General features: G+C 38.5%; 5 protein-coding genes, 2 long non-coding RNA genes and 1 pseudogene across 10 annotated transcripts; 5 read left to right on the top strand and 3 right to left on the bottom strand.

The window, feature by feature from the left end:
• Positions 1–6,691: 6,691 nt before the first annotated feature.
• LOC120003572 lies at positions 6,692–7,276 on the bottom strand. The gene is made up of 2 exons (XM_038852591.1): positions 7,163–7,276; positions 6,692–7,120 (listed from the first exon to the last, which is right to left on the bottom strand). The coding sequence occupies exons 1-2, from the start codon at positions 7,274–7,276 to the stop codon at positions 6,692–6,694; spliced, it is 543 nt and encodes a 180-aa protein (XP_038708519.1).
• Positions 7,277–9,772: 2,496 nt separating this feature from the next.
• LOC120003571 lies at positions 9,773–10,572 on the bottom strand. Its single transcript, XM_038852589.1, has 2 exons — positions 10,086–10,572; positions 9,773–9,912 (listed from the first exon to the last, which is right to left on the bottom strand). Exons 1-2 carry the CDS (start codon positions 10,570–10,572, stop codon positions 9,773–9,775), a joined length of 627 nt encoding a protein of 208 aa, XP_038708517.1.
• A 15,699-nt stretch (positions 10,573–26,271) lies between these two features.
• LOC120004314 (transcription factor TCP8-like) lies at positions 26,272–30,666 on the top strand. The gene is made up of 2 exons (XM_038853625.1): positions 26,272–28,183; positions 30,302–30,666. The coding sequence occupies exon 1, from the start codon at positions 26,506–26,508 to the stop codon at positions 28,153–28,155; it is 1,650 nt and encodes a 549-aa protein (XP_038709553.1). The 5' UTR covers positions 26,272–26,505; the 3' UTR covers positions 28,156–28,183; positions 30,302–30,666.
• Positions 30,667–39,767: 9,101 nt separating this feature from the next.
• Positions 39,768–40,651, bottom strand: LOC120004466. The gene is made up of 2 exons (XR_005469550.1): positions 40,083–40,651; positions 39,768–40,000 (listed from the first exon to the last, which is right to left on the bottom strand). It is a non-coding gene; the product is annotated as an uncharacterized LOC120004466 (long non-coding RNA).
• A 246-nt stretch (positions 40,652–40,897) lies between these two features.
• LOC120004162 lies at positions 40,898–42,938 on the top strand. Its single transcript, XR_005469462.1, has 2 exons — positions 40,898–41,208; positions 42,169–42,938. It is a non-coding gene; the product is annotated as an uncharacterized LOC120004162 (long non-coding RNA).
• A 91-nt stretch (positions 42,939–43,029) lies between these two features.
• On the top strand, positions 43,030–44,563 carry LOC120004161 (protein ALP1-like). The gene is made up of 2 exons (XM_038853429.1): positions 43,030–43,793; positions 43,878–44,563. The coding sequence occupies exons 1-2, from the start codon at positions 43,037–43,039 to the stop codon at positions 44,339–44,341; spliced, it is 1,221 nt and encodes a 406-aa protein (XP_038709357.1). The 5' UTR covers positions 43,030–43,036; the 3' UTR covers positions 44,342–44,563.
• A 670-nt stretch (positions 44,564–45,233) lies between these two features.
• Positions 45,234–50,329, top strand: LOC120003673. 4 transcript variants are annotated; one of them, XM_038852688.1, is made up of 4 exons: positions 45,236–45,505; positions 47,024–47,106; positions 49,837–49,946; positions 50,031–50,329. In XM_038852688.1, exons 1-4 carry the CDS (start codon positions 45,452–45,454, stop codon positions 50,138–50,140), a joined length of 357 nt encoding a protein of 118 aa, XP_038708616.1. In that variant the 5' UTR covers positions 45,236–45,451; the 3' UTR covers positions 50,141–50,329. The 4 variants fall into 4 exon arrangements, 2 of the variants coding, with proteins under 2 accessions (XP_038708616.1, XP_038708617.1); XM_038852689.1 differs by having other exon boundaries at positions 45,241–45,505; positions 49,876–49,946; XR_005469363.1 differs by lacking the exon at positions 47,024–47,106 and having other exon boundaries at positions 45,234–45,505.
• A 16,338-nt stretch (positions 50,330–66,667) lies between these two features.
• On the top strand, positions 66,668–66,767 carry LOC120004712 (annotated as a pseudogene).
• The last annotated feature ends 5,322 nt before the right edge of the window (positions 66,768–72,089 follow it).

The following is a 72,089-nucleotide window of genomic DNA, read 5'->3' as shown; positions in this document are numbered from 1 at the left end:
ACGAGAAATTACTCGTTATAAAGTGAGACTTGTAGCACAAGGTTTCTCATAGATACCTGGAATTGACTATGATGAACATATTTTCCTATCATGGATGGAATCACGTTCCGCTTCTTAATTGGCTTAGCAGTCATTGAACGACTGAATATGCGTCAGTGATATTTATATGAAAATCCCTGAAAGATTTTGTTTCCCTGAAACAAAACCTAAAGGATTGTATTCCATCAAACTCTAGCATTCACTATATGGGTTAAAACAATCCGGGTGCATGTGACACAACAGATTAAGTGAATACCTTGTTAAAGAAGGATTCGCAAATGATCTGATTTGTCCATCTGTTTTTATTAAGGTCAAAATCTGAATTTGTTATAATCACTGTTTATGTTAATGATTTAAATTTAGGTAGGACTCTTGAAGAGCTCACTAAAACTAGTGATTATTTAAAGGCAGAATTTGAGATGAAAGATTTGGAAAAGAGAAAATATTGTCTTGGCATTCATATCGAACATTTGAACAATGGTATTTTTCTTCATCAAACCACTTATACTGAAAAGGTGTTAAAACAGTTCTATATGGATAAACTTCACCCTTCGTGTTATCTAATCATAGTTCATTCACTTGATGTTAAGTGAGATCCATTTCGACCTTAAGGTAAGAGGAGACACTATTGGGTCCAGAAGTACCATATATGAGTACAATTGGGTCGTTGATGTATCTAGCCAATTTTACCATACCATATATTGCATTTGTTGTCAATTTACTTGTAAGATTTAGTTCTGGTCTTACTCGATGACTCTAGAATGGAGTTAAGCATATTCAACGTTATTTGAGAGGTACAACCAATTTGGGTATGTATATTGTACCCATTTGATCCCAAGTCTCAGTTAGTTGGATATGATATGCTGGCTATCAATCTGATCCTCGCAACTCAAAGTCTCAAACTGGTTATGTATTTCTATATGAAAATACTACTATTTCTTGAAAATCAGTGAAACAAACAATTACAGCAACTTCTTCTAATCATTATGAGATTTTGACAATTCATGAAGATAGTCTAGAATGTGTGGTTGAAATCAATGATTTCTCATATTCAAGAAAAGTATGGACTACAATCAGTTAAGAATATCCTAGCAAATAACAATCTTATATGAAGACAACACTCCATGTGTAGCCCAACTCTGAGGAGGATACATAAAGGGAGACAGGACTAAACACATCTCTCCAAAATTCTTCTATACACACGAACTTCAAAATAGTGGTGACATAGATGTTCGACAGTTTTTTTTTATAATAATCTGGCAGATTTATTTGGGAAAGCATTGCCACCTGCAACATTCAAGAAGTTGGTATATAACATTGGTATGCGACGACTCAAATATCTTCTTTAATTAGGGGTAGTGTAGTAAAGACGTGAAGATAGTGGTATGGATTGTACTCTTTTTCCTTCGACCAATGGTTTACCAATGGTTTTTTTCCACAGGGTTTTCCTTGGCAAGGTTTTAACGAGGCAATCTTTTCACTAGTCTCACCAGGTTCCTATACAAGGGGGAGTGTTAAAAACATGGTAAAAATATATTACCATAGCATTATTATGGATGACCTCATATTACCAATTTTTATTAATTATGTTGTAAATCTTGCAACATATATAAATCATAATTTAATATGAAGGTTGATTAGGTGAGATTCAGATAAAGTTTATATGTATAAATATATGTGTAATGAAATGAATAAAACACATCAGAGCGAAGAAGAAAAGTATTCTCTCAAAATCTCTCTTATTTCTTTCTTGTACTTCCATTTTGCATTAGTAGTATTTGTTGTCTATATCATTATACTAAGTGATGTTACTAGTGAATCACAACACTCTCCACTTTATTTTTTATTTGGTTTATTTTGTCTCCTATTTTCTTTTTTATTTTGTCTCTTCACATATGGTGCTCCATTTCACGTTTTTTATTTTGCCTATTTTGTCTCCTCGTGTATGGTGTTCAATTTTGTGTTTTTTATTTTATCTCTTCAATTATGGTGCTCAAGAATTGGTGTTGTTCCTTATTCAATAATCAATAAAGGTAGTTCCTTCTTCAATTTATTTTGCTTGTTATCTTTCAACTTTTAGAAATACAAAATAATATATATAATTCAATTAAAATGGCTCTAGTCATATAGACCAAATTATATTTAGTTGGTAGAATGTTAACAACCAAGCATAGCAATAGCCAAAAAAAATTCAGGGTCAAATTCTAGTTACATCCCTAGGTGAATTCGAATTCAAACCACATAAGATCATGAGGAATCGGTAAACTCAAATTTCAAAGAACGAGATCAAACCAAATTCGGGATAAGAAAATCCCAACAGACGCACTCCATAACAAATATAAAAGGAGCATTAGACCTATGAACGAGGTATGCATTGAAAATTCACTACTGAAATCCTCTTGATTTCTCTCTCTGAAAGATTCTTACTTGAGCGTTGGAGTGTCCCTAATCATGAAGGGCTGCCGATTCTTTTTGTACAGGTACAGAGGTTCAAGATTCACATCCCTCCTTGGGATGAAGTATCGACGTGTCAGTCGCGTAGGACGTCGCATCGTTGTGGCAATAAGATGGTTGCAAGTGTGCTAGAGACTTAGAGTCAGTCTCAAAGTGTAAAAAATAGAATGTATTACGATTGCACTAATAATCTAACTTCTAAATCAAACGATTCTAAGGAGTAAGGGTTTAAATCATGGTCTCAACATGAAAACTCCAAGGAACTTTAGATCCATTGAAGCGTGCTTCACTAGATAAATCAGAAATGAATGAAAATGCTAGAATGTAACACTTCATTGATGAACAAAGATGTACATTGAGGTTGGAAAACAAGAGTGGGTAAGAACAAAGCCTGAGAACAAGAATACTAATAAGAATGCTTGAGAGCTTGAGCGTTTAAGAGCTTGAAAGTTTGAATGCTTGAGAGTTTAAACCGATGGGCTGAGATTTGTGTTTGTTTGATGTGTGTGTTCATCATCTTTTCTTCTTGCTTTTATACTACATCAATACCTCCATGTAAGCTAGAACTTCATCCATATCAGCTAGAAAAATGGTTATAACTGCCATAATTGCAATGGCTCGAAATTCACTCCATTATGCATTTTATGCTCCATCTTCTTCAATCGTCTCTTCTGGAAGCTCCATGTCTCCAGAAACTCTCTTCATGCTGTTGAATTCGTGTAGAAAATAGTTCTCCATGATAATAGGCAACTAAGCAACCAATCACCTTGTAAATAGGAACAAACCCAATAATTGATCATATCTCCATGATTTTGCACCTAATTTGGGCCAGATAAACCACTTAATTGATGGCCCAAATACTACAACTAAACTCGGCCCAAATAAACCTCACTCTGTCAGTTCATGCGACCAGACTATAGCCCAACCTCCAACGTGTCTGTCAAGCCAATACTCTGACCTTAGCCCGGCCTATAAGCCTACACAAATATGGTGTAAACATTTGTCCCCCCGCACCAATCAGGTTGAGATCTCATCTTGAATCGGTGTAGATAATTCAAATTTCAAACTGACTGCATTTACTGCAACCCCATCCATTTGCAGCTTTTTAAGTCAACTCAGATGCTCTTGTAATAAAGACTTCTCTTGAGCCCTGGACTCTTCCACCCATAAAACCCTTCTAGAAAAATGTATCACACTCAAAATCATAAGACTTCAAGGTTTCCTACTTCTCTCTTCATTCCTACCATGGTCGCCTCCTCACCTGAACTGGTCTCCCAAGACATTTACCTCCCCACATCTTTGAACAATGTAGACCCTTCCACGCCCCTGGCCTTCAAAGACTCAAAAGAAATCCCTTTTCATCATTCTTTTATGGTCTCCATTGTCACACCTCGCTCCTGGTCCAAGCCCTCTAATAACTGGGGAGAATGGTTCTATCGTCTGGCTCCCACTTTTTGTTGATTTCTGGGCTTCAGCAAGGATCGATCGCCTAATTGCTATGTCAAGGATAGAGGTCCCTTTTGAGGAAAACCTACTGAACGCCCTAAGCTGCTTCTGGTCCAGGTCCTACAACTTCTTCTTATTCTGTTGCGGTCCTATGTCTGTCACTCTTCGAGATGTCATTGCACTCATTGGTCTACCAGTCACTGGACAAGATGTTCCTCACCTAATCCCTGCTCCAATTGACCCAGCGTTCCAACTCTCCGACACAGTCCTGAAGTGTAATTCTTACTTCAAAGCAAGAACCTACTTTTTTAGTGACCTAAGTATTGAAGAACATGTAGCTTTCCTATGGTGTTTCCTCTGCCATTTTGTTTTTTGTGTGTAAGCCAACCAGCCCACCAAGGAATATCTTCCAATTGCACAAGCCCTTGCCCAAGGCACACACATTGCCCTAGGCTCAATGTTACTAGCCCGTTTCTACCTTGCTATGGCAAATTTGACTCACCCTGTGCCAGATTTCAATCCTCCAAATAGTGGCATCCTCTAGTTGTTGCTCCTATGGGATTTCCATTATTTCCCTGAACTTCGTTCTGCAACATACGTCCCTCCTACCAGCTGCTTTTCCTACAGTGAACTCATGGCTACTTGCACCTGTGATCGTTCCTTTGACTTCATCTTTTCTTTTCTGTACAACATGTCTGCTGATCGACCAAGCCATCTGTTTTATTGCTTCTCTCAAAGAATTGGCCCTGACTGGCTTGACTTTCCTGTGGATGACTCCAACACGAACCATACTGCAATCAAACCAGTATGGGCCAGTTTCTTGGTATGCAGATATCTTCACCTTAGAGTCACCTTGTCTCATCTGTGAAATCCCACTTACGACCTGGAACTGTACATTCCTTAGTACGGGGCTCGTCAGTTTAGTTTTACTCTCAAGGTGTTCCCGAATTGCCTCCCAAGCTCTTCAATCCCCCTGGTCACCCCCGGGTATCCATCACTTCCAAGAATACTATCATTGAACACCAAATTCTGAATGACTAGATGCTAGATTCCTTCTCCTTTACAATACCTCCTCCACGTAGACCTTCAAGAGGCAAAACCTTTCAATTCTGGTGCCAAAAGCAAATAAAAGAAATTTTTCCCGCATCTACCACCACTGTAAGAATTGTAGGTGAAAGAGATATGGATTCCCCTGAAGGTAACCCGTGGTCTACTTATAACAGAGACTCTTGATGCACCTCCTAGTTCCCCTCACAAGAAGCCAAAGACCAGCAGATCCTCAAAGAAAGTTGCTACTCCTAAGAGTTCTCTTCCAACTAAATAATCGACCCGTTGCATGCCAGACCTACTTCGCGAAAGTCATCCAGCCAGCCCATCGATCTTAGTGAATCCTTTGAGAGTGACAACAAAAACCAATCGCCTGATTCCTCTCCTCATGTCTCCAAAGATGAACCATTGGATTCTGGTAACGAGGGCTTCCCTACTCAATTTGTCTCTCCGTTCAGTCTCAATCGTCCTATTAAGAAAGAAAATATTGACCCATCAATACTCTACCAAGCTGACCCTCTTTCCTTTGTGCATCCTAAAGCCAACCCTATCACACAGGTATGTAGCCATTCTATAACCTTACCCATGCTGAATTTCTTGATATTAACCGCATATTGTACTTGTAGGCTTCTGGAAGTGATATCCCTTTTCGCATTATTAAGACAGTGAACCTTGAGGAATTTGATGACCCGTTAAGTGGTCTAGACTTTGAATTTTTGTCTGCTGCTATCACTTCTGAAATAGTTCCTATTGGCCCTCCAACCGAAGAAGAGATTCAAGCTACGAATAAATCCTTGAAGGAAAACTTAACGACTGACCTGCCGGCCATGATAGCTGAAGTTTCTGACACCTGCTTAAACGTTGTAAGGGTACCGCTTCGTGATCTCAATCTAGTAGCCCCATTCAAAGACCAGGTACTACGCCTTACCAACCAACTGCCTGGCATGATCTCCTCCTTCCAGCACTTATCTAAAGAGAATTTCAGCTTGACTGAAGGACCAGATCAGTTTTCCCAACTCAGTAAGCAAGCTAAGGACTTGTGAGTAGAAATTGAAGCTTCTCATGCTGAAGATGCCAATTTATGCCAGACCATTCTTAACCAACAAGAAACAATTGCAGGATTGCAACAACAAATTGAAGGCTTGAAGAAACAATCATTTGACCAGAAGAAAAGGCCAAAGATTTGACTGCTACCAGACTGGTGAATACAACAAGGTTGAAGCTTGTAGTTGATATCCGATCTTCCTATGCTGCGGTTCGGAAAGGAAGGGCCCAACATCAACAGATACAACAGCAACTAGTAACTCTTTCTGCTCAGTGGATAGCCGTCAAATCCCTTGATTTTCACTCTGTATGTAGGTTAGCCTTATTTTGGAACTGTTGGCTGTGACTCGGCCTTTAACCAGGATGATTTTGAAATTGCTGGCCGTGACTTGGCCTTTATTAATATAGCTTACCTTTCTTTGATACATAACATTTCTGACAATAGATAAGCTATTGGGCCATATGTTGGCCCAATTTACATTCATCCTTGTACAAAAGGATTCCTTTCCCAAATAGTGGGAAAGTATCCTTTGAGATATTTGCCATTGATAAACTTTCTGTGCGGTTGACCCTCTAGACTGCTGAGCCAATATGAGTTTCATTTCAATACTTTATGAACCTTGAAAGGTCCCTCCCAATTAGGTGACCATTTATCGAACTCTCAGTCTTTGGTACCCAATGATAAGATAGCCTTCCATACTAACTGACCTACATGAAAGGTCTTATTCTTTACCTGTTTATTGTAAACCCTAGCAATCTTCTTCTTTTGGACCAATATTCTATTGAAAACGTGAATGCGGTCTTCCTCTACCTGCTCCAATTCCATCACCATTGCCTTTGAATAATCCTCTATGGTCAAGCTGTTCTGTCTTGTTACCCTTAGAGAAGGAATGACAATCTCCATTGGAAGTATAGCATCATGTCCATAAGTCAAATGAAATGGACTTATGCCAATACCTGACCATCTTGTTGTTATGTACGCCCACGGGACTTCTGGGAGAATCTTATGCCACACTCTAGGATTATCGTCCATCTTCTTCTCTAGCATGTTGATGATGATCTTGTTGATTGCCTCAGCCTGACCATTGGCCTAAGGGTAGTATGGAGTTGAGTTATTCAGCCTGATTCCAACATCTTCAGCAAATGATATGAATGCTACCCCAATAAACATTATGCCCTGGTAAGTTGTGATTGACTCAGGGATCCCAAAGCGATAAATCAAGTGTTCCTTGTCAAACTCCACCATATCACTCTACTATATTTTCTTCATAGGAATAGCCTCTACCCATTTCGTGAAATAATCTATTGCAACCACGAGGAACCCATAATTTGTAGAAGAAGTGGGATAGATCTTACCAATTAGGTCAATGGTCCATCCTCAAAATGGTCATGGCTTGACAATCAGATGGATGTCAATCGTTGGAATTTTTTGAATGTTTCCAACCATTTCATCTTATCAACCACCGCATATTGATTCCAGCTTGATGTGCCCCACACAATCCTTCATGTACTTGTCTCAGTACTTCCATGCTTTCTGTGAAATTCAGGCACCGTAGAAGTAAGCCATCAAACCCCTTCCTGTAACATTCGCCTTCGATCAGGACGTAGCTTTGAGCTTGCACTCTGACATTTTTTGGTGTCTTAAGGTTGGGGTTCTTCAAGTACTCCAGAATCGACTGCCTCAAGTCAACTGTCAGATCGTCTACATTCAGTACTTCTATCGGCATTCCTCTTTCTCAGATTGATAGGTGTAAACGCTTCTCTACTAGAATAATCTTGTGTGTAAGATCTACTGACATTCGTAATCTTGATACGGTCTGGGCCAATTCATTTGCTTCCTAATTATCTTCTCGAGGCAGATGATTGAGAGTAACTTCTTCAAATTCAGCAAGTAACTAAACGGTCGCAACATAGTATGGTGCTAGTGCAAGGTTGTTGCACTTGTACTCTCCAATAAATTGTTTCAAGACCAGCTGTGAATCCCCCAGGACACAGATTTCTTGTGCACCAAGTTCTCTCAAGATCTCTAGTCCGATCAAAAGAGCTTCGTATTCTGCCTGATTGTTATTGTAATCAAAGTCAAGATTAAAGGAAAGTGTTGATTTTGTACCTCTAGGTGACTCAATCACTATTCCTGCTCCTACTACCTAGTCAATACTTGATCCATCAAACTTCAGGGTCCAAGGGGCTTCCTACGAAAAACACATAGACTGCAACTCTTCGTCTAGCACTTCTACTGTCTGGTGGTCGGCCAAAAAATCTGCCAAGGCCTAACCCTTGACTACTTTCTCAGGCTTCCAGATCAAAGTGAATTATGTTAAAGCCAACGACCACTTGCCTACCCTTCTTGTCAAGAGTGGCTTTGATAACATGTATTTCAACAAATCAACCTTAGATACAATGTAGACCTTAGACCTGATTAGATAATGTCGAAGCTTTGTACAAGCAAAATATAAAGCTAGGCACATTTTTTCCACAGCAGAATACTTGATCTTAGTGTCGGTCAGCAATCTACTCAGATAATAGATAGCCTGCTCATGACCGTTTAGATTATCCTGAGCCAACAAGTAGCCCAGAGAATCGTGAGATGCTAATAAGTATAGCTTTAGTGGGATTCCCTATGCAGAAGAAACCACAACAGGCGACTTGCTCAAATATCCCATAATTTTGTCAAAGGCCAGCTGATGCTTCTCCTTCCAACTAAAAGTTTCTTCAGCATTTAACTTCACCGAGTCTGAAAAGTCCTTGGTCTTTCCTGCCAGGTTAGAAATGAACCTTCTCAAATAGTTTACCTGGCCTAGGAACCGTTGAAGCTCTTTCTTGGACGTTGGGACTTTAGCTTCCATGAGAGCCTTAGATTTATTTTGATCAACCTCGATTCCTCTTTGGTGTACAAGAAAGCCTAGAAAATTTCTAGCCTTGACTCCAAAAGCACACTTGAGTGGATTGAGCTTTAATTGATGAATCCACATCCTTTCAAGACTTTTCCATAAGTGCTCAATTTGGTCTTCTGCTTTCCTGGACTTGACTAAAATATCGTCTATGCAGACTGCAAGAAAGTAGTCCAACATATCATGAAAGATTGCATTCATCGCCCTTTGATATGTTGCGGCTACGTTCTTCATACCGAAGGGCATTACTACATACTCATAGGTACCAAGAGCCCCAGGACACCTGAATGTAGTCGTATGGGTGTCCTTTCTAGCCAGCATAATCTGTTGATTCTGGCGTAACCATCCATCATAGACAGTAGCTCGTTCTGGGCAACATCATTGATCAATATATTTGCTATAGGCATCACGTAAACATTCTTAGGTGTAGCTGCATTCAGATTCCTACAGTTTATTTAAATTCTAATTTTCCCATTTTTCTTGACCACCAGTACAATGTTGGTTAGCTATTTAGTGTACCTGACTGGTTGTATGAAGCCTGCTCGGAGCAGCCTCTGGATTTCCTCTTTAACCTTCAACTCCACTTTAATTGACAATCGACTTGGAATTTGTCTGACTGGCTTGCAGTTAGGATAGACAAGAAGCCTGTGCTGGACTAAATCACAGCTTAAACCTGGAATTTCTTTACAATCCCAAGCAAAACAATCTCGGTACTCTCTCAGTAGTTTGATCATACGTACCTTCATATTATTGTCTAGAAGTTTATTGATGTATATAGGTCGAGGATCCTCCTTCGTGCCCAAGTTGATCTCTTCTAGAGGATCCTACACTTCATCTTTAGAATCATCTAACTATAGTGGCGCCTTTTTTAGATCATCTGTCTGAATCTCATCACCTTCAGGCTCCAACTTATCTTCTTCAAAGATCATTTCTGTTCTGTTCTGCTCCCACACTTGATCTCCTACTAGTCTATATAGTACGGCCTTTCTGACTGCAACCAGCACTACACTCTTCTTTTATATGGAGAAAGACATCAGGGAACTTCTTCAATGATCGGAACTGAGGTCGACCTATATGGCACAATTGCCTTTGGCCTGAGTATCTATTTTGCTTTTTTCATAAAAAAATTGAATTTTGTCTTGGATGCAAACAGATATTTTAGACCTCCTTCATTAGTATGATCGAAGAACTTTATCGGTCCTATGTCTCTATCATAATATCCAGCTTCTACATTGTCTGCATTGGCTTTGAACGGCTTTCTGTCTCCCCATACTACCTCCACATCATTGTCTTTCCAAAAAAATAGAAATTCATGCAAAGAAGACGACACACACCAATTGGTGTGTATCCAGTCCCTGCCAAGTAATGCATGATAATTGGCTTGAGAGTTAATGATAAAGAATGCAGTTAAAGAGGTCTTACTGCCTACAGTCAGTTGAACTGACAGCACTCTTATTGCTTTGGTGACTTCTCCAGTAAACCCTGCCATTGTGACATCTGTTGGGATTAGATCGTCCTCTGTCATCCCAAGTGCACTCAAGACTGTAATTGGCGTTGTGTTGACAGGTGACCCATTGTCCACTAGCACCTTTCTGATAGGATGGCCATTCATTTGAGCTTGAATGTACAGTGGGCGGATGTGTTGGGTCATATCATAGGAAGGCTTCTCGAAAATCACCCTTTTAGGCTTATCATCGTCAACGGTCTGGATAATAATTGCACTTTGACTCTTCTTAGCGACTTTCCCTTACTTGGCTAGCTTACAAGTCTCGGGTGCTTGATATGCAAGCGGTAATATGATCACATTGCATTGACATTTGACAGGAATAGTTCCTACCATGAAACAATCAAAAGTATGACCAACCTCATTAGAAGAGCTACCCACGGATTCAGCATCTTTAGTCATCCGGATTTGCTGAATGGACTTGATTGAAGAAGGAGCTTGATATTCCACCTTCATAATACTTGGATGGTCCATCCCGCTTGAACGAGTGATGAACTTCTTTGAATTTCTGGTGATGTTGCTCTGTATAATACGGCTCCCATCATTTTATGTGACCTGCTGCTCTGAATGCTTTAGTTTTGTACTCGACGATGAGATTTTACCTCTGTAGTCTACGTTTCTGAGTCCGAGTTAACGGTAGAGGGGACTTTCTATGTTGCACCCGATGCCACCTTCCATCTTGGTCGATTTAAGGAGGAATTACATACCTTGGGTTGTGGTTCTGTTGAAAATCTTTTGATGGACATCTCTGTGTAGGCAAAATCTGCGCATCCTTTGGCTTGTGTATACCTTTCGGCCTCCATTCAAACCTTTGAGTCCTTTCCCGGTTGACCTTCCTTTCATATTGAATTTTGTTCAGCAAATTCCTCAGGTCTTCCTTAACTGCATTGACTGTTGCAACGGGTGGGAACATATCCTCTTCTATCAGCGTAGTTTCCTTGTCAGGAAATTTGATGGTTCCCTTCTTGATATTATCTTGTATCATATTTTGTAAACCCCAACAACTAACAGTAGGATGCGACCAAAAATCATGATTCTTACAGTATTCCTTGTCCTTTAACTCTTCTTTGGTAGGCATTTTGTGACCAGAACGATAAGAATTTCCCTGCAAGAAGGAAGTCAAAGATCTCTTCAGTCTTGGTCGTATCAAAGGTATATTGCATCCCGTTGTTGGTTGATTTCTTCAATCCGTCTTTTGGTTTGGTCAGGGAAGGACACACAAAAGGGTTTGCATTCTTGACTATCTCTGCAGTTTCCACATCACTGCATTTCTTCATAGTAAGTGCCTGCTGAATTATTTCTTCTCCGAGACTCTTCCTTAAGCAAGTCTTCATACTCTGCAACCTTGGCTACAAGTTCATAGAAATCTCAAAATTTCATACCTTGAAACTTTTTGCAAAGCTCTATATCGAGACACCGCTGAGCCATCTTCACGTATTCAGTCTCAGGAAGGACAATCTTGCACCGGTTTCTCATCTTTTTGAATCTAACTAGGAATACATCAGAACTTTCTCCCGGTCATTGGGTTAGCCTAGACAGTTCAGCAATGCAAACTTCTGGCTCAGCTCTAAAGAATTGGGTGTGAAAGGCTCTCTCCATCTCTTTCCAAGACCCGATAGAGTTTCTTGGCAGTGTGGAAAACCATGTGAATGCTGGTCCGGATAAGGAATTTGGAAAAAGACGAAGTTTGAAGTTGTCAAAGTTCTCAAAGTTGGCAAGCTCACCGCATTGGATAGTGAAACGTCCGATATGCTCAATAGTAGATTGGATTTCATCTCCTCCGGAGAATAGGTGAATTTCTGGAACTCTGAATCCTCTTGATCAATATATTCCATGTATGGCTTGTGATATTTAGGACACCCAACCTGTCTAAGACCGGGTCCATAGAGTTCTTGAACAACATTCCTGATTGCATCAACACTATAGGTGGAGCTTGAACAACAGGATTATCATAAACAGTAAACCCAGGAACTCGGGAATAGCCTCCCTGATGGTTATTATTGGTTACCTCATTCCGTTGGTAGACTACAGGCAAGACATTTGGGTTGGTGCTTGCAAAAACATGTGACTGCGTCTTTGGTGCTGGTGACCACCCAATGCCGACCTTACCAATAGAAGAAATGGTTTCACCCTCTTGTGAGGTGGAGTGTACCTTAAATGATTTTGTTGATTTTGGTCGTTGATGGAATTCTGGGATCCAGACGCATGCCCCTCGAGTTCGAAACTCTTCTACTTTTCCTTTCCATCCTTAGCAAGTATCTTCTATGGCTCAGCTGGAATGGATGAACGAGCAACGGTCTGTATTGCAGTCTAGATCAAATTCTGCATTGCGGCAATGAGTTTGGTTTCCAGCTCCTTTAACTTTGCATCCCATGTATTGGTCTGCATGGCTTGAACTGGACTTGAAGGCTACTTGTAGTGGCATGCACTCTTGGTGGTGAACTTTGAAGAAGTGGCTCTCCTTCAAAAGTTGGTAATGATTAATTGAGTCCTGCGATTATAGGATCTCCCTTAGGAAGTTCGCTTCCTGTTGCAATATCTTTATCAAATCTTTGAGTTTTTGGTGGCATTTTCAATCAGATTGATTGTCGTCTCACCGGGTGTGCCAAAAAGGATGTTGACTCTATTTGGCTGCAGATGCCAAAAAGATCACCCCTACCCTTTATGGAGACGAGATCGTTGTGACGATCAGACGGTTACTGGTGTGGCAAAGACTTACAATCAGTCTCAAAGTGTAAAAAAACAAAATGTATTATGATTGCACTGATAATCTAACTTCTGAACCAAACGATTGTAAGGAGAAAGGATTTAAATCATGGTCTCAACATAAAAACTCTAAGGAACTCTAGATCTATTGAAGCGCGCTTCACTAGATAAATAAAAAATGAATGAAAATGTCAGAATGTAACACTTCATTGATGAACAAAGATGCACATTGAGGTTGGAAAATGAGAGTGGGTAAGAACAAAGCTTGAGAACAAGAATATTAACAAGAATGCTTGAGAGCTTGAGCATTTGAGAGCTTGAAAGTTTGAATGCTTGAGAGTTTAAGCCGATTGGCTGAGATTTGTGTTTGTTTTATGTGTGTGTTCATCATCTTCTCTTCTTGCTTTTATACTTCATCAATACCTTCATGTAAGTTAGAACTTCGCTCATATTAGCTAGAAAGATAGCCATAACTGCCATGACTACAGTGGCTCGAAATTCACTCCATTATGCTCCATCTTCTTCAACCGTCTCTTCTGGAAGTTCCATATCTCTAGAAACTCTCTTCATGCTGTTGAATTTGTGCAAAGAATAGTTCTCCATGATAATAGGCAACTAAGCAACCAATCACCTTGTAAATAGGAACAAACGTAGGAGCAAACCCAATAACTGATCTTATCTCCATGATTTTGCACCTAATTTGGGCTAGATAAACCACTTAATTGATGGCCCAAATACTGTAACTAAACTCGGCCCAAATAAGCCTCACTCTATTCAACCCGTGCGACCAGATTGCGGCCCAACCTCCAACGCGTCTGTGAAGCCCATACTCTTACCTTAACCCGACCCATAAGCCTGCACAAATATGGTGTAAACAAATTCTTTATCCAAACCCTCTATTGAGCAGAGGTAATTATGTTTGGCTTCAATAGAATATAAACAGGGACACTAATCAACCGGTACAAGTAAAATTACTATTCATATATTACAACTTCACATTTACTACACTGATGGTCTGAATTACATTATTTCCCCAATTTTTATTTATATTATACCCATATTTTAGGATGACCTAACAAATATAATCAATTTATCCTTTTTTCACTAAATTCTCAAGTTAACTAGTGTGTTAAATGCTCTTGAACGCTGCATTATTTTTGTCACCCAACTTGAATTCCAAAAGAGAAATATTATTTCCACCCCTAAAAATAGTAATCTCACCCTTACTTTATGATTTTGATTTTTAATATTAATTTATATATGATTTGATATTTGATTTTTTCGAATTGCGTGTGATTTGATTTGACATTTGATTCCCACCTCGTAATTGGTTTTCTCACCCCCATCAATTAATTGAACCAAACTTATTACATCACATCAATACAGATTAGCAGATACATTTAATGTATGCTGCAAGTTGTTCTCCGTACGGAGTGACACATTCGTTCGCGTAATCATATATATATCTAAACAACTTAATCATAATAGAAGGCATCGGATTACCATCTGTCAATGTCAATTGAACGAAGTGATTACCATTCACAAATCCTATCTATTTCAAAAAATGTCAGTGAGTTATGGATAGACGATGCACGCTCATAACTACCAAAGAGGTCAATATACTCACCCCAAAATGTTCTTAGCTCGCCAATCAAGTCTTATCGAACGTTGGCACATGCATTGTTATCGTACCCTAATGACCCAACAATAACCCCAAATCCACAACTTGTAGCATACATAATATATATATATATATATATGTTACGAAAGAGACGGTAGTTGTAAATCTTGTATTTCATACATTTCATACTCTCTACACAATATACAACCCTAATACTGTCTAGTATACTCTTAATATATGTGCAACGACTAAACTACCCTTACATATTCTAACACTCCCCCTCAAGTTGGAGCATAGATGTCAATCATGCCCAATTTGTTACAAATATTAGTTATCCGACTCCCTGGTAGAGGTTTAGTAAATACATCAGCTATTTGATCTCGTCCTAACATGTTTAAGACAAACCATTCCTTGTTGGAGTTTCTCTCGAATGAAATGACAATCAACCTAAATATGTTTTGTACGTTCATGAAACACTGAATTAGAAACAATGTGAATAGCTGCTTGATTATCACACCACAATTGCATAGGGGCTGAGTCCTTCATACCAATCTCCTCAAGTAAGTGACAAACCCACATAAGTTCACAAATAGACTGAGTCATGGCTCTATACTCAGATTCTGCACTCGATTTTGCAACCACACTTTGCTTCTTACTTTTCCATGATATCAAATTCCCGCCAACAAAGACACAATAACCTGTAGTAGACCATCTGTCTATAGGACAACCCGCCCAATCAGCATCCGAGAATCCTTCCACTCCAATGTTATCGTGGTCTTTATAAACAACACCACGACCCGTTCCTTCTACTCTAACGTGACCATGATCCTTATAAACAATACCACGGCCTGGAGCACCCTTAAGGTACCTCAAAATGTGAATTACTGCATCCCAGTGAGATGTCCGAGGAGATGACATAAACTGACTAACCACACTTACTGGAAAAGCAATGTCTGGCCGCGTCACTGTAAGGTAATTAAGTTTTCCAACCAATCGCCTATACTGTTCTGGATCAGCAAGTAGAACACCGTCTTCAGCAGTCAATTTCACATTAGGCATCATAGGTGCCTCACAGAGTTTAGCATCAGTCAACCCTGTCTCATTGAGTATATCAAGTACATATTTCCTCTGAGATAGAAAAACACCTTGCTTACTACGTGATACTTCAATACCCAAGAAATACCGGAGAGGTCCAAGATCCTTTGTTTGGAATTTGGTGTGAAGAAAGGACTTGAGAGCAGTAATACCCATACTATCACTCCCAGTAATCACAATATCATCAACATAGACCACCAAAAGTATACAACCTAGCTCAGATTGTCTGTAGAAAACAGAATGATCAAGAGCACTTCGGCACAATCCAAACTCAATAACCACTTCACTAAATCTACCAAACCAAGCGCGAGGAGACTGTTTCAATCCATATAATGATTTCCGAAGAAAACATACCTTCCCAGACTCCCCCTGAGCAACAAACCCGGGTGGTTGCTCCATGTAGACCTCTTCAACCAAATCACCATGTAAGAAGGCATTCTTAACATCTAACTGATGTAAGGGCCAATGATAGGTAGCAGCCAGAGAAATAAACAATCGAATAGAAGCAATCTTGGCAACTGGAGAGAATGTCTCTAAATAATCAACACCATATGTCTGAGCATAGCCCTTTGCCACTAACCGAGCCTTCAAGCGAGCTACAGAACCATCGGGGTTCACTTTAACAGTGAAGACCCACTTACAACCAATAGCATGTTTGCCAACGGGGAGGGAAACAAGATTCCAAGTACCATTCTCCTTAAGAGCAAACATCTCATCTTCCATTGCCTGCCGCCACCCAGAATGAGAAAGGGCCTCTGAAATAGACTTAGGAACAGTAACAGAATCCAGAGAAGAAACAGTGGACCGAGAAACAAGAGATAGACCTTTATAAGAAACAAATGAAGAGATAGGATAGGTACAAGATCGTTTACCTTTACGGAGAGCAATACTAGCATCAGGAGCAAGAGAACTCAGATCTAGAGATGAAGAGGCAGGTAGAGGCTGAGTGTCTTGGTCTATCATAGGTGCCACAGAAGAATCCACTGGAGATGCCGAAGGATGGTGCCAGCTATGACGAGAATATGTTTGAGTGATGGGAGGACGAGAAGACTCAGGAGGAGGATTAGGTTCAGATATACAGTAGACAAGAAACTCATCCTCGGGAGCAAAAGGAGATGGAGAAGAACCACTACCATAAGGAGTAGACTCAAAAAATGTAACATCAGCTGAGATTAAGTATCAACCTAGATCAGGAGAGAAACAACGATACCCTTTTTGATGACAAGAATATCCCAAGAAGACACATTTCAGAGACCGCGGGTCAAGTTTAGTGACTTTAGGTCGGACATCCTGCACAAAACACACACATCCAAATATACGAGGGGGAAGACAGAATAGAGGCTGAGAAGGAAACATAACCGAATAGGGAATACGACCATCAAGAATCGAAGAAGGCATACGATTGATTAAGTAACATGCGGTATGAACAGCATCAGCCCAAAATACCTTAGAAACCTTCATATGAAATAATAAAGCCCTGGCAACTTCCATCAAATGACGATTCTTTCTTTCAACCACCCCATTTTGTTGTGGGGTGACAACACAAGATGACTGATGAACAATGCCATTTTGAACAAGACAAGAAGAAAGAGAGTTAGAGAAATACTTTTTGGCATTGTCACTACGTAAAATCCGAATAGAAGCATTATTCTGAGTTTTAACTTCAGCATGAAAAGCACAAAATATAGAATATAACTCAGAACGATTTTTCATTAAATATAACCAAGTTACCCGAGTAAAATCATCAACTAAAGTAACAAAATAACGAAATCCAGACTGAGACATAACAGGACAAGGACCCAAATATCTGAATGAATCAACTCAAAGGGGGACACAACCCGTTTATGAACTCGAGGAATGTAAGACGCTCGATGGTGTTTGACAAATTGACATGCCTCACACTCTAATTGAGACACTGAACCTAAATACGGACAAAGACGCTTTAAAACTTGTAACGAAGGATGACCAAATTGACAATGCAGCTGATAAAATGAGGTAGCACTAGTGGAAGCAACTGGTCGTGGCACTGGTGAAGATTCAGCAGCAAGAACGTACAGACCATTGGACAAGCGACCTCTACCAATAACCTTCTTCGTCACCAGATCCTGAAACAGACAATAATCGGGAAAGAAGTGAACAGAGCAATGCAATGCGTGAGTGATTCGACTGACAGATAATAAATTAAAAGGGAAATGAGGTAAACACAAAACAGATGAGAGAGATAAATTGGAAGTGGGCGAGGCCGTACCACTACCAAGCACAGGAACATTTGAACCATCGGCTAGGGTGACATTTGGTAGAGTGGGGGAGGACTAAAATGAAGAAAGGATACCTGTATTGCTAGTCATGTGATCGGTGGCTCTGGAGTCAATGACCCAATAACCGAAGGACGAAGAAAGACATGCAGTTGGATTACCTGACTGAACAAGAGTGGCAGCAGACTGGGTAGCTTGAAATTGAGTAAACCGAGCATATTCATCAGCCGATATCAGAATATGACCATCAGGTTTGGATGCTATGGAAGAAGACACAACTTCGGTAGGAGTAGGCAAAATACCCTTCTGAGTGACGGCATTAGCAAACCGTGAAGAGGTAGATGGTTTACCATTCAATTTCCAACAATTCTTTTTCAAATGACCCTGCTCACCACAATGATAACATATCCTTGGACCTCCACGTCCTCCATTATCACGGCCACCACCACGACCTCCTCGACCACCACTACGACCACCCCTATTACCACCAGCTGGTGGTGTCCAACCCAATAAAGCAGAGGTATCACCAGAAACAGCAGATACTCCCGAGGTGTCGTTACCAGAATCCTTACAAACTTTGCGCAAGCGAGCGAATGCTTCAGCAAGGGAAGGTAACTCTGAATCAGTAAGTAATTGAGTACGAGCAATCTCATATTGCAACTCCAACCCATCAAGGAAGCACTGGACAGCGACCTCTTCCTGTTGGGTCTGCATTTTCTTCACATCAGCTGTAATAGGATACAAAGTTCTCATCTCTTCAAATTTGGTTTTGAAGTCGGTATGATATTCAAGTAAAGGTCATCCCTTCTGATTTGCACGATATACCCCAGCTAGTAGCTCATGAACATGAAACAGATTTTGCTTACTAGAATACAATGTTTCTAAATATTGCCACATCTCCTTGACACTATCACAATGCCCAATCATATCATCTACAGAATTCTCCATAGTATTTTGAATTAAAGTGAAAAGTTTATCATCTTCCTTCTGCCATTGTGCCTTGGCCTTCAGCTCAGTCAGTGCATCCTCGGTCAAGTGTTTCTCCATATCAATACCTGAGAGATATCTCCTAATAACTCGTTTCCAGTGATGTACCATTTAATTTCCTGTCTGTGATGCGATACGAAGTTGGGATAATTTCTGCAACAGTCTTCTTTTCACTAGTCTCAGCCATGATTCACACAGAATCAAGCAAACCTTTGAACAAATCACACACGCACAATAACCTCCACCACAATCTGTTCAAAACAGAGACAGCAACAACCAAGAATTTCACACAGAGACAGCAGCAACTAGAACTTCAAATACATCAGCAACCAGAACTTCAAATCACACACCTCTAACCAATTTCCAGGGCAAACAGAGAAAGAAAGCAACCAGAAATTCAAATCACACACCTCCAGCCAATGTCCAGGACAAACAGAGAACGAAAGAAAATACCAGATAGATCTTCGGGTAACAAACAGATAGAATCGCAATCGCACAACCAGGAAAGAAGAAGCGTACCCCAGGAAAGAAGAAAAAACTCGCAACACTCGCGATAGAAACGCACAAAAGAAACTCGCGATGAAGAGCGATATCGGAACCCAGATTGTAAACACTCGCGCGATAGAAACTCGCGACACCCAGATTCGCACTGATAAACTGCAGTCGATGATCACCGTGTGCGACCAGCAAGCCGCCCCAGCTCCGATACCATGTTACGAAAGAGACGGTAGTTGTAAATCTTGTATTTCATACATCTCATACTCTCTACACAATATACAACCCTAATACTGTCTAGTATACTCTTAATATATGTGCAATGACTAAACTACCCTTACATATTCTAACATATATATATATATAGACACACACATATAATACATATATAAATATTAAATAGTCAAAAGTATAGTCAGAAGTCGGGCTCGGCCCAAAAGTCTGAACCGAAGCTAGATTCTAAAAATCGGCTCGGGTCCGATGTCGACCCCTACTCACTAATTTGTATTGATATCATGTAATAAGTTTATTTAAATTAATTGATGGGGGTGGTAAAACCTATTAGGGGTGAGAAAATTAATTTTTGGAATGAAAATCAAATATCAAATCACATACAAATAAAAAATAATTAAATATCAAATTATATATAAAATAATATTAAAAAATATAATTCAATGATTTGGGGAGTGGGATAACCAACTTGAGGGGGTTAGAATACTACTTCTCATTCCAAAAATGCATATTTGTAGCCAATTAATAACAAACTCCAATGTCTTGTGAAGTAGTTAGAATTTAGGGAAAGAATTAATTAGTTAATATTCTTTGTCCTTGAAAATCCTAAATTTGAATCCCCACATCTACTTAAATAATTTCACAACCAAAAATCAGGGAAAAATTTTTATTGAGTTAATCAAATAATAATGTCTCTTTTTTGGTAACATTTGAGATAACTTGCATATCATAATCGAATTCAAAATGATTGGGTAATTTTTATTTTTTTCCCAAGTAATTATGGACAAAATGTACATGCACCTACTCCATGCAAAATATTGTTCAAATTCTGACAATGATACATGAAAACATTTATGGTACTGTCTGTAAAGTACAAAATTGTACTTCATATGACAATTAATGTTGTAAAACCCCCAAAATTTTCACTATGTTAGAGCATCCACAGTGGTGCTTGTAATATCAAGCACTCCAAAACCATTCTCTCTCTTCTCTTTTATCTTACGTGGCACAATTTGATTGGATGAGTGAATCCCACAATATATACTATTCAACAACATTTCATACATTTCAACACTTCATACTCACTTTCTCTATTTTCTCTCTCTTCCTTTTTATCATCTCTCTCTTCCTTTTCATATCTCTCTCTTCTTTTTCATCTTCTCTCTCTTTCTTTTTATCATCCCTCTCTTCATTTTTATCACCTTTTTATTCTTTTTCATCATCTCTCTTCACTATTCATCAACTATATATATACTCCAACTCTTAAGTATCATTTTTCCACAACTAAATTTTCAAGTGTCATTTTTCACCCATTGTGTGCATGTAGCGCTATACTTATCAAAAAAGTAACATTTCAAGTACTTGAAATACACTCCATTATACCCATTGTGAACATCTAGCACTTAACTTATCAAGAAAGTATCATCTTAAGTACTTCAAAAACATCTCATTGTGGATGCTCTTACCATCCCTCTTTAGAACCCACGTGAAATTTGAAGCTTTTTTCCATCTTAAATCTTTCTTTAGAAAAGAGCAAATAAGTTTCAAAAATTCTCCTTTCAAAAAAAAAAGTTCATAAAATGTTAAATGTCTCAATTTTTTTAACCCAAGTCTTCTCAAAGTCTAGATGACATTGTCACATGGTCATGTTGACATGGAATAGATGTTGACATGTCCTATATATTTTTGGAAAATTAAATTTTTCTCCTCTCCCATTTCTCTTTGGTTTAAAATTTAACAATCAAACACTCCATGTTTTATCTCCCATTTTTCTTATCTCTTATACTTTCATGATTTCATCATATCTCATTTAAACGAGAGAGAGGAGGAAAGAGAATAGAAAGAGAGAGTGGGTATTTATATAAAGACAAAATGTTGATGTGACATGTTTATATAAAATGACACATAGGATTGGGGAGAATTGAGCCCAAAATCTTTGGGACATTAAGCACTACCAAATAAGTTTAGAGTGACTATCTTTTGCATTTGAAAGGGACATGACCCTAAAGACCCCGTAAACTCGCGATTTAGCAAATCAAAAGGGCCATGAGGAATGTTTTCTATTAACCGAGAAGAGAGATAAGCGGGATGAGCTGAGCTAAGCTAAACAGAAAATCGATTCGCTAAACAGATGCAGGAGTTCACAAATGACCGATCGATAGAGTACAAGAGATTCCCCAGGAAGTCTTTAAAAAAAGGAATGAGCGCTCTGCCCTAGCGATGACACACGGGAGAGATTCACAAAACTAGGGACATATTCCGGATGATAGCTCGACCGATTAAAGCGATCGATGAGCTAAACAGAGGATCCCTACTTGCTTGATACGAAAGAGAACAAGAACTTCACTCATACTGAAATCTTTTTTATCAGAAAGTGCCCTTCGGGACGCGCGAGATATTGTTGCACCGAGGCTGATCTCGAGTCAATTGGAACAGAAAGAAATGAAGATCATCGCAGAAAAATGACTGATGGTCTTTTATTGTTAATCAATTTTTGACACACAAAAAGTGCAAAAAAATTTGTGGTAGGCAGAGAAAACCACTAATTACAATATCCCTATTCACATTTTGAGAGAAGTGGACAGAGACCATGTGGGGTTGTCTGAAATTTCTGACAGATCTATGATGTCTATTAGATAATTATTTTATTTTTAATTTAATTTAACTTGTTAGTTAGAAAATAGAGAATTTAATTTTGGACCCAAAAGACATAAAAGGGTAGGAGGAGGGCCCTTTCAAGAATTCCTTTTAATAATATGGAGAACCAAACAAGGAGAGTATGGTGTATGAACAGTAATCCTCACAGTGACCATTATCCTTTTGCCATAACATGCACTACAATAAATTAAGGATAATGTTTGAGACTCTCAAAAAATATCCCAAAATATCATCATTTAATGTGTGAAGCATTGGATGTGAAGTAAGGCCGATATATATGTTTCTAATCAATAACTATTTTAATGTCATATAGGTTTCAGTGTCTTTGGGGGTCATAAAATGAGGATGTAGAATTGTCCATAAATTAAATGTCACAATTATTTCTGAAAGATTTTATGGTATTTTATAACAATTGTATAATTAAAATATGTTAAAAAGAAGATATAGATGAAGATGTGGGTTTGGATTTGATATATTAATTAATGTTAGATGACTATCTGTTCAGACTTAAAACAGTGTTTTAATTCATTAAAGAGGGTGAGTGGGGTCCAGAGGTGGAATTACCAAGCTGATTAGTGTTGTTGAATTATTAAATGTATAAATTTATGTTTGTTGTTTGAAAATTTAAGGAAAGTTGAAATGATTTGGGCACCCTCTATAATTTTTTAAATTTTGGCCCCTCCTAAATATTGAGTTCACAAAAATGCACTTCAACCATCGTTTAAAAAACATCAAGAAGTTGATTAAGGATTTAGCTAAACAAAAAGGCTGCGGATAATTGTGTCTTTTCACAAGCATAAGTTGCCCATATAACAAAAAGTGAGGGGTGCCCAAATGGAGAAAGCCCCAGCCCTACAACCACTTTGTGACCCATGGGTCAGTTTTAAATCTGAGCCTAATTGTCACAGCTCGAATCACGATGATTGGTGCTTTAAACCGGGTTGAAGCCCATCTAGAGCCTATGGGCAAGTGAGCCAAAGTCCCTAGAAGTGGGTTGCAAGGCCCACAGAACTAGGGAACCTCTGAGAAATATCCCAATTAGTTTTGAACTCCCGACCTCAGGCATATTTAATTCGTAAGTCCAGAGAGATAACGAACAAGGCTATCGTCCAGTTGTTTACTAACTTAGAGCATCTCAAACCTAAGTGTCCGAACACCTATAGGTGCAGTCCGGACACTTTGTGAATAATTTGAAATAGAGACTTCTGACGTTGAGCAATTGTCCGGACAACTTCCCAAGCCGTCCGGACACCTTATGAGATTCTGCAGATTTTGTACAACTTAAATAAATAGGTAATTTGTAGGGTTTCGACCTAAATTAATTTTGTGAGCGTCGTCTTAAGAGAAAAACAGAGAGAGCACTTACGAAGGGGAAACACTTGAGAGAAAGTGGCGGGATCCAAGAGAGTATCTTTTGGGGTTTCGATTGCCTTGTGGGTAAGTGAGTTTCTTCTCTTTGTTGGTTTCTCCATTGGTTTTTTTGTTGAGAGAGCTTGTAGAAACGAGCTAGCATATAGGGTGGGCTTGGTCTATGTATTGGGTAGTCTCTCTTGGTATGTAATCTTCTCCATCTAGTGAAATTGATTCTCTGCTGCCCAAGGATGTAGGCAAGTTGTGCTTCACAAAACTTCCGAAAATAGCACAACCCAGCCGAACATCGACCAGGAAGACCTTCCATCCCAGATGTACATAACTCATTTGTCAAAGCCATGAGGAAGAGTATGGATGTGCTGACTGACTATGCTCATTCCATTCTGGAACTGACTTCACTTGCTCGTTTCAATTTGGACCTTTGACGAACTAATCGAAATCGAAGGGCATCCATCTCTTGTTCACCTACTTGACCTGCCACATAAACGGGTTGATAATGATTGCCAAAACAAGACAAATCTACCGAAGTTATCAAAAGAGAACAAATTGAGCTTTCTATTACTAACTTGAGACATTTGAACATTCAATAATGCAATTGAAAAATGATCAATTTTTTTGTGACAAAAAGTATACTTAACCCCCTAAAATGGGGTACCTATTGGATTACCTATTGGATAACAGAAAAATGAGAAAGAAGTCAAAATAGGTTTTCACCCATTTTAGGTATCCATTGGAGGCGGCCTTATATACATATCCAAAGATAGCATAAAGTCTTTTATATATAGAGACAGATGAATTTTCTCATGTGAACGTAAAATAAGGATTTAAAATACGGATCTTTGTTTTCACCGTTGATTTGGAATATGTGAAACCCAAAACGATGATCCTAATTTGTCATTTCACTTATTCACACCCTCAAAAAATGATCCGCATTTTAGGTCTTTACTTTAAGTATGCATAGGAGAATTCATATATATATATAGACATATGTTTTCAATATTGATAATGGAAGATGTGGAACCAAAGTAGTGGGCTCATAAGTCATTTTTCTTATACATACTCTCAAAAAGTGCTCTGAATTTTAAGTAATTATTTTAAATACGCATAAGAATATATATATATATATATATATATATATATATATATATATATATATATATATATATTCCGGTTGTGGGGTTGGGTTGGGATGAGCTGTCCTCATAAGTCATTTTTCTTATACATACTCTCAAAAAGTGCTCTGAATTTTAAGTCATTATTTTAAATACGCATAAGAGAATATATATATATATATATATATATTCCGGTTGTGGGGTTGGGTTGGGATGAGCTGTCCGGCTGCATTAGATGCCTATTTTATCCGATGCTTACCTGTGCTTGCTTTTCTTGACTTGCACTAGACTCACAAACAAACCAAGTTTACACATACTTACAACAAAACCAACCCACTACTAGTAACAAATCATTCTTTCTTTACCAAATCAAATCTTGTATTATTAAAAACCTCATCCCCCAATTATAACAACTAATGATAATGCATCATGAATCCAAAATTGGATTTCTTAGGTCACTAGTGTTGTGTCATATGATTAGTTCAAATTGTGTAAATGGATGGAAGATTGTAGTAGTAATAGAGTAATAGACTACTCATAGAAGGGAAAGTGGTAGGTACAATTTAATTTCTTAACGACTCCTATGAAGTGTAGGTTTCTTACGTACAATTTAATTTCTTGACACGGTTGTCCACACTTTTAGTTCACATATGAGAATTTTTCCTATGAAATCTTAATTTTTAAGGTTCAAAATATTTTTTAAAAAATTTTTAAAAAAATATTTGTATTTTGATCGGTCTTATGAACCAAACGATATTTTTTTTTGAAATAAAAATCAAATTCAACATGAAAAGTGACTGATAATTCTGAATCGTTGGATATAGAATAAAAGACATTTTCATATACATTTCAGGTTGCATTTGATTTTTGTTTCGAACAAAAATATATCGTTGGATTCGTAACACCGATCAAAATATAAATATATTTTTTTCAAATTTGAAAAAAATATTTTTAACCCTAAAAGTGAATACTAAAAATTATAATCTTATTTTAAAACCTCATTTTAGTAGCTCATGGAATAATTCCAATATATATATATATATATATATTCACCGCTACAAATAATTTAGGATTTCATATTTTAGTCATAATAGTAGAAAGTGAAAATCCTGACATTAGTGTCTAACTTGGGGTATGTTTTCGTGCAAATTAAAAATCCAATTTTTGGACATTCCCTTTACCCCACGAATGGACTTATGTTACTGTTTTTCTTTTTTTAAATAAATAAATTATGTCACTCTTTTTTTTTTTTTTTTTTGTGTGGCAAATAAATTATGTCACTTGTTTTCACTTCTTCTCTACGTCTCTCTCTTACATACAGAGATGATGCTGCTTACTTGCTTAGTGAAAGACGAGTCAAAAGCAAAGCAAAGAAACCCGACAAAACTCATACTCAGCCTCCTCTCTCTCAATGTGTTGAATGGAGAGAGAGTGAGAGCAAGAACCAACAAGAAAGAGATGGGGCTGGGGCTCATATGAGCTTAAATCTACTAAATTATTTTTTTTTTTTTTTCAAAAAACAAGCTCTGAAACCCACAAACCCCACCAGATGGAACTCACAGATTTGCAAAGCACCAAGCAGCAAAATAATACTTCTTCACAAGTCCCACCCCACCACCACCACCTCCACCATCTCCAACACCAACAGCAGGGTTTTGATGGAACCAGCAGATCATCTGGAGGTGTGTTCATGGGCTCCATCTCCATCCAAGCTGGGCTTGCAGGCCCAAACCATGCTCCAGCTGCTGCTGCTGCTCCTACTGGTTCTTCTTCAGCCTCTGTTTCTTCCTCACCTTCTTCTTCTTCTTCCTCTGCATCTGCCTCCATCGCCGCTCCACCACCGCACCTCGTCGACGCCTCCCTCGCGATCGCCACCAGATCCGACTCTCAACCTTCCTCGCGATCTGGCCCTCTGCTTGATTCTACGAAAAATAATCAACAGAATCTCTCGATAGTAACAACAGCAGCGGCGACTACCACTTCAACGACAGTAAAACGGTCCACCAAGGACCGACACACCAAGGTCGATGGGCGGGGCCGGCGGATACGTATGCCGGCAACCTGTGCTGCTCGGGTTTTTCAATTGACTAGAGAATTGGGCCATAAATCTGACGGAGAGACAATTGAGTGGTTGTTACAGCAAGCGGAGCCGGCAATTATTGCCGCCACCGGAACAGGTACGATTCCGGCGAATTTCTCCACTCTCAATGTTCCGTTACGGAGTAGCGGATCCACACTCTCAGCTCCACCTTCGAAATCCTCTCCTCCCTCCTTTCATGGTGCTCTGGGTTTAGCTCATCACCCTCGTTATGAAGAGAGCTTTGCACACACTACTGCTTTGTTAGGGTTTCATCAATACCAACAGCAGCAGCAGCAGCAGCAGCATCTATTGACTGCAGATCAAATTGCGGAAGCACTTCCTAGTGGTGGAAATGGAAGAGATAGTGTTGGTGGAGAAACGAGCGAAAGCTATATGAGAAAACGCTTCAGAGAAGATTTGTTCAAAGAAGATAATCAACCACATAGCGAAAGTGGTGGAGGCGACGGAGGAGGAGGATCTAAATTACCCAAACCCGAAGCAGCATCTTCGGGTCTACTAAGGCCCTCAAATATGCTGCCTGCCGCTGCCATGTGGGCGGTGGCACCAGCGCCCACCAGCGGAGCAGCTGGCAGTACATTCTGGATGCTACCTGTAACTGCTGGTGCAGGTGGTGGTCCACCTTCCACCACGGCGGGGCCTTTGGAACAGCAACAACAGCAGCAGCCCCAAATGTGGCCTTTTGGGACGGGCGTCACGGGAGGGAGTGGTAATACATTGCAAGCGCCACTACATTTTATGCCAAGATTTAACATTCCAGGAAGCATTGATTTTCAAGCAGGTCGAGCAAGTCCGCTGCAACTGGGTTCCATGTTAATGCAGCAGCAGCAGCAACAACAACCATCGCAGCATCTTGGGTTAGGAATGTCAGAGTCCAACTTGGGAATGTTGGCAGCTCTAAATGCTTACTCTAGAGGTGGTTTGAATATGAATTCTGAACAAGATAAGTCATTGGAGGAACACCAACACCAACACCAACACCAACACCAACACCAACACCAACACCATCACCATCAGCAGCAGCAACACCAACACCAACAACAACAACAGCAGCCTCAGAATACTGATAGTGGAGATGAAGATCCCAATAGTTCTCAATGATTCACACAAGATGGTGACTATGATGATGGTTAGTTTTCTTAACTGGGATAAATATATTAAATCCTTTTGAGCTAGCTCCATTTTTTTTTTCCTGTTTTTGGGTTTTCTTAAAAAAAATTAGAATGAGCAACTAGAGATTTGTTGGGTTTGTTTTTGCAGTTTGGAAGTTGAATTTGTGATAATTAGCACTTCAGTGCTTCATTATGTGGGATTTTTTATGGGATTTTTTTCCCTCAGAATGTTGTGCTGTGGAAGAGTTTGAGATGTAATTTGTTAGTTGATTTGGTCCAAACTCCAAAGGGACTGACATAGAGGAGAGTGTTTGTATAGAAGGCTATTTGTTTGTGTTTAGTATTTAATTATATGTCCTTATTTGCTTTAATATGCATAATTGCTTGCCTAAAAGTCCCTTCCTCCTTTTTACATTGTCCGAAGCATCTCTTCGCTCATCTCTTTCAAATGGGAAAAGACAATAAAGAAGAACCCATGTGTGTCCAATATATATATATTGGTTTCTTTTCTCTCAATCCCTGCCTGCCGTATTGACCTTTTTCTTTCTCAAAGAAGTTGAAAAAGAGCAGATGGGACAAGAAAGAGAAAATCAAACTGGTCATTTTTTATTTGTTCTTTCTGTTATCTACTACTCTCTCTGTTTGTGAGTGGGAAAAAAAAGTTTTCTTGGATGCGGAAAAGATAATTGAAGTTTGAACAAATCCCAATCAGTGTTTAAACAAATCTCCCTCTCTCTTCCCCCCATATCCATAGCCTCTGAAAGATAAAAGTTGCAGAAAGCATGCAAGTTTTAGATATTTTTAAATTCATTTGTATTAAATTTGCTTTACTCAATATATTATTGTAAAATGATATATTTTAAGTGATTGTTTGGTACTAGCAATCCTTCACTGCATGTTTGATTCGTTCACCTGCTTTAAAACATCTCCCTCATTTCCAGGAAGTTACAGTGAAATAATAATAAAACATGGGATTTATTATTATGAAGAAGGGACAGAAAAGGGAATATGTAAAATATACTGTTCCTTTGTCTACTGCCTCGGGTTTCTCTCTGATTATATGCATCTATTTCTAAGTTTCTAGTTTTTTTCTATTTTTTTTTTTTTTTTAAAGATCTAAAGTCTAAGTTTCTAGTTATTCAATTTATGGAACAGTGAGAGCAACACAGTCAATTAACTTTCTTGATTTCATTCCTTAAAATTTTTTTTACTCCTTATTTCAGAAATGTTGGATTTTGCATGAGCTTTCCTAGATTTTAGCTCCTTTCTTAATGCTTTTAACTGTTTGGTGCAGGAATAATAATTTTTTTTTTAGGATTTCAATGAAATACTTGATTAGAGAAGAACTAACACATAAAATGAATTTTAGAAAAATGTATGCATAATTTTGTTTTTGATAGAATAATGATCTAGAAATATTTTGCTAAATAAGAATTGTGTTAGGGTTATAAATAAAAACATCCACAAATATCAATATATACAAGATAACTATCAAGGATCACATGTTACTTTTTGAAATTATTTTGCCTTAAGAGAGAGCCCCTTGAGACACATAATTTATATAATTGTTGTCACCAAAAAGTGATCCGTGGTGGTGATGATTTGCAGGTGTGTCAAGGATTATAGTTTCCTATACTAATTAGAATGAAATCCACCAAATGTAAATAAGACTTCTATCTAGACAATTGAACGAACTATCTTGATATCTCAATAGTTCTAGGTTCCTCAACTCCACTGAAGTGCGCTTTGTTGATATTGAAATGAAGAAAACTAAATAAACACCAAGAACAATTTACACAACGGTGGTTGGTATTGAAATTTGACAAGGAATAAATACGATAGAATTTGGAATGAACAACATGATATTTACTCGAAATTGACAAGGATTTGGAAAGTAATTGAAATGCTAGGAAGCTTGAAAATGCCTTTGGGCTTGATTTTTGTTGTCTGTTTGACTGATTGTTTGTGTGTGTCTTCTCTGTCTGTCTACCAGCTTTTATACTCTCTGACTTGCACGAAATTCTCCCCCATAAACCATGATCTTACTGTAGTTGTCCCCTCATTTGTGTCATTTTCTGTCAGTTTGAAGCTATTACCATCTCTTCATATCAGTTTTTCCCTTACTTCTCTCGTAGGTTGTCACCTGGACCACCTTGTTGTAATTGTTACCACTTCTTCCATTTTACGTGGACCACTCCCAGCACAACTTCACCTGGGCAGTTACTCATCAACTGGGCTTTATCTCCTCAATATAATGGGTTCATGGGTTGTGACTGATTCAAAACATAATGGACTGTACGGGTTACACCTTGGGCCTTGTACATGGATTAGGCCTAGCCCATAATATTTTTAGTGTCAATAATTGCCCCCCAGCTTGAATTCAACTGTTCAAAGTTGGATTTAAAGATGATTTGTCGCGCCTAGTTCCCAAATGTCAGTTACTACCGAATCAAAACCCAATTAAAATTCGAACTCTTTGTTTACCTGATTTAATTTGATCAGCTGATGCTTCTAAGGCATCTCCCACTCTTGCACACCTTGTCATTCCTATAGTAGTTTGAGAAAGTTTTCACATTTTCTTTTGTGTGGCCTGTGGCCATCTAATATTTTTATTCATAATATGCGGCCGTTAAGGCCAGCTCATAGCTGCGACTAAAAAGCCTGCTTTTACATTTTTTATATCATTATAGATGTAGATTCCCAAATGCTTGGGAAATATGACTTTTAAGTATTTGCCATTAATAAATCTCCTATGTGGCTGACCATCTAGGTCTGCCATCCAATATGCATTGCCTTTCAGAATTTTGTGGACCTTGAAGGGTCCTTCCCAGTTTGGAGACCATTTGCCCAACTCTCTGTCCTTGATTCCTGGTGGTAGGATCACCTTCCACACCATTTGGCCTTCATGAAATACTTTCTTCTTCACTTTCTTGTTGTAGGCCTTTGCTATCTTCTTCTTTTGGACTATCATCCTGTTCAAAGCCTCCATCCTGCTTTCATCTAATTGTTCCAGCTTCATGTTCATAGCTTTTGAATATTCTTCAGCAGATAGATCATGTTGCTTCATGGTCCTCAAAGATGGGACCACCAGCTCTATAGGTAGTACTGAATCATGCTCAAAAGTGAGAGCAAAAGGGATGGTGGCAGTGTTTGTTCTCTTGGATATACGATAGGCCCATAATGTCTCTGGTAGTATCTTGTACCATGCTCTGAGATTATCCTCGATAGTTTTCTACAAGATAGAGATGATCACCTTATTTGAAGCCTCTGCCTGCCCATTTGCCTGAGCATAGTATGGAGTAGATGTGAGCTTGACTCCGTAATCTTCTAGAAATGCTTTGACCTCCTCTCCAGTGAACATTGTCCCTTGATCAGTTGTGATGGTTTCTGGGATGCCAAATCTGAAAATAAGGTGTTCTTTGATGAAATCTACCACTTCTGCTTGCTCGACTTTTTTTAGGGGTATTGTCTCTACCCATTTTGTAAAATAGTCAGTAGCCACCAAGATAAAATGATGGCCCTTAGATGAGGCAGGAAAGATTTTTCCAATGATATCAAGTGCCCACCCTCTGAATGACCATGGTTTAATGATAGGCTGCATATCCGTCGCTGGTGCTTTTTGAATGTTGTCAAATTTCTGACATTGTTGACAGCCTTTCGCATATTTAATACAATCTTTCACGATGGTCGGCCAATAATAATCGTGTCTCCTGATCAACCATCTCATCTTTGGATCGACTTGATGTGCGCCATAGATACCTTCACGTACCTGTTGCATTATTTTCATTCTTTCAATAAAACTAGGGCAACGAAGTAATAAACCATCAGTTCATTTTCTGAAAAGTTCACCCTCGATCATTATATAGCTCTGTGCCAACACTTTGAGCTTCCTGGATGTTGGATCATTGGGATATGTCAGATGGTTAGTGATATCTCTCATCCAATCTTCCATCTGATCGTCAAGAGCTAGGCATTCAACTGCCGTGCCTCTTTCTCTGATAGATGGATAAGATCGTCTTTCCACTGTGATGATTTGTTGTATCAAACTTTCTGGAAGTATTAAACCGAAGCTAGTTGGGCCAATCCGTTGGCCTCATGATTTTGTTCTCATGGAATGTACTTCAACTCCACCTCCTAGAAGTCATCAAGCCATTGCAAGGCTATATTGTAGTATGGAGCCAATGTAAAACTAGCACATTTGTATTCTCCAGCCAGTTGTTTTAGCATCAATTGAGAATCTCCAACCACCAGAATATTTTTGGCTTTTAGTTTAAGCAAGATCTCCAAGCCAATGATCAGTGCTTCATATTCTGCCTGATTGTTAGTACAATCAAAATCCAAATTAAAAGCTAAGGTGGTTTTTGTACCTCTTGGGGATTGAATAACTATCCCAGCTCCAGCAGCCATCTCAGTGCTAGACCCGTCGAACTTTAGCACCCATTCACCTTCATCTTCAAAGATTGGTGTAGTGTGCGCATCTATCATGCCTTGTAAGGTCTCAGGAATTTCTAGGCACGGATAGTCAGCAAGAAAATCAACGACTGCTTGCCCTTTAACTGCATGTTGTGTTCTCCATTTGAGGTTGTATTCTATCAAGGCTAATGACCATCGACCTATCCTTCCTGTCAGCATGTGTTTGATCAAATCCATTTTTGAGATCATATACACCTTAGTCCGAAGCAAGTAGTGCCTCAACTTGGTACATGCAAAATATAATGCAAGGCAAAGTTTTTCCACCATGAAAAATCGCCCTTCAGTATCTGTCAGCAATCTGCTCAGGTAGTAGACTGCCCTTTCTCTTCCAACATCATCATTCTGAGCCAGTAAGCACCCAATGGAATCATCAGTAGTTGATATATACAACTTCAATGGTTTGTGCCTGTTGGGTGGCATGAGAACTGGAGGTTTGCTTAGGTAAGCCTTGATCGTTTGAAAGGCCTCTTCATGTTTTGGCTCCCATCTGAATGCATCCTCCTTCTTTAACTTCAATAACTCTGAGAATACCTTGGTCTTACCTGCAAGATTAGAAATAAATCTTCTAAGGTAATTTACCTGACCAAGAAAGCTTTGGAGCTGCTGTTTGTTCTTCGGTGGTTGAGCTTGGCATATGGCTTTAGCTTTGTTTTGGTCAATCTCCATGTCTCTTTGGTGAACCAAAAACCCTAGGAAGTTTCCAGCTCAACTCCAAATGCACATTTCAAAGGATTGAGCTTTAGTTGGTACTGCCTCATCCTTTTAAATGAAAGTTTGAGATCGGCTATATGGTCATTGGCCTTGACTGACTTGACAATGATATCATCAATATAAACTTCTAAATTGCTGCCTATCATGTCATGAAAAATAGCATTCATTGCCCGTTGGTAAGCGGCTCCGGCATTTTTTAGGCCAAAGGGCATCATTACCCATTCGTAGGTACCCAATGCTCTTGGATATCTAAATGTCGTTTTTGAAACATCTTCTTCTACAATAAATATCTGGTTGTATCCAGAATAACTATCCATCATAGATAGTAGCTCGTGTTGAGACATACTATCTATCAACATATCAGCAATTGACATAACATACACATCTTTAGGTGTAACAGTGTTTAGATCACGAAAATCAACACAGATATGAATTTTATCATTTTTCTTAACTATCGGTACAATATTGGATAGCCACTCAACATGCCTGGTTGGCCGTATGAAGCCGGCCTTAACCAACTTCTGTATTTCTTCTTTGGCACGCAACTTCACTTCTGAAGACATTCTTCTAGAAGGTTGCTGGTATGGTTTGTATCCTGGCTTGATAGGCAATCTGTGTTCTACCACCTTTCTATTCAATCCTGACATTTCCTAGTAATCCCCAAGCAAAACAATCACGAAACTCATAAAGTAAAGTTATTAGCTTTACCTTGATAGATGGATCCAAGGTAGAACTAATATAAGTGACTCTAGACTCTTCTTGCCCCCCTAAGTTCACTTCTTCCAAAGGATCTTGGGTTTCGGCGTTCAGATCATCTAATTTGGCCGGTACTACTTTCAAATTATTCCAGTTCAACTCTTCTTCTTTATTAGTGGCTAAACAACCATCATCTTCTACTATCATTTCTTTTTCACTAATTTCTTCTGTTACAATTCTGTCAATGGCAGCTTGTACTACAATTTTATTTATTGCAGTCGCCACTATCTTATCTTCTTCCTTCGACCACCTCATGGAACTTCTTCAATAATTGGCTTTGATCCCCTCGGCCTATAAGGAACAATGGTCATTGGTTACAATAATTGTCTTGCAATTTTCTGCATCTCTTCCTTCTTGTTTGCGAACTGAATTGGTCCACATTGGGCGTGGTAGTAGCGAGCTTCCACCTGATCTGATGTAGTCTTGAATGGTTGGTTGTCTGTCCAAATGATTTCTACATCATTTTCTCTCCAACACACCAAGAGCTGATGCAGTGAGGATGGAATGCATCAATTGGAATGAATCAAATCCCTTCATAGTACAGCTTAGTATTTTGCCTGACTGTCAATGACAAAGAAAGCTGTCATGGAAGATTTTTGCCCGACAGTCAGCTCCACTGGCAGTATACCAACTGCCTTAGTAACTTCACCTGTAAAGCCTACCATAGTCACGTCAGTTGGAATTAAATCATCTTCTTTCTTACCCAAAAGCCTGAGAACTGATCGTGGAATGGTATTGACTGCAGAACCGTTGTCCACTAAGACTCTGTCTATCGATTTGCCATTCATCTGTGCTCTGACATATAGTGGCTTGATGTGCTGTGACATTTGGATTGAAGGTTTCTCCAAGATCACCCTTTTGGGGGTTTCTTCATCCACTTTTTGCACCGTCACTGAGCTGAAAGGTTGATCACCTTTCCCTAACCGATCAAGCTTTGGCATTTGATTTTCTTTTATGTGCTTCTTAGCTTGCCAAGCAGCTGGCAAAACTAAAGTAGTAGTAAAACATTCATATGGTACCTGGATTGCTCCCACCATGAACTCCTTTGTAGGTGGTTGATCCTTTTTTACTTGATGGTTATCCTCTTGCTTCTTCTCTTTGCGAACCCATGTCCAACTCTTGCGTTGAACCACTGGAGGTTTGTAGTGACTCCTCATATAGGCAGCATACTGCCTCTGCTTTCTCCTCAACTGAGTTCTGGTTAGAGGTGTTGGAAACTTCTTATGTTTTACCAACTGTCATCTGTTGGTAATGGTGCTGGCTGGTGGTCGCACATAGCATGGTTTCCATCCCTTCTTCTCCTTGTGGACTTGAGAATTTTGAGAATTATGAGCTTTTGGATCCCATACATGAGATTTCTACTTCAGTTTCATTTTAAGCTCCAGGTAGTCACGAAGATTTACATCAATTGCATGCATAGTGGTCGTCACTGGAGGAAATGGATCTTCAACTACCAGCATCAACTCCTTATCAGGGAATCGTTGGCCACCGTTGTTTATTTTCTCCTGAATCATGTTGTTCAGAGTCCAGCAGTTGTTGGTGGTATGGGACCATAGGTCATGGTATTTGCAATACTCATTCCCTTTCGTATGCTCTTGAGATGGTATTTTGTGTCCAATTGGAAATGTAACAAACTTTCCCTGTCATAAAAAATCAAAAAACTCCTCCGTTTTGGTCACATCAAAAGTGTAATTGATGTTACCACCCATGTGTTGTTTCTTTGCTGGCTTAGTTGCTTTCGGTTTGGATAATGCGAGACAAACCCACACTTTCTTTTCTGAAGTCACCTCCGCAGTAGCCATCTCCATCTCCTGGTATTATGTTCCCATAGAAGATTTCTTTCTCCTACTTTATTCTTTCAACAATTCTTCATACTCTGTTACCTTTGCTGCCATCTCATAAAAGTCATAAAATTCCATACCTTGGAATTTTTTTCGCAATTTAATGTCCAATCCTTGTTGGGCCATTTTGACAAATTCTGACTCAGGTAGATAGATGCGACATCTATTCCTCAACCTCTTAAAACGAGCAATATAAGCACTGGTAGTTTCTCTTGCCTTTTGCACCAATCTGGATAGCTCAGCCATAGACACCTCTGGTTTAGCTCTAAAAAACTGAGTATGAAATAACCGTTTCATCTCCCACCATGTGTTGATGGAATTTCGTGGTAATGTGTAATACCAAGTAAAAGCAGCTTCTGTCAAAGAGTTTGGAAATAACCTGAGACGAAGGTTGTCAAAGTTGTCATAATTTGCCAATTCACCACATTGCACAGTGAAAGGACCGATATACTCCACGGTGGACAACCCTTCTTCTACAGAGAATAAAGTGAAATCAAGTACTCTAAATCCTCTTGGGTAAGGATTCTCCCTATCCACAACAGCTGGATAGGGTTTATGATATTCTAGCCGACCAACCTGTCTAAGGCCGTGGCCATCTAAATCTTGAACTAAATGTCTGAGAGTCTCCAAATCAACAGGTGGTATTTGTGGTGGAATAATAGGTTGAACCCTACGGGCAGTACCCACCCCTACAGCGACGTTGCCTCTTGGTCCAGCAGGTTCAGTGGTTGATAGGCAATTGGGTTGTTCATAGGATTAGTATTTCCGTATGCAACAGACCTGAAATTCTGACCATTACTAGATGGAGAGCGTATTAGAAAAGGAGTGTACTTGCTGTAACCACCATCAGCCTGGTAGTTTGTTCCTTTCAGTGATGGCAATTGCCCCCCCCTCCGTAGTCATATCTTCAAACTTCTGCTCCAACTTTCGCTCCACCTGTTTCATGGCGTCTTTAATTGTTTGATTAGAACGTACCTCTAGATTATTGATGGTTTTGACCAAATGTTCAAACAAAATGGCGGCTTCATCAGAGAAGTCAGTTGGTCGTTCAATGAGCTCTTGCTTTTCTTCAGTGCTTCCATCATTGGCAGCATCTTCCATCTCAACCAGTGGGTTTTCCTCCTACGGATTCTCCCCAGCAATTGGTTCTTTTCTTGATAAACGAGTGCGCGTGCCATGGTAGTTTTGAGATTCTTCCTCTCCAGTCCCACCGGGTGTGCCAAAAAAGGTTGTTGTCACCAAAAAGTGGCCCAAGGTGGTGATGATTTTCAGGTGTGCCACGGGTTATAGTTTCCTACACTAATTAGAATGAAATGCACCAAATGTAAATAAGACTTCTATCTAGACAATTGAACGAACTCTCTTGGGGCCTCAATAGTTCTAGGTTCCCTAACTCCACTGAAGTGCGCTTTGTTGAGATTGAAATGAAGAAAACTAAATAGACACCAAGAACAATTTACACAACGATGGTTGGTATTGAAACTTGACAAGGAATAAAGACAAGATAATTTGGAATGAACAACATGATATTTGCTTGAAATTGACAAGGAAGTGGAAAGTAATTGAAATGCTAGGAAGCTTGAAAATGCCTTTGAGCTTGAGTTTTTGTTGTTTGTTTGATTGATTATTTGTGTGTCTTCTCTGCCTGTCTACCAACTTTTATACTCTCTGATTTGCACGAAATTCTCCCCCCATAAACCATTATCTTACTGTAGTTATCCCCTCATTTGTGTCATTTTCTGTCAGTTGGAAGCCATTACCATCTCTTCATATCAGTTTTTCCCGTACTTCTCTCATAGGCTGCCACCTGGACCACCTTGTTGTAACTGTCACCACTTCTTCCATTTTACGTGGACCACTCCCAACACAACTCCACCTGGGCAGTTACTCATCAACTGGGCTTTATCTCCTTCTCAATATAATGGGCTCATGGTTGTGATTGATTCAAAACATAATGGATCGTACGGGTTACACCTTGGGCCTTGTACATGGATTAGGCTTAGCCCATAATATTTTTAGTGCCAACAATAATCAATCAACCGGATAAGTGAACTGCTCAACAGAACATCTAAATTTATGATTTTCAATGGAGAATCTTTGAACTAGTGTTGTGAGAACCGGATTGTGTGATTGGTCCGATCAGAGACCTGGGGACCTAGCCGCCAAGTCGACACAATTTTGTCAATATTACCATTTGAGCATGTGACCTGGTGAAAACCGATAAATCTAAACAGTCAGACTGGAAACCCGATGACCCAATTGGTTTTATAGAATCGAAAATGTTATTTTTTAGAGTTAGATGATTACAAAACTTTGAATTCTTTTGTAATTTCATCATATCTATTTCATTTTTTTACATATAATATGATAATAGATGAACATTATTTGCACCCCAATTTTTATTAAGTATACCCCATTAACCCTTTAAAAACACACTAGAGTGGAGTGTGCTTAGTAAAAAATGGGGTGCAAATAACGTTCATCACGATAATATCAATATATGTATATCAATTATCACTTATCAAAATATATCAATATGCCAATTTTGTGACGCTTCAAAGATCTATAATTTCCGTCACGCTCGCATGTTATTAATAATTTGTGACACTTTTCAGGACCTTCAATTTCCGATCGTAAGAATTCACATCATAAAATTCTAATTCAAATTGAAATGATTATAAACATACAAAAAAAAAACTCGCATCATAACAATTCAAACTAGAATAATTACAAAATTACAAAAAAAAGATTCACACCATAAAATTTATAATTGATATAGTTAGAAACATACAACAAAATAGTGGTACAAAGTATTAAAATAAAAATTATAATATTATTTTTTAGTAGTATTATTTTTTAATAATATAATTTTTTAATCTAAATAAATTAAAAATTATAAAAATTTAAATAAGTGGGGTCATTGATGAGATGGGGGTGTATAGAGAAAAAAATAGAGGGTGTATAAAGTAAAAAAATAAGTGCATTTTAGATGAACCCGTTTGTTTATGAGTTCTCATCTATCCCGAAATTTCAGCGTGAAGAAAAGCTAAATTTTCTATTAAATTGAATACTGCATCTAAAAAACAAAAAAACTAATAGTAAAGTTTTGACTTTTTGATCTAAAAAATATTAAATAAAAATTTGGAAATGTTTGAATACTACTATTCTGGTAAAGGACAACAGAGGGATAATCATCACGATTCATTAATGTTGTAAAAGTAAATGGACGGTGTAGATTTCGTTAGATTTTTATTAGCGTTTAATTATTACTAGGAAAATAAAATAAACTATAAGCCGACGTGCTTCGGGTGCAACAATCATTGGAGCATTTGCAATGATAATTTTTTATTGAGAATAACAAAATATATTTGGAGATGTGTTTGGATATTTTATTGATGTCACGGGATCAACAAAATATATTGATATAGTCGTGTATAATTATTGACTTTTTTTTTTGGTGTCATAGATGTAGAACTCAATATTGATTTTGGTGTAAATGTGAATGTATTTGATGTGGGGCTCGATGAGCAAGCCAACATGGGGCCAATCAAAGTCTTTGCCCCCATGTTTGGTCCAACAAAAAAAGACTAACAAAATAAGGAAATTTTATATACACACCACTAATTTATTATTTTTACATCATTTTTAAAATTTTTATAGTTTCCATAAATATCCTTATATATAATGACATATTAACCCTTAACATAAAAATTGAAAATAAATAATTTTTACATATTTTATTAGTGACTACTAAGTTTACACCAATATTCTAAAAAAAAATAATTTTCACACAAAGAAAATGCCTTTAATGATGACTTCGTTTTGGGGAAAATAGGCTTTATTGTTCTTATCGTGCATCATTGTGTGGAATACTATGTTCATCGTCCGGAAAAAAATAATTGTTTACAATTAAAGATTCAAAATTCACAAATAACCGGTTGACAGGGGTGAGAATCATTTTCTGGAAATCGGGTTTTCTATTTTTTTTCCTGTAGGAGATGGAATTGGACCTTGGTCTGCCATTAATGTCTGGTTTCTCTGAATTTCTACTTACTGCAAACAAAAACAGGGCAGGTTAGAAAAACTGAAAAATTTGAGTTCAATGAGAGACTGAAGGAAAGACATTGATATTTACCTCAAAAAAAGTGTCTCAGACTCCAAGTACTGTCATGGATTGTACTGATAGTACAGCCAATACACTCAAAACCCATCATTCTTTAACAAATAAGGAAGCCAAAAATTATTCATGGAATCCCTCTCAACTACAGCAATGCTACCTCAGAAATTAAAATTGCTAACTAAAAGGGGCTTTAGATCTCATATAATATGACACTATAACCAAATAGAAAACAGAAACCAACAAAAGAAAAGCTAGATCAAAGATAGGTTGTACCGAACGGATCCCGGAGTGGCAGAGTCAGAGGAGTAAGGACTAAGCTGACGGTTACAATGACGACCCCTCTTGGTAACACAATAACACTGACGCATCAAAGAGTATTCCTGCTATTGCTTCGACTAAACCCGTCTCCCCTTTTCACGCTCTTCGTATTCTGAGATTAAGAAGAAAGCATTAAAGGGAATGGGAGAGGAAAGGAGAAGGAGAGGATGAGAGGGAGACATATGGTTTTGATTCTATGAAAAAACTGTTAAAAAAATGGGTTTAGAGAGACAATATGTGTGTAAACTTAATAATGAAAATTCTCTAATTTTAAAAATCAAAGGTATATTCGTCTTTTCACAATCATTTTGTGTGTAGACTTATCATTTTATGGTGTCGACTTATCATATTTAAAAAATGGTGTAAAAATAGTAAATTAATGGTGTGTATATAAAATTTTTCGACAAAATGACATTGTTGTAGCATCATTTCTTTTCATGCCCATCAAAATTCACCTTTTCTTCATTCATCCCCTAAATTATCATTGGCCCCGTTTGGTAGACCATTGTGGGAACAATATATGCTAGTCCAGACAATATATTGTCTGATGCAAACAAACGGCCATTTTGCGACTCGAAATCCGAGGCAATTTCGAGGCAATAATATTGTCTTTTGGAAATTGTCCCATTTCATACAATATTGAGACCATTTTGATTTTTCTACCCATATTGTCCCTAATTATTTATTGAATGTCCGAAAATATCCCTGCCTTTTAATTTGTTACGAATCTCTCACAACACTCGTCTTTTCTCACATCTGAATATTAGGGCACCGAGATTGCAGACCTTGTTACGCCCTGCCGCACATCGACCGGAAACAACCGGTGAGGTTTCATTCATCCCCACCTCATTCTCACATCTCTACTCTTTCTTCTCAGTTTCCTTTTGTTTTCTGGTTCAAAGATTGTTAATCGACAGTGTTCTTGATGTGCAATTTAGGGTTCTTTCTTTTTTGATTTAGGTATTTTTGGTTTTCCACATACAAGGCATAGTTAGGCAACATGAGTTTGAGACGACATGATTTCTCCTTACCTTATTATTTTACCATTGTTAATTGACAGTGTTCTCTGTTTTTTGATTTAGGTGTGTTTGGTTGAAAATGTCTTTTGTACTTCTGTTATTCAATTTGTGCTTTTATTACATATATGTCATTGATTTGAGTAAATCGATTTTCTTTTCTGGGTTATTGGAGAATTTTATTGTCTCTGATTATGCATCTTTTATTGGTAAGAAATGTTAAGACTTTTGATGTGGATGGATGCTTCTTGATTGTGGGTTTTCCTGGTTAGTTGATGCTTCTTGAGTTTTTAGCAGATTGTGATTCCTGTAACAAATGTCTATTGTTTTACTAGTTAAGTTGAAAGAATGAGTAGGAAAAGCAAGGAAACTGTAGTTGATGCTGAGGTTGCAAAGTTTAAATGGGATAATAAGAATACCAAAATGTTTCTTGACATGCTCACTGTGTGGAAGAAGAAAAACGTTGGTTTGCTTAAATGGGAACCAATTGCTGAAGAATTTAAGAAAGTCAGTGGCTTCACTTGCCCACCACTGAAGTTGAAGACAAAACACGACAACATGAAACAGAATTGGCATCTGTTCAATAGGTTGATGAATGCGGAAACTGGATTGGGCTTCAATTCTGAGACAGGGAAGGTAGAGGCCAGTGATGAATGGTGGGCTGCCAGGATTAAGGTTTGTTGTTTCTTACTAAATTATTTATGTAACACACTTCCTGATGCATTATTTAACTTATTTGTTTGCTGTGTTATTGATCTAATTTGCAGGAGAATATCAACTTCAAGAAATTTCGCTCAACTGGATTACCTTTGCGTGAGGAACAGGATAAGCTCTGGGGTGGTAACAGTGCCACTGGTGATGAATGCATCTCTCCAGCCATTGCTGATATTGATGACAGCAGCACTCCACAGCCTGTTCAAGTTGATTTGGAACAGGGTACTCAGGATTTTTCAACAGGTTCCTCTCCTATCAAAACAACCACAGTCAATGAACCTTCTGGTTCTACTTCCAAAAGTCGTAAGAGGAAGAATAAAACAACTGAAGATGTCATTAACCCTGAATTTAGAGCATTATGCTTGGATTTGAAGACCACTAGCTCAGAACAGCGTGACTATTTTGCTAGCAAGAAGGTGTATTATGACAAGATGACTGTTGAGCTTGATGCTGTTAACACCTATGATCAATGTGTCAAGGCATTGGGTGAGCTGCATATCCAAGAGTCATATGAAGATATCTACTATTTTGCAGTTGAGTTGTTTGCTTCTCGTGTCCATAGGAATTTGTTTCTCGCACTTCCACATGATGCTCGCTTTGGATACATTGAGAGGCTTTACAACAAGAGAGGTGGATTTGCTCCAAGTGGCTAGTGTATCAAGAGTCATTTAGTTTATTTTAATGTTTTTATTTCAATTTCGTATGCTGGAACTTTTTATGTTTTTGGTATTGGATCTGAACCTTGAACCTTCTATGTGCTTTACTTGATGTATTTTGGAATCTTAACTAATTATCAAATTTGTTTTCTATGTTCTGTTTCTTATCTGAACATTGATTGACTATTTATAAGTATGCATTTTTGTGTTTTGTTTCTTATATGAACCTGAATTGAAACTTTTTATATTTCAATGCTTGACAGATATGGATAACAATAGTGACAGTAGTGATGATATGATTGATACATTCCAGCTTCAATTCCTTGCAGTAGCATCCGAATATGATATGATTACAAGTTCCAGGAACAATTACTCTCGTAGAGGAAGTGTTCCATGTCGAACTGGTGCTTTGAAGGGTTATGATTGGGTGGTTGACATCTTGAATGGTAACCCAGTTCGATGTCAAGAGTCATTTAGAATGCATGTCCACGTGTTTAAGAGCTTATGCAGGGTCCTTAGGGATGATTATGGATTAGAATGTTCCACTCAAGTTGGCATTACTGAGATGGTTGCAATGTTTGTCTTCACACTTGGACATGCTCAGTCAAACCGTGATATTGGGGAGCGTTTTCAACACTCAGGAGAGACAATCAGTCGCCTATTTCATAAGGTGTTACAAGCTGTAATGAAGATGTCTAAAGATCTAATCAAACCAAGAGGAGATCAGCTTAATGAAACCCCGAGATATATTAGGGAGCATACAAATTTAGGGTATCGCATATGTTTTAAGGACTGCATTGGTGCATTGGATGGGACACATATACCTGCTATTGTCACACCAGAGAAGAGACAAAAGTATATTGGGCGAAAAGGAGTCCCAACGCAAAATGTGCTAGCCGTATGCGACTTTGACATGTTTTATACCTATGTTTCAGCCGGATGGGAGGGATCTGCACATGACAGTCGGGTATTGGAACATTCCCTACGTCATGAGATTCTAAATTTTCCAAAACCCCCTCTAGGTAGTGATTTAATTACCTTGTTTAATGCTTGTTATGCTAATCCTATCAATATTTACTTACAAGTAGTATTACTTTTAATCGTAGGTAAGTATTATTTGGTGGACGCTGGATATGCAAATAAGACGGGTTTCTTGGCACCATACAAAGGGGAAAGGTACCATGTTCCGGTATTCCAGAATGGGGCTCCCGCATCTGGACCTCGTGAAGTGTTCAACAAAGCGCATGCTAAGCTAAGAAATGTCATCGAAAGGACATTTGGAGTTACCAAGAAGAAGTGGCGAATATTAGGGTCAATGACTTCTTTTGATACCAAGATACAGGCGAAGATTGTGATAGCGTGCATGACGCTTCATAATTTTATTAAACTCAATGCTGAAATTGATTATGATTTTAATGAAATTGAATCAATGCCTGTGGTCGAAGATGAGATCATGCCCGAGGTCGTGGTTGAAAATGTGGTAGAGGATGATGAAGACAATTTGCTCATTGACGACGCCAACATGGCACAATTCCGGGATTTGGTTGCACAACAACTCATCATCATATGATGTCCTTTTATTTTTAATGTATAGACTTATTTGAATTTATTTATATATATTTGTAGGACGGAATATTATGAAACTCTTCTAATTAACTATTTATAAATATTTTAATTAATTATCTTTGTTTTATAAATTAATTGTTATTTAATCTGACATTTATATGCATCTGCTATAACTAAAATACCTAATACCCCTGTGCGTAATTTGCCTCAGAATATTATCCAGCATATATGTTACCAGCAAAAGTTTAACCAAACACTAACAACCATTCAGACAGCATATCTGCTACCATTATTGTCCAGCATATCTGCTACCACCATATCTGCTAGTATATACGCTACTGTCAAAATTGTTTACCAAACGGAGCCATTGTTGCAGTTGCTCTTAGTTGGCAAATTGCGTGTGTGTGGAGGCAGTTCAATTTTTCTACTAAATTAAATGAAATAGAATATAAAATAAGAGAAAGTGGAATCCAACACGATATCTAACTCCATGACTATTCTAGTCTTGTATATGTGAAAATCAAAGATCGATCCAATTGAATTAATCATTTTACACCATCATTGGATAAAAAAGCAAAAACTGATGATTTTCAATATATTGCGGAAGTGTAAAGAAGAGAAGAAGATAGATCAAAAAGAGAGAGAAGGAGAAGAAAGCTGAATATTGCATTCCATTCAACTTAGCCATTAACGGCTACATTTTGTTTGTATAAATACAAGTAGAGAAACTTGTAAAAGTAACCAACGGTTACTGAATTGAATGGACATAAAGTAAATAAGGTACATTTGACTATTTACTAGTCTAAGATTTGAAAAACCCTTCTAAGATAAATAAAGTGGGCCAGCTTCTTCCAAGGACCAGACTTAGGCCTAATGAGAAGTAAGATAAAGCCAGCATTATAGAGGGCTAAAGCCCAAACGTGAGCCTATCAAAGATAGGGCTTAATGAGTTGATGAAACCATGTAGAGAAGATCTCCTTCAAACAACAGACGAGTAAAACTCAATAACACCCATGGGAGAAGCATTGAGTCGCCAAAATCTAACATTCCCCTCAAGTTGGACACGATTGGTAGTGTGAATCATGTTCAACTTGTCAGAGATTTTCTGGAGACTATGCGTAGGAATAGCTTTGGTGAGGATGTCTCCGAGTTGATCATCGGTGTTGAGGTAAGTCAATTTCAACAAACATTCTTGAACTTTGTCACGAGTGAAATGAGGATCTAGTTCAATGTCTTTTGTTCTTTCGTGGAACACTGGGTTATTTGCAATGTGAATTGCTACTTGATTGTCGCAATGAAGAGTCATGGGAAGAGCAATTGGGAACTTTAGTTTCTGGAACAGATTATGAAGCCAACTGAGCTCACTAATTGTTGTTGCTACTGCCCTGTATTCTGCTTCTGTAGAAGACCTAGACATTGTGTGTTGTTTCTTGGATTTCCACGAAACTAGCGAATCTCCCAATTTGACACAAAAGCTAGTAACAGATCTTCTTGTATCAATGCATGAGGCCCAATCCACATCAAAATAGGCTTGTACCTGCAATTTATTAGTGCTAGGCTTTGTGGTATCCACGCATGATGTCCAATTGGCATCAACATATGCTTGAACCTGCCATTGGTTAGTGCTAGGATAAAAAGGCCTTTATCAACGGTGCCTTTAAGATATCTAATAACTCTGTGTGCCGCTTTCAAATGTTGTGTGGTAGGTTTGTTCATGAATTGACTTAAGCTGTTGACAGTATAAGTGATATATGGTCTGGTTATGCTCAAATACGTAAGTTTTCCTATTATTCTTCTATATTCTAGAGGTTCTTCAATAGCTTCTCCTGAATTGTTGGTTAGCTTAACTGTGGTATCTGTGGGAGAAGTACTAATTTTAGCATCAGTCAAACAAGAATCTTTTAATAAGTCCATGGTGTATTTCTTTTGACATAATGTTAGACCTTTTTTTTCTGTGGATTTCAAGTCCTAGGAAGTATTTCAACTCCCCTAAATCTTTTATTTTAAAACAACCCGATATGTATTGTTTAACTGTTTCTAATACATTAGTGTCATTACTGCCTAGAGCCATGTTATCAACATAAAGGAGTAATATCATTATCTTAGAATCTGAGTGATAGTAAAATAATGAATAATCAGCCTTGCTTTGGGTGAATCCAAAGTTTAATAAGGCTTTCTTACATTTTTCATTCCATTGTCTTGATGTGTGTTTTAATCCATAGATGGATTTGTTTAATTTACACACTAATTTGTTGTTTTTAGTGTCACAACCTGGAGGAACTCTCATGTAAACTTCTTCTTCTAAATCCCCATTTAGGAAGGCATTGTGTACATCCAAGTGATGAACATGCCAATTATGCATGCTAGCTAAGGCTAGGAACACTCTCACAGTGGTTATTTTAACCACTGGTGCAAAGGCTTCTGTGTAATCAAATCCTTCTGTTTGATTAAAACCCTTAGCCACTAGTCTAGCTTTATATCTTTCCATAGAACCATTTGAATTATACTTTATTTTGAATATCCATTTTGATCCAATAGCTTTACTCCCTTTTGGCAAGTTAGTTAACTCCCAGGTTCCATTATTTTCAAGAGCTTGCATTTCCAAATTCATAGCATTTTTCCAATTGTTATCTTGTAAAGCTTCTGTGTAATTCCTAGGTTCTGTGTGGACAAATATGTTGGCTAGAAAGTGTTGATAATAAGAAGAATGAGCTATGATGTGATGAGATGCATACTTATGAATGGATGCAACATCACAAATGTAATCTTGTAAGTATCCTGGTGCCTTTGTAGCTCTTTTATTTTGACTTTCAATAAGTTCATCAGTATGATCAACTATCTGTGTCTCATTTGATGTTGTATTTGTGTTTTCTTTTGCCATAATATTATTTTCCTTTAAAGGAAATTCATTTTCATGAAATACTACATCCCTGGAGATGAAGATTTCATGTGACTAAATGTCTAATTGCTTATATCCTTTTGTGCCAAGAGGATATCCTACAAATATACATGGTTTAGCCTTAGGTTCAAATTTAGAACCTTGAGGTTTATTGATTTTAGCTAAACAGTAACATCCAAAAGCCTTAAACTTTGTGTAGTCTACTGTTTTTCCATAAAGTATTTGATATGGTGATCTTTTATCTAATGTCTTACTAGGCAACCTATTTATAAGAAAAACGGTTGTTTGTATGCATAATGACCAATAGATTTCCTGCAAACCATTTTGAATTTTCAAAGTCCTTGCAACATTTAAAATATGTTGATGTTTCCTTTCCACCACTCCATTTTGTTATGGAGTGTATGGGCAGGATGTTTGGTGCTGAATTCCCTCATTTGAGAAGAATTCTTGCATTTTGAATTCTAGGCCATTGTCAGTTCTAATAATCTTTACTCCTCTTTCAAATTGGTTTTTTACATAGTTTACAAAACTTTGAATGTAACCCCTGGTTTGTGATTTTGAATGCATGAGATATACCCAAGTCATTCTAGAGTAATCATCCACTATTGTTAGGAAGTATCTGTAACCATCTAGGGAGATAGTGGAGTTTGGTCCCCATATATCAATGTGAACCAATTCAAAACTGTAATTTGTAGAAGACTCACTAATACCAAAAGGCTTACTATTCATCTTTCCCATTGAGCATTCCTTACAATTTTCAAAAGTACTACTGAAATTACTTTGAATGAGCTTAGAAACATTTCTAGAAGGATGTCCAAGTCTCCTAAGCTAAGTTTCAGCACTAATTACAGAACTAACAAAAGTTTGATTCTTCAACTCTGTTCTCTCTTCTTTGTGTAGTTGATAAAGATCTTTATGCTCCATCCCCAAGCCAATCTTCCTCATAGTTACCATGTCCTGCATGGCACATTTTCCCTTTGTAAATATGATGGCACAATTTTCTTGTCTAGTTATTTTACTAACTGAGATTAGATTGAATGTAAAATTGGGCACACATAGGACATTTTTAAGAACTATTCCTTCAATTAATTTGACCTCTCCTACATGAGATATCATGTCTTTCACCATTAGGCAGTGTGACATATGAATTATGCACTTTTGTCATGATGCAAACAAGGATGGATGACATATGACATGATCAATGGCTCCACTATCAATGAGCCATTTGTGTAAAAATTTTGTGCTTGTATGTAAATTATTACCTGCCACTGAGGCCACTGATGCAATGTTCCCTAGTTGGAATTGTTTCTGTGAAGTGTTGCCCTCTTATTGGCCCCTGTTTTGCAGAACAGCCATAATTTGTTGATATTGAGCATTGGTTATTCCTGCTCCAACTTGATCTTCAGTATTTCCACTAACTTGGCTGACTACATGTGGTTTGTTGTTCACATATCCATGATTGTTTTGTCTCTGCTTCTTAAAAGGTTGTTTAGGATATCCATGTATCCTAAAACATTTGTCCACTGTGTGGTTTGTTAGTTTATAGTGTGTACAGAACAGACTTTCTTTGTTGCTTTGTTGGGATTTTGTTGAAGTGTCAACTGCTCGCTTTGCTTGATTACTTTTGTAGTAAGGCTTTGATAAGTTGTTGTTGTCTGCCATTACTACTGCTTCTTGGCTATTGTTTGTTGCATTTTCTCCCATCTTCTGTTTCCTTTCTTCTTGATTCACAATATTGTAGACTTTATTCAGGTCAGAAAAAGGTTCTTTGATAAGAATTTGACTGGTCACTGCATTGAAACAATCATTTAGTCCCATTAGGAACTGCATAACCTTTTCCTTTTGTTTCTTTGCTCTTTTTGGCTCCAAGCCTCCACATGTGCATGTTGGCAGTTGATCATACTCCACCAATTCATCCCATAGGCTTTTCATCTTTGTATAATAGTCTGTTACTATGTCTGTACCCTACTTCATGTTTGAAATTTCTCTAATAATGTCAAAGACTCTTGTTTCATTCATCACTGAATAACTTGTTTTCAGATCCACTCATAGTTCCCTAGCTGTCTTCCAGTTTGATAAACTTTTCATAATTCCAACTGAAATTGAATTAGTAATCCATGTTTTGATCATACCATTTGCTTGTTTCCACATCTAAAAATTTGGGTCTGTAACATCTGGTATCCTTAGGGTTCCATCAACAAATCCTACTTTGTTCCTTGCCTCCAATGCGTTAGTAAAGTGAGCACTCCACATGTGGTAATTGCTATTAGTTAACTCCAAAGAAATCAATTTGCAATAGATAAATCACTGGGAACCAGGCTATAGGGGTCGAAAAAATTGTTTTGACTCATTGTTGTGTGATGCATATGGTGCAAGGAAGTGGTAGGATAAGTTGGTGGCTGAGTGTATATGGGAATAGGAAGAGTAGGGTTTGGCAATAAGGGAGGCTGGTTTGCGTTTAGGTGTATTTGCTGATGCACTCTTTGATTTGATGCATCTGATGTTGTTTGCCTAACTTGAGAGACTCCTGAAATTCCAGGTTGATTTGCTGTTGCTAAATTTGCTATTCTTGAAGATAACATTTGAATATTTCTCATCAGAGCTTCTACCTCACCCATTGTTGCTGGTGTGTTTTGTAGGCTCGAATTGTCAGGCAATGCAGAAGTCAAAGATGGAGTATTTACTGGTGGAAATCCTCCAGTTGCAAGAGGTAATGTGTTTGCATTCCTCATAAAATTTGTAGCTTTTTGTAAAGCTTGAGAAATTCCTGATATGTTTGTTTGTTCCACATCAGGTGAAGATCCATGTTCCGATATCATGACAATTTTCAATATATTGCGGAAGTGTAAAGAAGAGAAGAAGATAGATCAAAAAGAGAGAGAGAAGGAGAAGAAAGTTGAATAGTGCATTCCATTCAACTTAGCCATTAATGACTATAGTTTGTTTGTATAAATACAAGTAGAGAAACTTGTAAAAGTAACCACCGGTTACTAAATTGAATGGACATAAAGCAAATAAAGTATATTTGACTATTTACTAGTCTAAGATTGAAAATCCCTTATAAGATAAATAAAGTGGGCCAGCTTCTTCCAATGACCAAACTTAGGCCCAATGAGAAGTAAGACAAAGCTAGCACTATAGAAGGCTGAAGCCCAAACGTGAGCCCCATCTAAGATAGGGCTTAATGAGTTGATGAAGCCAAGTAGAGAAGATCTCCTTCAAACAACAGACGAGTAAAACTCAATAACACCCATGGGAGAAGCATTGAGTCGTAGAATCTAACAAAAACCTTGTCATGATTTATAATTTATAATGAACATTATTTGTACCTCATTTTTTACTAAGTACACCCCAGTCTAGTGTGTTTTTAAAGGGGTAATAGAGTGTACTTAGCAAAAAATGGGGTACAAATAATGTTCATCATAATTTATAGTTTTGACATGATGGATAATTGGATACTTACTCATACTTGCACTTGCGTGCAAAGTCTAACCCTTTTGCTTTCTCACTCATTTTTGTTGCTAATTAGTGTGTTGATAATGATATGGCATAGGCGCCTTCAAGTCATTGAGATGCTACAAGCTGTCGGACCATAAGTCTTACATTGTTGATTTTGATGATATATGCATTGAGTGCTATTTGAATGTGTAGTGATATGGGATGAATTTGAATTGAACTTGATGATCTTGATTGATATGGTATGTATACATAGGGTGTAACGACCCGTCCCAGAGGGGGTCTGTGAAAAGACCAAAATAACCTCGACTACCTAAATTTTTTGTCAAAATCCTCACAGTGCATTTATTATTCAAATAAATATTCAAAATATTCAAAACAACCAACCAAATTCAATACGCGGAAGCTTAAACGACAACAACCTAGCAAAACTACCGATAACTCGACAGATCCTAGTATCCATGCCACCATGATCACGTCGCCGGAAGCTGGTCACCATCAACGAACTCACCTGAAAGTGGGGAAGCAAAAGAGAGGGTGAGATATAAAGCCTAGTAGGGGTAAGTACGCTACAAGAACCCAGATACGTATGTGATAGGTACCCGAGTGCGCAACAATCACACAATGAATCAAACAATGAACAAAATAAAGAGTAGATTGAATCTACCTGTGTAGCGCGCAACAACTAAAAAAGCCAAAATAAAAATGACAAACAATAATCAATATGATCATTCCATAGTCAATACCCACAACACATTGTATATGAACTAACAATATATTATACAATCATACACATCACAGCTCCAACACACTCCAACACAACCATCCATCCAACACAACAGTCAATCCTAGAACACGACAGTCCGGAACAACCATCAGAGGCCGTGGGACTCAAAACCATCCATAAATTTCAAAACCAGCAGCACACGACACTCTGGAAAATCGTCAGAGGCCGTGGCACACAAAAACCATCCATAATTCTCGAAAGCAGCACACAGTAGTCCAGAACAACCATCAGAGATTGTGGCATCAACAATCATCCATCCAACTCCACAAACCACAATCGGCCAAATGACAATAACATCAAGGTTTTGAAAATCATACCAGACAGGCCAATCGGACCGGTCCAACCAGTGACTGGTTACTTGTCCAGTCCTGTTGAGGTGCCAGAACCGGCAATTCATGAACCAGAATATTTTTGATTGAACCGGCCAGTTCTTCAATTGAACCGGTCAGAACAGGTCGGTTTTGAACCGGTTCGGTTCATTTATTAAAGTTACGAAAATATTATTAAATTTTATTCTTTGTATGGTTTGAACTCATGACCTTTTATTCATTAAAAAAGACTCTAACCACTAGGCTATGTGACTTTCTTTGTTTAAAATGATACTTTATTTGAATATATTGTATTTATATGAAGTATTCTTATATATTTTATGCCTATATAATATAGATATATATATATATATATATATAAATAATTCATTATATTGAACCAATTCGAACCCGGTTTGAATCCCGATTGAACCTCTAAACCGTGAACCGAAGACTTTTCCGGTTTGATGACCGGTTCGGTTTTAAAAACCTTGAATAACAGAGCTAACCACAAACCACAAATTAACAACAACAAGCCAACACTAAATTCTTCAACAACCAGACAAACAACAATGCTATCGCGTTAATGCTAACTGCACCATCGACACCCATCCAAACCAACCAATCAATCATGATGCATGTCTTCAATATAAATTTTCATGCACCCAAAACAATTCAATCTTTGTTTAGAAAATATTTTATTTTCTAAAATATGATGCAAAGCTCTACGAAGAACCTAATCAAATTCATAATATTATTATGTGATTTACACATAAATTTATAAAGATATATAAATAATATTTTTAATATTTTATTTTAAGGCAAAAAATGTTTTAGAATAAAATTTGCTTATTTAAAACATTTTCTAGCAATCCAAAGTACCAAAACGGTTTCATGCCAAGTTTACATGTCTAGAGAATCACTCGCACAAGATAACCAACTACAAGTATAATCAGATCCAAACATCCAATCGAATATCAAAGCACAATTATCATGAACAATCAACAATACCGGAAGAAATTTATCAACGGTTGCACTATTGTGAGACTAATGAATATAGATCACCAAATAATAAGACAAAACAAGTAACGACCCCGATTTTCAATAATGGAACACGAAACAATCGAGAATGAATCAAGTACTAGTCAAGCGAAAGGAGCGATTCACAGAATCATACGAAAGAAGGATATCGGGCACTAGAGACCAAAAAACATAGAACCCCTACATACCATAACAAAATCAAAGTTGATCACAACACCGCAACCAAACTCTGGACGAATCAGTCGAAGACAACAAAATACTAATAATTCCCAATGTAAATGATATTTAGGAATTCAAGGAGCAAGCAGATAACAAGAAGAATAATATCCTAGAATTTATATTGAAATGAAAATTCGGGTATTTAGAAGTCCAAAAAGATCAGAACCCTTACCTTGATAGCAGCGTACAAAATTTTAATCGTCTACAATGTCTTCTCGATCTCCTATAAAAATACCGACGTACAATATGCCAACGGGTCCCATTTATTTTATATTTTAACTAATGGGCCCAGTTTCAATTTATGACCCATATATTCATTAAATTCCACCTAGGCCAAGTCCATATTATGGACCAGCCCATGGTACAAGTTTGGACCACATCATCATGGCCCCCCATCACACATGGGCCAAATTACTACTTACCTAGAGCAAAGGCGATAGGCCTGCCACTAGTTTGCAACATAGTCACGTATTGTGAGTATGTCTCTAGTGCACTCCCACTTGGCGGTGATAGCATGGACAAGCCATTGTTGACCATGGATTTGGAGAGAAAGAAAACAAGAGAGGAGCTCACCTAAATCGTGGTACCGGTCATCCAACAATTTAACCTTCCTCAGATCTCAAACTCTATGAAATCCCAACTCCTTGGTGTCACTAACTCATCAACCAATACCAAAACTTCATTACAACTCAAACCAATTCAAACTAACAGAGAAAAATAGGAGAATGATAGAAAACCATTGAGCTTACCAAATCTTGATCACCTTCGGTGACAAATTCCCAAGGTTGTGGACTTTCTAAGATGGTTGGGTTTGTGCGCTTGCCAAAAGGGTGGGTTTAGGTTGTTTTTTTATAATAAGTGAGTAGATGAGTATATATACCATACACCTTAGGTTTCGGTACTTTTCTATAATTCCAACTCCAACCTTAAATTCTCTGAAGTTATTCTTTTCCTCCATTACCTTTAATTTATTTATTTATCCACAAAGATTTCCATTCAAGTTCAATTATACCCCTATTGAAAGTTTGGGGTTTTACATTCTACCCCCTTGAATAAAATTTCATCCTCGAAATTTCAACCGACTTCGATATGTCAATGAGCATCCTCATCATACTATTAACATACGAATTTGTCCTCACAGGAACTCGGCAAATCGAGAATTCCCTAATAGGGTAACAAAATCTCAAAATAAAATAAACCAACAACAACAGCAAAAGGCGATACCAACGAATCAATCCCTATGCGAGTTCAACGAACATCTAAAATAAAAACAAACAAAACTACTTACCCTTAATGTCCTGCTGATCCGTAGGAGCTGCCTCATAACCTAAAGCGAAAACTCTGCCCGATACACCCTGTTGTTGCTGAATTGGTGGCAGAGGTGGTACTGGCAAATGTCCTCTACTCGCAAGAGGTTGCGTTCTCTACTGCTGCGGAGCTGGCAATAGGGCTAGCGCTTACTGTGCTAGGTGTTGATGCATGTCCCAACCCTCCTTCTATTGGACAATCTTTAATCCGATGTCCATGTTGACCACACAAGAAACATGCACCTCAATTTTGAACCGTACAATCAGTGGAGCGATGTCGCTCTTGACCACATTTTAAACATATCAATGTTCTCTGTCTGGGAGCTCTATCCCTGTCTCCTCTTTGAAAACCTTGTTCCCTACGGCCAGTATTTTATTGTCTATCCCCCTATCCTCAATAATCTCGACCCTGTCGATCATCTCTACGACCATCTCTCTGATCTGATCTCCGCTCTGACTTACGCTCCAAATCCTTCTGAGTTTTCTTTTTCTTTTCTCCCCCAGTACTTGACAATGAAGCCTCACCTCTTTTTAGTGGCTTAGTACTCTCATAACCTTTTGATGTCCTGATTACTCTGCTCAGTCATCCAAGTTGCCTCTACAACATCTCCATATGAATCGTTCTTCGTAGTGACAAACTTGCCAGATATAGATGGATGCAGTCCCATCCTAAACTTGGTCGCTCGGGCCACCTCATTCGGCGCATACACCCCTACAAATTTAGCCAACTCATCAAACTTCGCTTCATACTCGTCCACTGTCATGGAACCCTGTCGGAGCTCTAGATACTCTTGTGCCTTAGCCTCGTGGACTGCCAAGGGCACATATTTTTCCAAAAATGTAGTCTTAAACTACTCCCAAGTCACATCCTAACCCAATATGCGTAGCTGACCCCTCCACCAAGTATACGCTGGTCCCTCCAAGAAGTGAGTGGCCAAATCAACCCTACGATTAGTAGTAATCCACATAGTATCCATCCTTCTAATAATCATCTCAAGCCACTCCTCGGCTACCAAAGAGTCCAACTGGCCACAAAAAACTGTTAGCCTATACCTCCGAAGTTCCCCTAACTCTAATAATGCCCTACTGGCAGCTCCTGTCCCCTGCTCTCCAACTAGGACCTATGCAGCATGTCTTGCATCCTGTCCCACAGCCTATTGAGCTCCAAACATATGAGGCATATACTGTCAACAGCCTGAGCAAAAGCCTCCATCATCCCCCTAACCATCGGGTCCATTTTTGGCACAGTCGCTGGTGCTGGCGCTTGCTGCGCTCCCTCATCCAATGGGACATCGTCCTCAATAGTAGGAGGTGTATTCTCCCCAGTAATCAAATTTTCAAGCGCAGGTGCCAGAATTCTTCCCCGACCCCTACCACGGCCTCTGTCGCGTCCACAGCCTCTCCTAGATTCATCATCTGAAATGCGTAGAAAAAAAAAACTACTAAACAACACAACCAATCACAAACATAGATGACTTACCGACCAGTCCTGGAAGTGCGTCGCGACGCCCATGGATATCGCCTAGGATACTAGAACCTAAGCTCTGATACCGTCTGTAACGACCCGTCCTGGAGGGATTCAGGGGCTCTCAAATTCATAGATAATTTGAGAATCTCAAATTCTCAAATCCTCACCATTCAACTAATCTAACGATAAATACACAACCACGTGTCCCCTCCAACTTTACGTTTCTTTTTCTAGTTACGATTTTCAAATTTCAAAACAACAATTGTTATGTCCTAAGAAATAGCAGTTCCTTCTCTCATCTCCATTTCTCAAGCTTCTCAAGTTCTTGGTCATGGGTTTCAATCCAAAGCTATTTTCCTTTGATATGAGATTGCTCTCTCTTCTGGGTGTGGCTTGCAATCCATGTTATTGGTTCTCTTTCAATTTATTTCTCCTTCCTATGTATCGGTGTGGCTGTTTTAGTGCTGGATAAGGCCAGGCGTACTCTTCTTATTTTCTTCTTTGTTGTTGTAAAGCTTGGTTTGGGTGGTTGGTCTTTCTTTTTCCCCCTTCTTGTCGTGTTGGCAGGTTTCCTTTGTTCTCTCTGTTCTTGCTTTTATTGGGCACTTATATGGCTGTCAATGCACACAAAGTGTTTGATAAAAGTCCCCACCAATTTGTATTGGCACAAACCCATTTAAAGTCTAATATATGTTAATCTGGATAATCTTGTTTCCAATATCAGAAGAATTATTTTGGAGCATATGAGTGCATGGAATGGTAAGAATTTGATTAGCAAGTAACATATCATGATCTACACCGTCAAATCTGAAAAATAGTCCAAACAATATCAATCAAAAATCACAACACACAGTCGAAATGTCAAGAAACTGCACAAATTTCAAATTTGGGTAATCTAAGCTATCTCTAGATAAAGATTGGGTTGAAACTTCAGGAGAATGCCTCACCTGTTTGAAGTATCCTGTTTGAGAAAGCCTTAATATCATATTTGTCCAGAATTTTAGGAGGGAGAATTGCCCCTTAATTTTCGTGAAAATACTTTGCGAGGGAAACACTATATTTGGAGAGGCTAGGTGGCTAATGTACAACCTTTGGATTAATTAAATGGCTAGGATTTGAGGATTTGAGAGCCCCCAAATCTGTCTTGGAGGGGTCTGTGAAAAGACCAAACTAACCTCGACTACCAATAATTTTTACCAAAATCCTCACAATGCATTTATTATTAAAATAAATATTCAAAATATTCGAAAACAACCAACCAAATTCAATACGCGGAAGCTTAAACGACAACAACCTAACAAAACTACCCATAACCCGGCATATCCTAGTATCCATGCCACCATGATCACGTCGCCGGAAGCTGGTCACCACCAACGAACTCACCTAAAAGTGGGGAAACAAAAGAGAAGGTGAGCTATAATGCCCAGTAGGGGTAAGTACCCGATAGGAACCCAAATACCTATGTGATAGGTACCCTTGTGCGCAACAATCACACAATGAATCAAATAACAAACAAAATAAAGAGCATATTGAATCTACTTGAGCAGAGCGCAATGATAGGTATGATAATACCTATTGTTTTTGGTAGAAATACCCCCCTCTTAAGCTTTCTTTTGATAAATAATGAGTGTATTTATGTGTTGATTTGTATTTTGATAGGTTGATTGCAGTTTGGATGAAAAGCGACGGAAAATGGGCTGAATTGAAGGAAATATCCACCGACCTTCGTGTGTTCAAATACTTATAACTTTTTGTCACGTTATCGGAATCGAGCGAAATAAAAGGCATTGGAAACTAGACATCTCAAGCTTTCCGTAGAAGCTAAAATCGTGCAAATCGGACGTCGTATGGAGATTTTGGAATCATTCCACGCCTAGGCGCAATATTTGTGCACGCCTAGAATCACTCCTGCACGCCCAGTCCAGAGAGATGGACTTGAAATTGAAGTGGTACACACCTAGGATTGTGCCTAGGCGTGCGCCTAGGCGTGGTGTGCCTAGGCCTGAATTCAACGCGCCTAGGCGCACAAAGCAATTTTCTGGGATGTTTTAATTCGTGAATTGCCTGAGTCGCAGGGAACTTTTGACCAAAAACTGATTTTCTGGAGAGCGAAACCAGAGGGGGAAGGCGATTCTTGGAGCTAGGAGGAGAGATTCTTCAGCTCAACTTGGATTTACTCAACTAATTGGGTTTATTCATGATTTTCTCATCTCTCCTCTTGTGTTTTTCTCTCATTATGTGTAACTAAACCTCTTTTGCCAAGGCTAGGTTGAAGCCTTGGGTTTGATGACTTTGTTTATGACTTGATTTACATATATATGAGTTGATTTGGGTATAAATCTTGTGTTTCTATGTTTGATTGCAATTTCTTCATGCTTGTGGTGTTTGGCCAACACTTTAGGTTTTTGGATGAAATTGTTTGGAGAATTTGCTTAGACAATAATATGTCAAGTAGATTATGCTTCTTGAAACACTTGATTATGAATGTGTCTCCCTTTAATTAGGTGACAATTTGTATGAATTCTAATCTCCATAGAACTCCATGAATTCCTATGCATGTTTAGACCAATAAGATGGCTAGAATGTATTTAGGAATATCCGACCTAGACCAATAAGATGGCTAGTAATCGATTTTAGGGAGATTTGGCTTAAGTGCGCTAAAACCGACTTAGGTACGGATTCGTTATGCCCGAATTAGCAAATATGTGTGTGAATTTGTGTCATTGCAAGTCATTTCCCGAGGGGGATTCCAAAGCCTTGGTGTTCATCTCATTCATCTCATTTGCATTAGTTGCATCTTTATTCTAAGAAAATACCAAAAACACTTTGCTATTTGCTTGTCTTAGTTTAATTACCCAACCAAACAATCTTGAGTTGAACTTTACTTTTGTTTGCATTGTCCATACGTACATACAAATATACATTTGGATTAGATATAACACCGTCCCTGTGGATTCGACCCTTGCTTATCATTGTGTTGTAGTCGCCGACTAGTACACTTGCTAGTAAGGTTAATTTAGACCCAACAAGTTTATGGCGCCGTTGCGGGGATGGTAGCTTACGTTTGATCCATTTTTGTTATTTGTCCATAATTGTTTTTCTTTGTTTGTACATAATACTTGTACATAATATTTTTTTTTTTTTACTAATTTTGCTTTTGTTGCCATATGCTTTGAGATGGGATATCCTCCACCATGTGCTTATCAAGGAGCAGGTTTTTATGGGTCAAGCTCATATTTGCAAGAATATAGTGCAAGGACAACTCCACCAAACTATGCCCCATATCCACCATCAATTTGTTCCTAAACAAGTAGCACCACCACCATTGCTTGAGCAAGCACAAGACTCATCTCTAGAAGACGTACTAAATGCATTGGTTACAAGTACCCAAAAGTTGGATGCAAACACTCAAGCTTGTAGAGAGGAGATGTGTCAATGGGCTTCACCACCACCGCTTGAGCAAAGATATGAGTCATCTTTGGATGACCTACTCGATTCCTTAAATGCGAGTACCCAAACTTTAGAAGAGGCAACGCATAGGATGATATCAAGCAAGAATCAACCTTGCCAGCCTACAACGAAAACAAGTGAAGGGGAAGATATATGTGAGACAACTCAAGCAGTTACATTAAGCAGTGGTAAAGAGTTGGAGCTTAGAGGAAAAGTTGAGTATAATTATGTGGAGGAAGAGGAGTATGAGATAATGCTTCTCACTTCATTTTCGGAGATGGATCCACCAATGAAGGAGGGTATGGATTTAGAAGAATCAGCAAATTCTCCATCAGCTGCAGAATGTGAGATAGTTTCAATCGAACAAGAAATTAATGGACCTACATGGGTTGAGGAAGATATAGAAGAGAAAGCTCTTGTCGATTCTGAAAAAAATTTGAAAGTTGAAGATTTGGAGAACAAGTATGATAATGTGGTGGAGGAAGAATGTGATAACTTTGCAGAAAGGCATGAGGATGACACACTCCACAATCAGGTGCTATCACCATTTGAAGCACAATTCATTGACTTTGTTGGAGTTGAGGAGCCTAATGTAAATCTCAGTGCTTCCATATTACAAATCCTGGAGGAAATTTTGCCAACAAAGAAAAAATGGAAGCTTCAACAAAACATGGAGAGCTACATTGCAAGATCATTGAAGAAGCTTCCCCTCTACTCAAAATATCTGTTCCATTGGCATGGAAGACTACAGTTTCAACCAAGAGGGCCAAAGGAATTTAGAGATAGAATCTTTTTGAAGGGCATATCAAAGAAGGATGTTTGTGCACCATTTCTTGAGCCACTGCAAAGTGGTGGATCTCGTCTAGCTGAAGACAAGAGAGGGTGCATAAAGACCTTGAAGAATTGTGGCCAGGCCAGTACCCCAGTCCACTCGATGCATGACTCCAACCCCCAGGTTGTATTGTTTCAGCTTGTCCTCTTTTTAGTACATTATTACATTGTTATGTTTTGCATTGAGGACAATGCATTCTTTAAAGTGTGGGGTGGTATGGATTATCTTGTGCGAAATTTCACATGATTTTTGTAGTAGCTGAATTTTTTTTAAAAAAAAAAATTGAAAAATTTGAAAATTTTCAGTGCTTGAATCTTGCATATTGATGGGAGTTTTCTGTTGAATTGAGTGCTATACTGAAATGCAGCTTATCTTGGTTTGTGGAACCCATCTTATCCTTCTATATGCTTGACGTCTACTCTATTGGATAATCACTTGAATTCACTTGCACGAGAATGTGTGCTTGTGGGGTATGACTTAGGTGAATAGATGTTGAATGTGGACTTTCTCTGAGATGATCTAGAGCACCATGTTAGTGATATTCTTGGCACTAGTTAATTATATGCATGTTAAAAAAAATGAAAAAAAAAATGATGATGATCAAAAGCATGTTCCGCTCATGTGTTGTTGCTGAGTAACCGGGGCTCTTGTCTAACCAACTCGAGTTTCGTGTAAAAAGGTGAGGCAATCATGATGAACATACTAGGTGACCGACACCAAAGTGTGTGTGTGTACTTACCCCAAGTGTAGGGTATCGTCAAGTAATAAACCGGTGAGTCCGGTATCGATCCACGAGGAAGCAATGCAAATTTGAAGTGAATGATATGCAAATGACTAGCTAACACTAATAAACACAATGAATATCAAATAAAAGCAAGTAAAAGAAATGGGCCGAATGACTCGGTAGCATGAGCGATTTTGTAATCAAAGTAAGCACAAATTGGATTTAAAACAATTAATTAAAAACCTAGTCTCTAATCCGTCCCGGTGGTTACTCGGTTCTCATACTCAAGGTATCATTGCAAACACACACAACCATACACAATGCATTGTGTGATACTATCAATCATGCATATGCAAAGAGAATTGGGATATAAGACTTCAATTCATACATGTAGGCCATCGGGTCTCTTAATCTACGATGAACGCAAAGGGATAAGCACCTAATATTATGGATTAATGTTCCCCCTTGGGGCTCGGCTTGGCTAACACCCTAGTTTCACACTCAAAGATCAATTAACCATAACTCTCCCATGCACATTCCTAAATTAACCCAAAACCCCATCATCAATACACATAATTAATAGCTATGCAATGGAAAACTCAATTAATTAAGGAAATCATGCAATGGGTTTAACAATTCTCAATCAAACACATTAGATGCAATCCCTAGACTAGACAATCCAAAGATACAATCAAATATGTCATCTCCATAGATCCAATCACACAACCACGAAATTAAAAGAGCAAAATCAAAACTACAATTCCATGAACATACCTTGAGTAATTGAAACCAAGCACCCACCGTTTGGGACTAGAAACTAGAAAGAGAACTTAGCCACTCATCATAATGGGTATAAACATCAATTTTATAGATGAAAATCAATGTTTACAAACAAAATCACGAAAAACCAAGAAAAACTTAGAGAGAGAAGTAGAGAGAAAACAATGGAGGCAAGAACTTGGAGAAGATGAATTGTGTGAAGTAAGAAGAAATCTTAGGGTTTTCTCCTCCTTTTACCATTGAAAATACCTAACTACCCTTATACAAACGTTCCCCATTGGTTATATACATGATTTACCCCAAATGCCCTTGAAATTTCGGTGCAGAAAATTGCAGATTCGCCGTAGGTGTCCGGACGGGTGTCCGGACGGGTATCCGGACACTTCATGCGTCCACCAACTTTGAAGCCTCTGTCTCAATTTGTGAAGAAAGCGTCCGGACGGGTACTGTGGGTGTCCGGACGGTAAGTGTCCGGACACCTTGGGAAGTGTCCCGACACCTCACAGCAAAAAGTGCCCAAAAAGTGCTCCAACTTGCCCGAACAAGGTCCGATTCCTACAAAACCAAGGGGAACATTTGTAAGTGTAAAATTAAGCTAAAATGCAATCAAATACATTAACTAAGTGCTAGAACATCCTAATTAAAGGACACTAGAACCTCAAAATAGAGGTCCAATCACACCCCCCACCTTAGACGTTGCTAGTCCCTAGCAATGCAACCACTACCTAAAACTAAAATTTGCTAAATAAAATCCTAACTCACTGACGTAGGCATCACGGTTGCATTTAGCGCATGCAACAAGCCTTTAAACCCCTAGGTCACCCTAGTGGACGAGTTGTAGTCTCGTGAGGGCTTATCAGAGCGATACCCACAAACACTTACCAAGGGATCCACTATTACTTTGAAAGCACCATAAATTATTCTTAAGTTCTCACATGCAAGAAATAGAGCTAATCCCCCAATTCCCCCGCTAGTCGAAAGCATGCAAAATCTTTAGAAAATCAATCTCAAATCCCCTCAAAGATGACTAAGAACATTTTTTTTTTTTTTTTTTTTACTATGAAAAATATAAGTGCAATCAAGCAAGACAACTCAATACATCCACACAAGTAAAACCTTGTTACGGAACCTTTTGATGTTCATAAATCCCTAATCCCAAATGTACACAAGAATATAAAAACATTGTGCTAAGTAAATGACTTACACAATTGGATTAAATGTATGTGTTTATAAAAGATAATTTGGATGGGCATAGCTTTGAGAAAGAAATCACCTACAAGAGCAATTAATGCATCCGCCAACTCGCTTGCTTACCTTGAATCAAATTCATCAAAAGGTTAAATGGTTTGTAATGTGGCTAAGAGACAAGGTAGGAAGAATTTGGAACTAGGTAACAAGTTGCAAGGTTAAGTTCAAACATGTGAGCTAAGTTCTCATTTTGTCACCTCTTCCATTGTACCACAATTTCAAACACTTCTCATCTTTTTCACACAAAGGATTAACTTTATTGCATACACCTCTTTTTGATTTTTTTTCTATGCGTCATTTTTTTTTTTTTTTTTTTTGTCAGAATAAGGAGGGATAATATCACTGCCGACTTATTTTTGAGGCTCCTACCCAACCTTGCAACCAAAGGTGGGAAATATTTGGGAAAATGGTTCACACAAGGCTTGTAAGTGAAATAAAAGGCTTAAAGAAATATAGGCTTATGATCACTCACAAATGAATAGGCTAGGCTCAAATCTCTCAACCTAATGAATCAATCAATCCTAAGTTCATAAGCAAGTGGCACATACAAAAATCACACTTATCAGTAATCAAATGTAATGAATGCAAAGCTATTGAAGAACACGCTTATAGGATGTCCAATGAATATCAATGAAGAGAATCACCCAAAACCCAATGTATATCAATGAAGAATGGCTCAAAGGAATTAGAAGGGTAAAAAGGTAATTTTTTCAAACAAAAGATCCAAAAACGCAGTCATACAAATGCTTCAATGCCAAGATGTCTGCTCAACTACACAATTCTATATCAAACTAGGTCTCAATCATTCCAAGAGAAATTGATTATAGTCATCCCACTCAATCACATGCATCGATTTCGCAAAAGAAACCAAGGAACCTACTATACACTTGCACGTGTGAACAAGAATAAAAAATTAACAGTCAAATTGGTAGTGAATCCCTAAAAGAACCTACCCGTCCCCTCCTAAAGTCCATCTAGCATGTATGAACAACAAAGCACAACACAATAGGATAAAGGGTAGGAAGTCATACCATACTCTTCAAAAGTGGTTGGAATCATGAGAAACGAAGCATGTCCTGAAAAAGTTAATACCAACCACACTATCCAAGCATGACACAACAAGACTTTTTTTTTTTTTTTCAAAATTTTCAAATTTTTGATATTCACAAAAGCACACCAAAATAAAGCAAGTTTCACAATGGATTCACAATTCCCTCACCCCCCAACTTAAATGAGACATTGTCCGCAATGTCAAGAATGGAAAACAAGGCAAGAACAAATTGTGAAATGCATTGTGAACATACAAAAACACACCAAAATTAAAGGTAAGAAAATCACAACATAACACACAACCATTTCACAATTCTCACCCCCCAACTTCAATGAGTGCACAAGACGTGGAAATTGTGAAATAGATTGTGAGCATACAAAACACACACAAAAATTGAAATCAAACCAAAACTAATCACAACCATACTATGGTACAAGGGTGGAGTCTCCCACAAACTAGGTGGGGGTGGGATCCTTTAGATCCCGGGGAACAACCAAAGCATCAAAGTTCTCCATGAATGGTATCAAACATTGGTCATTCACCTTAAACACTTTGCCTCCACTAGTGTCCTCAAAATCACTACTTCCATGTTGAGGAACATGACGAACATCTAAAGGTCCATTCTCCTTGGGCCTCAAATCTCCGGGAAAAAATTGTACCCGAGATTTGGGCCGCCACACCTTCCTAACTTTTTCAATGACTTTTGGCACAAAGTGGCATTTAGGAGACTTTTTCACTCCACTTACTAAAGGTTTTCTTTCCGGTCTTGGTGGATGCAATTGGGATGATTCAACTCTAAGTGTAGGAGGCTCTAATTCCTCAATATCATCTTTCTCACGCAAAGGTTGACTAACTTTTGCACCCAATGCTAGCACACTTTCAACCGGATCATTTGCAAGGGTTAACTCCAAATTATCCTCAACACGGGCATGGAGAAAATCTACATCCCTTATATCCTCACACTCACCCACAACCTTAGTCACACTAAAAATATTCATCTCCATGGTCATATTCCCAAAAGAAAGTTGTAGCACCCCACTCCTACAATTGATTAAGGCATTGGAAGTTGCTAGGAATGGCCGACCTAAAATGACCGGAATAGAAGTGCTAAAGCTAGTGGAAGGTTGAGTATCTAACACAATGAAATCCACGGGATAGTAAAAATTGTCCACTTGTACTAACACATCTTCAACAATACCCCGAGGAACCCTAATAGATCGATCGGCTAATTGTAGGGTAATCCTAGTGGGTTTCAATTCACCTAACCCCAATTTTTGATAGATTGTGTACGGAAGGAGATTCACACTTGCTCCCAAGTCTAACAATGCTTGCTCTACCCTATGGTTCCCTATGACACATGAGATAGTAGGGCAACCGGGGTCTTTGTACTTAGGGAGGGTGTTGGTTTGAATAATGGAGCTTGCTTGCTCCGCTAGAAAAGCTTTCTCCTTAACATTTAATTTCCTCTTCACCGTACACAAATCCTTAAGAAACTTGGCATAAGAGGGTATTTGCTTAATGGCATCTAGAAGAGGTATGTTGATCTTAACTTGTCTAAATAGCTCAAACATCTCCTTATGCAATGCCTCATTGGTGCTCTTTCTTATCCTTTGGGGAAAGGGTGGTTTGGGGATGTACTCACTCTCCTTGTTAGGCTTTACCTTATCCTCTCTTGATTGTCTCTCACTTTCTTCTACTTGGTCTCTTTGTTTCTTGACTCTCTTTTCACCAAGCAAAATTTTCTCATTTTCACTCTTCTCTTCCTCTCTTTCTTTCACACCATCACCAAAGTCTTGCACCACATCATTTTCATCACAATTCTCAAAAGGTATTGGTCTATCCACAACTCTTCCATTCCTTAAAGTAAGGATGGATTGTACTTGCTCATGTCCACTAACCTCCCCACTCCCACTACATGAATTTATCAAATTGGTTTGCTTGGAAGGATTAGGGTAAGGTTGAGCCGGAAATATTCCTTTTTCATAGGTGGTGAGAGCTTGTGTGACCTTTGTCATTTGACTCCTAATATCCTCAATGGCCCTATTGGTTTGTTCTTGAAATTTGTTGGCCTTTTGATTCTCCCCAATTTGAGCTTGCATGAAAATGTTGAGAGTGTCTTCAAGAGACCTCTTAGGAGGTGGAATGTAAGGTTGTGGAGTTGATTGGGCAACACTTAGAGGAGGCAATTGTTGTTGGGGTGGATTGGGGAGTGATTGGGATTGAGCATTCCCATCATTCCTCCACCCAAAATTTGGATGATTCCTCCAAGGGTAATTCTCATTGTACGAATTGTTGCCTTGGTGATTGGTAGGGTAGGGCTTCCTAAAGTTCTGAGAATTGTTCCCATTGTAACCTTGCCCAAATAGGACTTCCGTACAAGCCGGTAAGGCATTACACTCATCCGTCCTATGATCCCTACTTTCACACAAAGTACAAGTAACTTGGTCATCAACACCAACCACATTTATAGGGGCCTTTTGTGACTCTAAGGACTCCAATTTCTTGGACAACAAAGCAAGTTTAGCATGCACATCATCATTTTCATCCAACACAAACTTGCCACTAGAGCTTGGCACAACATCATGTCGGGTTAGTGGAGGAGCTTCCCAAGATCGAGATTCCTCCGCCAACCCATCAAAGAAAGTGAATGCCTCATTGGCATCCCTATTCAAAAAATCACCTTGAGTCATAGTGGAAACCAATTTCTTCAAAGATGGAGTCAAAGATTTGTGGAAGAAATTCACAATTTGAAATTTTTGAAATCCATGGTGAGGACACATAAACAACAAATCTTTAAACCTCTCCCAAGCTTGGAAGAAAGTTTCATGTTCTTTGCAATGAAAATTCATGATTTGTGTTTGATAAGAAATGGTACGGTGGGAAGGAAAATATTTGTTGAGAAATTCTTCTTGCATTGCCGCCCAAGTCGCAATGGATTGGGGGCGCAAGTTCTCAAACCATTGTTTTGCATGATCCTTCAAAGAGAATGGAAAAAGTTTGAGTCTCAAAATTTCTTGTGTGCATGTAACATCACCAAAAGTAGTACACACCGATTCAAAGTCACGCACATGTGAATTTGGTCGTTCCGATTCCATTCCATGGAATTTGGGAATCATTTGGAACATGGATGGTTTAAGGCTCACATTTTGTTGGTTCGGTGGCATGATGATGCAAGAAGGTTGAGTTTGCCTTGCGGGATGCGTAAGCTCCCTCAAAGTGCGATGCTCTTGGGCATGAATGTACTCCACAGGAGGAGGTGCATGTAAATTTTGCCCAAAAGGAGCATATTGTGGCACTTGTGGCATTGGGTAATACATGGGATGCACATAATTGTATGGGGGAGGTATATGATATACGGGAGGCATATTGGGAGGTTGGTAGACATTTTGTGGGGCAAATTGCGCCGCATTGTCTTGTTGAAGTGGTTGAGGTGCATTTTGCAAAGCATGCTCAACTTGAACATTTGGTAAATTTTGGGCATTTGGCACATTTTGGGCATCTTGCCCTTGCGCCGGATTCATCAATTCATCAATGTTCACACGTTGTAAAAGACGACGTAATGCGTCAAGATTGATATCACCCCCACGTACACTCCCCGCATCACTCGCATTTATGTCACCACCTCTCCCATCTCTATTGGACCCATGCCCACTAACACTATGTCTAAGATGAGACATGATGGCAAACAAAACTATCAAATAACACGAAAGATGGCAACCAACCAAGTCAAGTAACACCAGATTTTTCAATCAACAAACAACCAAGAACAATGTCAAGCAAGAACAGGAGCAAAGATAGGAATAGAATGACAATCAACCTCAGGAACAATTACACACCAAGATGTAGCAAGTAGTGATAGAAAGAAAAATGCGCAAAGCTCTCTCAAACAACGTATCACTACCAAGCAGCAAACAAGGTGGCATCCATCGCCCACAGGAATCTAAGTTAGCCCCATCCGCCAAGTTCTCCTCACAATTTTTTTTTTTTTTCTCTTTGCAGCAACTACACTAAATCCACTACACTAGAAAGCAAGTAAAAGGGAGGAACGAAGTTACCCTTGAAGCGTGACCGTGCTCCTTCCTTATTTGATGGCGTTTAATAGCATAAAGCTAGCATCTACAAGCCACCCAGCTCCGTCTTTGACACTCGCTTCCCCGGCAACGGCGCCAAAAACTTGACCGACACCAAAGTGTGTGTGTGTACTTACCCCAAGTGTAGGGTATCGTCAAGTAATAAACCGGTGAGTCCGGTATCGATCCACGAGGAAGCAATGCAAATTTGAAGTGAATGATATGCAAATGACTAGCTAACACTAATAAACACAATGAATATCAAATAAAAGCAAGTAAAAGAAATGGGCCGAATGACTCGGTAGCATGAGCGATTTTGTAATCAAAGTAAGCACAAATTGGATTTAAAACAATTAATTAAAAACCTAGTCTCTAATCCGTCCCGGTGGTTACTCGGTTCTCATACTCAAGGTATCATTGCAAACACACACAACCATACACAATGCATTGTGTGATACTATCAATCATGCATATGCAAAGAGAATTGGGATATAAGACTTCAATTCATACATGTAGGCCATCGGGTCTCTTAATCTACGATGAACGCAAAGGGATAAGCACCTAATATTATGGATTAATGTTCCCCCTTGGGGCTCGGCTTGGCTAACACCCTAGTTTCACACTCAAAGATCAATTAACCATAACTCTCCCATGCACATTCCTAAATTAACCCAAAACCCCATCATCAATACACATAATTAATAGCTATGCAATGGAAAACTCAATTAATTAAGGAAATCATGCAATGGGTTTAACAATTCTCAATCAAACACATTAGATGCAATCCCTAGACTAGACAATCCAAAGATACAATCAAATATGTCATCTCCGTAGATCCAATCACACAACCACGAAATTAAAAGAGCAAAATCAAAACTACAATTCCATGAACATACCTTGAGTAATTGAAACCAAGCACCCACCGTTTGGGACTAGAAACTAGAAAGAGAACTTAGCCACTCATCATAATGGGTATAAACATCAATTTTATAGATGAAAATCAATGTTTACAAACAAAATCACGAAAAACCAAGAAAAACTTAGAGAGAGAAGTAGAGAGAAAACAATGGAGGCAAGAACTTGGAGAAGATGAATTGTGTGAAGTAAGAAGAAATCTTAGGGTTTTCTCCTCCTTTTACCATTGAAAATACCTAACTACCCTTATAAAAACGTTCCCCATTGGTTATATACATGATTTACCCCAAATGCCCTTGAAATTTCGGTGCAGAAAATTGCAGATTCGCCGTAGGTGTCCGGACGGGTGTCCGGACGGGTATCCGGACACTTCATGCGTCCACCAACTTTGAAGCCTCTGTCTCAATTTGTGAAGAAAGCGTCCGGACGGGTACTGTGGGTGTCCGGACGGTAAGTGTCCGGACACCTTGGGAAGTGTCCCGACACCTCACAGCAAAAAGTGCCCAAAAAGTGCTCCAACTTGCCCGAACAAGGTCCGATTCCTACAAAACCAAGGGGAACATTTGTAAGTGTAAAATTAAGCTAAAATGCAATCAAATACATTAACTAAGTGCTAGAACATCCTAATTAAAGGACACTAGAACCTCAAAATAGAGGTCCAATCACTAGGCTAGCTTAACTTCGAAGCCTTTTCAACTCGAGTGATTGATCCGAGGCATGCTTTATCACATAATGCCCTAAACCAACTGGTTGGGAGTCATTGGTTGAGAACTCGTTACATGGGTTGACTAGAAAGCTTAGAGGAGTGAGCATTGCACAGTCCTAGTAAGATGAAAATAAAAAAATAAAAAAAAAGAAGAAGAAGAAGAAGAGAAGTATGTATATAAATAAAAGTGCCTTGGTATTACTACTTGACTGTTCTTGGAATTCTTGGAATGTGACTATGTTTGGCGCCTATGAACTCTTGGAAGCCAAATATTTATACATTTCTTCTTTGCACGCACTTAATGTAGATGAAGTAATAGAGTAGAAGGATAATCTTCACTGAGTATATGGTTTGGATGAAGTGTGGGGTCTCCACATATTTTTGATTGGATGGCATTGATGTATGTTGTTTCGATTCTAGAGATTTCCCTCCCATATGTTTGGTTTGAGTTATCTTGAAACGTTTGTGGGTGTCGTTCTTGTAAGCCCTCAGGAGACAAAACTCCTCCACTAGGGACACCTAGGGGTTTAAAGGCTTGTTGCATACGCTAAATGCAATCGTGATTCCTGCGTTAGTGAGTTAGGATGTTAGTTGGTAGATGTACTTAGTTTAGTTTTACTTGAGGACAAGTAAGGTTTAAGTGTGGGGTGTTTGATAGGTATGATAATACCTATTATTTTTGGTAGAAATATCCCCCTCTTAAGCTTTCTTTTGATAAATAATGAGTGTATTTATGTGTTGATTTGTATTTTGATAGGTTGATTACGGTTTGGATGAAAAGCGACGAAAAATGGGCTGAATTGAAGGAAATATCCACCGACCTTCGTGTGTTCAAATACTTATAACTTTTTGTCACATTATCGGAATCGAGCGAAATAAAAGGCATTGGAAACTAGACATCTCAAGCTTTCCGTAGACGCTAAAATCGTGCAAATCGGACGTCGTATGGAGATTTTGGAATCATTCCACGCCTAGGCATAATATTTGTGCACGCCCAGAATCACTCCTGCACGCCCAGTCCAGAGAGATGGACTTGAAATTGAAGTGGTGCACGCCTAGGATTGCGCCTAGGCGTGCGCCTAGGCGTGGTGCGCCTAGGCATGAATTCAACGCACCTAGGCGCACAAAGCAATTTACTGGGATGTTTTAATTCGCGAATTGCCCGAGCCGCAGGGAACTTTTGACCAAAAACTGATTTTCTGGAGAGCGAAACCAGAGGGGGAAGGCGATTCTTGGAGCTAGGAGGAGAGATTCTTCAGCTCAACTTGGATTTACTCAACTAATTGGGTTTATTCATGATTTTCTCATCTCTCCTCTTGTGTTTTTCTCTCATTATGTGTAACTAAACCTCTTTTGCCAAGGCTAGGTTGAAGCCTTGGGTTTGATGACTTTGTTTATGACTTGATTTACATATATATGAGTTGATTTGGGTATAAATCTTGTGTTTCTATGTTTGATTGCAATTTCTTCATGCTTGTGGTGTTTGGCCAACACTTTAGGTTTTTGGATGAAATTGTTTGGAGAATTTGCTTAGACAATAATATGTCAAGTAGATTATGCTTCTTGAAACACTTGATTATGAATGTGTCTCCCTTTAATTAGGTATTTGCTTGTCTTAGTTTAATTACCCAACCAAACAATCTTGAGTTGAACTTTACTTTTGTTTGCATTGTCCATACGTACATACAAATATACATTTGGATTAGATATAACACCATCCCTGTGGATTCGACCCTTGCTTATCATTGTGCTGTAGTTGCCGACTAGTACACTTGCTAGTAAGGTTAATTTAGACCCAACACGCAACAACTAAAACAACAAAAATGAAAATGACAGACAATAATCAATATGATCATTCCACAATTAATACCCACAACACGTTGTATATCAACTAGCAATATACTCATGCAATCATACACATCACAGCTTCAACACAACCATCCATCCAACACCATAATCAATCGTAGCACACGGCAGCCCGGAACAACCATTGGAGGCCGTGGCATCAAACCATCCACATTTCTCAAGAACAATGCACGGTAGTCCGGAACAACCATTGGAGGTCGGGCACTCAAAACATCCATGTCTCTCAAAGATAGCGCACGGGCAGTCCAAAACAACCATCGGAGGCCGTGGCACTCAAAACCATCCACAAATCTCAAAGCTAGCAGCACACGACATTCTGAAAAATCGTTAGAGGTCGTGGCACTCAAAACCATCCACAAATCTCAAAGCTAGCAGCACACGACATTCTGAAAAATCGTTAGAGGTCGTGGCACACAAAAACCATCCACAATTCATGAAAGCAGCACACAGTAGTTCAAAACAACCATTAGAGACCGTGACACCAACAACCATCCATAAAACTCCACAAACCACAACTGGCCAGATGACAATAACATAGCGAACAACAAACAACAAATTAACAACAACAAGCCAACACTACAAATTCTTCATCAACCAGACAAACAACAATGCTATCGCATTAATG

Source organism: Tripterygium wilfordii, chromosome 8 (genome assembly GCF_013401445.1).
Source record: "Tripterygium wilfordii isolate XIE 37 chromosome 8, ASM1340144v1, whole genome shotgun sequence".
NCBI lineage: Eukaryota > Viridiplantae > Streptophyta > Magnoliopsida > Celastrales > Celastraceae > Tripterygium > Tripterygium wilfordii.
Note: the sequence above shows the minus strand (reverse complement) of the source record. Positions and strands in the feature narration are given on the sequence as shown.

Coding starts and splice junctions, on each gene's coding strand:
- LOC120003673 (XM_038852688.1), top strand. CDS start 45,452: ATGCGTAGGAATAGCTTTGGTGAGGATGTCTCCGAGTTGATCATCGGT. Junction 47,107..49,836: donor AACATCACAAATGTAATCTT/GTAAGTATCCTG, acceptor ATTTCTCATCAG/AGCTTCTACCTCACCCATTG. Junction 49,947..50,030: donor AAATCCTCCAGTTGCAAGAG/GTAATGTGTTTG, acceptor GTTCCACATCAG/GTGAAGATCCATGTTCCGAT.
- LOC120003571 (XM_038852589.1), bottom strand. CDS start 10,572: ATGACCCAACACATCCGCCCACTGTACATTCAAGCTCAAATGAATGGC. Junction 9,913..10,085: donor CGATCATACTAATGAAGGAG/GTCTAAAATATC, acceptor TGCTGGTTGCAG/TCAGAAAGGCCGTACTATAT.
- LOC120004314 (XM_038853625.1), top strand. CDS start 26,506: ATGGAACTCACAGATTTGCAAAGCACCAAGCAGCAAAATAATACTTCT.
- LOC120004161 (XM_038853429.1), top strand. CDS start 43,037: ATGGATAACAATAGTGACAGTAGTGATGATATGATTGATACATTCCAG. Junction 43,794..43,877: donor TTTTCCAAAACCCCCTCTAG/GTAGTGATTTAA, acceptor TTTTAATCGTAG/GTAAGTATTATTTGGTGGAC.
- LOC120003572 (XM_038852591.1), bottom strand. CDS start 7,276: ATGGTGGAGTTTGACAAGGAACACTTGATTTATCGCTTTGGGATCCCT. Junction 7,121..7,162: donor TCATATCATTTGCTGAAGAT/GTTGGAATCAGG, acceptor TACTACCCTTAG/GCCAATGGTCAGGCTGAGGC.